Below are 72089 nucleotides of genomic sequence, written 5' to 3'. Positions count from 1 at the left end.
TGATGGGACACTATTCCTCCCACTGACACCAATGATGGGACACTATTCCTCCCACTGACACCAATGATGGGACACTATTCCTCCCACTGACACCAATGATGGGACACTATTCCTCCCACTGACACCAATGATGGGGCACTATTCCTCCCACTGACACCAATGATGGGACACTATTCCTCCCACTGACACCAATGATGGGGCACTATTCCTCCCACTGATACCAATGATGGGACACTATTCCTCCCACTGACACCAATGATGGGACACTGTTCCTCCCACTGATACCAATGATGGGGCACTATTCCTCCCACTGACACCAATGATGGGACACTATTCCTCCCACTGACACCAATGATGGGACACTATTCCTCCCACTGACGCCAATGATGGGACACTATTCCTCCCACTGACACCAATGATGGGACACTATTCCTCCCACTGATACCAATGATGGGACACTATTCCTCCCACTGACACCAATGATGGGACACTATTCCTCCCACTGACACCAATGATAGGACACTATTCCTCCCACTGACACCAATGATGGGGATCTATTCCTCCCACTGACACCAATGATGGGACACTATTCCTCTCACTGACACCAATGATGGGACACTATTCCTCTCACTGATACCAATGATGGGACACTATTCCTCCCACTGATACCAATGATGGGACACTATTCCTCCCACTGATACCAATGATGGGACACTATTACTCCAACTGAAACCAATGATGGGACACTATTCCTCCCACTGACACCAATGATGGGACACTATTCCTCTCACTGACACCAATGATGGGACACTATTCCTCCCACTGACGCCAATGATGGGACACTATTCCTCCCACTGACACCAATGATGGGACACTATTCCTCCCACTGATACCAATGACGGGACACTATTCCTCCCACTGACACCAATGATGGGACACTATTCCTCCCACTGACACCAATGATAGGACACTATTCCTCCCACTGACACCAATGATGGGGATCTATTCCTCCCACTGACACCAATGATGGGACACTATTCCTCTCACTGACACCAATGATGGGACACTATTCCTCTCACTGATACCAATGATGGGACACTATTCCTCCCACTGATACCAATGATGGGACACTATTCCTCCCACTGATACCAATGATGGGACACTATTACTCCAACTGAAACCAATGATGGGACACTATTCCTCCCACTGACACCAATGATGGGACACTATTCCTCTCACTGACACCAATGATGGGACACTATTCCTCTCACTGATACCAATGATGGGACACTATTCCTCCCACTGATACCAATGATGGGACACTATTCCTCCCACTGATACCAATGATGGGACACTATTACTCCAACTGAAACCAATGATGGGACACTATTCCTCTCACTGATACCAATGATGGGACACTATTCCTCCCACTGACACCAATGATGGGACACTATTCCTCCCACTGATACCAATGATGGGACACTATTACTCCAACTGAAACCAATGATGGGACACTATTCCTCCCACTGACACCAATGATGGGACACTACTCCTCCCACTGACACTAAGGCCCCTTTCACACTGAGGCATATTTCAGGCGTTTTAGCGCAAAAAATAGCGCATAAATAGCGCCTGAAATACTCCTGCCCCAGCATTCTCAATGTGAAAGCCCGAGGGCGATGCGCTGGCGCAGAATCTTTGGAGCGGTGAGAGGAGCGGTGTGTATACCCGCCCCCCCCCCTTCACCGCTCCTCCTTCCCATTGAAAACAATGGGACACCGTGGTAATCTCGCCGGCAATGCACCTCTGCAGAGGCGCATTGCCGGCGGTATTAACCTTTTTTCGGCCGCTAGCAGGGGGTTAATACCGCACCGCTAGTGGCCGAATACCGCCGCAATTTCGACGGTATATCGCCGCTAAAAATAGCGGTGCTATACCGCCACCGCGCGTACTGCCCCAGTGTGAAAGGGGCGAAAGTCTGAAGGACACTAGACTGGCCCTTTGCTTAGAAAGTTTGTAGACCCCTGTAGTAGAGGGATCCCACGGATATGGTATATACATAGTTGGTCCAAGCTGCAACAATGTAATTACTTACAAATATCTATACCTGGAATTCTTCATTAATTTATCATTTATTGTATTTAAAATGTATAACGCAAATCACAAAACGAAGATAAAAAGGGCGAGGTAACATGTGCCCTTCCCCCACACCCCTCCCTTCATTGTTTTTATGAAAGACGGTTACAAAGCTGTTGATAACAAGAACACATAAAGCTTTGAAGAACATATTGCATTGTTCTTTGTGGTTTGTGTATTTCCGCACCAGGGCTTGGCGTCTCGCTATGTTCCGTCTTTTTTGACACAGAGGTGCGTCTTCTGATTTATGTTGTAATTCGCAAGCTGTTGTCATAACAGTTACACCCCAACCGACACCTCGGGTGACACTTATGGCAGCCATCTTGGCTGAAAAGGAGGGTTTAGTTCCACTGGCCCGGATTCAGAGAGCAGTTACGCAGCGCAATTGCTTACTTGCGCCGGCGTAACGAATGCTCCTGATTCAGGAACCTCGTTACGCCGACTGCAGCCTAAGATCTGCGCGGCATAAGGCTCTTATGCCCGCATATCTTAGGCTGCATTCTTGCGATGGCCGCTAGGTGGCGTTCCCGTTGTGCTCAGCGTATAGTATGCGAATTGCATACTAACGCCGATTCACAACGTTATGCGAGCCCTGCGTACGCAGTTTACGTTGTTTGCGTACGGCGGTTTTCGCGTAAGGCTGCCCCTGCTATTAGCAGGGGCAGCCAATGTTACGTATACACGTCGTTCCCGCGTCGCGAAATTTGAACTTTACGTAGTTTGCGTAAGTGAATCGTGAATGGCGCTGGACGCCATTCACGTTCACTTTGAAGCAAATGACGTCCTTGCGGCGTCATTTGCCGCAATGCACGTCGGGAAAGTTTCCCGACGGAGCATGCGCTCTACGATCGGAGCGGGAACGCGCCTAATTTAAATGATTCCCGCCCCCTACGGGATCATTTAAATTGCGCGCGCTTACGCCGGGCATTTTGCCGGAGCGCCCACGCAATTTACGGAGCTACTGCTCCATGAATCGCGGGTAGCGCAGAAAATTTGCGGGGGTGCAGGGCAAAAACGTTGCCCTGCGCCTCCGTAAAAAATGCGCAAAAGGTACCTGAATCTACCCCACTGTGATTATAAAGATATATATTTTTTTAAATAAACATGTTATACTTACCTTCCCTTTTAACCGCTTCAATACCTGGCATTTTCACCCACTTCCTGCCCAGACCAATTTTTAGTTTTTAGCGCTGTCGCACTTTGAATGACAATTGCGCGGTCATGCAAAACTGGACCCAAATGAAATCTTTATGTTTTTTTTCCCCCACAAAGCTTTCGTTTGGTGGTATTTGATCATCTCTTCGGTTTTTATTTTTTTTGTGCTATAAACAAAAGAGCGACAAACACAATATTTTTTACTTTTTGATTTAAAAAATATCACAATTTAAAAAAAAAAAATTTCCTCAGTTTAGGGCGATACGTATTCTTCTAAAAAAAATAAATCGCAATAAGCGTTTATTGATTGGTTTGCGCAAACGTTATAACGTCTACAAAATAATGGATAGATTTATGGCATTATTATTTATTTTAATTTTTTTACTAGTAATGTCGGCGATCTGCGATTTTTATTGTGACCGTGACATTGCGGCGGACACATCGGACACTTTTGACACATTTTTGGAACCATTCATATTTATACAGCGATTAGTGCTATAAAACTGCACTGATTACTGTGTAAATGTCACCGGCAGGGAAGGGGTTAACACTAGGTGGCGCTGAAGGGGTTAATATGTTTCCTAAAGAGTAAATCTTACTGTAGGGGGAGGGGACTCACAAGGGGAGGAGACTCATCAGTGTTCCTCTGTTTACACACACAGATCCATGGTCCTGCCGTGATTGCGGGCAATCGCGGGTGCCCGGCGGACATCGTGGCCGCCGGGCACGCGCATCGGGTCCCGAGCAATGTGGCGGGTGCATGTGCGTGCCCCCTAGCCGCCCGGGAAGCCCAGGACGTCATATGACGTCCACCCGAAGGTTGGGAGGGTTCCCGCCGACGTCATTCTACAATGACTTGGTAGGAAAGTGGTTAATGGTTTTGCACAGAGAAGCCTTAATCCTCTTCAGGGGGCCACCACCGCTACTGAACCCCCCCTCCCCCCTTCAACAAGTGCCCAATAGTAAGCCGCTTATAATGGGGGCATTTGTGTGGGCTCGCTCTGGGTGTTCCTTGACACACACAGTGCACAATTGGCCCCGCCCCCTACACCTTCCTCACAGTGATTGACAGCAGCAGGATGGGGAGATCACAAATCGGGAACAGCCTATTTTTAAGAACTCCCCCCATGTGAATTTACCTGTAGGCGTCGGAAACTCACGCAAAATCACACACTCAGCGCAGAAACGGACTGTTCTTCAGCAGCATAATTGTTAATGGCGCCGCCCCACGCATCTGCAACATTATGCAGTTGTGTGCGTTTTTGGAAAAGAGGTAGGGACTGAAATGAACGAGCTGCCCAACATGAAATGCGTGGGGGTAGAAATGCACCCGCGCTCGATCGCACATTTATGGCGTGAACTGAGCCTAATGGAGCTATGACATCGAAAGACTGGTAAGGTGCACTATGTATCATTTTGGTTTAGATACATTTTAGGGCTGCGGAAATTAACAATTAATTCCTTGATTAATCGTTAATTTCTTTGATCGATCAAAATAATTTTGATCGAGTACGAGATCCGCAGATTGAGCTCCGCGGTCTCGCCCATTGGAAAGGCCGCGGCTTCAGCCTAGCTCCGGAGCCGCGGCCATCTTGTTACACCCGGCGGCGACCTATTAGCGGCACGCTGACGTCATCATCTGCTGCCTGTGAGTGTGCTTTTTATTCTGGGAAATGTGGACATTTCTGGGGGAGATGTGGACATTACGGGGGAGATGTGTGGACATTACGGGGGAGATGTGGACATTACTGGGGGAGATGTGTGGACATTACTGGGGGAGATGTGTGGACATTACTGGGGGAGATGTGGACATTACTGGGGGAGATGTGTGGACATTACTGGGGGAGATATGTGGACATTACTGGGGGAGATGTGTGGACATTACGGGGGAGATGTGGACATTACTGGGGGAGATGTGCGGACATTACTGGGGGAGATGTGTGGACATTACTGGGGAAGATGTGTGGACATTACTGGGGGAGATGTGTGGACATTACGGGGGGAGATGTGTGGACATTACTGGGGGAGATGTGTGGACATTACTGGGGGAGATGTGGACATTACTGGGGGAGATGTGGACATTACTGGGGGAGATGTGTGGACATTACGGGGGAGATGTGTGGACATTACGGGGGAGATGTGGACATTACTGGGGGAGATGTGTGGACATTACGGAGGGGAGATGTGTGGACATTACTGGGGGAGATGTGTGGACATTCCTGGGGAGATGTGGACATTACTGGGGGAGATGTGTGGACATTACTGGGGGAGATGTGTGGACATTACTGGGGGAGATGTGTGGACATTACTGGGGGAGATGTGTGGACATTACTGGGGAAGATGTGGACACTACTGGGGGAGATGTGTGGAGATTACGGGGGAGATGCGGACATTACTGGGGGAGATGTGGACATTACTGGGGGAGATGTGTGGACATTACTGGGGGAGATGTGTGGACATTACTGGGGGAGATGTGTGGACATTACTGGGGAAGATGTGTGGACATTACGGGGGAGATGTGGACATTACTGGGGGAGATGTGTGGACATTACTGGGGAAGATGTGTGGACATTACGGGGGAGATGTGTGGACATTACTGGGGGAGATGTGTGGACATTACTGGGGAAGATGTGTGGACATTACGGGGGAGATGTGTGGACATTACTGGGGAAGATGTGTGGACATTACGGGGGAGATGTGGACATTACTGGGGGAGATGTGTGGACATTACTGGGGAAGATGTGTGGACATTACGGGGGAGATGTGGACACTACTGGGGGAGATGTGGACATTACTGGGGGAGATGTGGACATTACTGCGGGAGATGTGGACATTACTGCGGGAGATGTGGACATTACGGGGGAGATGTGTGGACATTACTGGGGGAGATGTGGACATTACTGGGGGAGATGTGGACATTACGGGGGAGATGTGTGGACATTACTGGGGGAGATGTGTGGACATTACTGGGGGAGATGTGTGGACATTACTGGGGAAGATGTGTGGACATTACGGGGGAGATGTGGACATTACTGGGGGAGATGTGTGGACATTACTGGGGAGGATGTGTGGACATTACGGGGGAGATGTGTGGACATTACTGGGGGAGATGTGTGGACATTACTGGGGAAGATGTGTGGACATTACGGGGGAGATGTGTGGACATTACTGGGGAAGATGTGTGGACATTACGGGGGAGATGTGGACATTACTGGGGGAGATGTGTGGACATTACTGGGGAAGATGTGTGGACATTACGGGGGAGATGTGGACACTACTGGGGGAGATGTGGACATTACTGGGGGAGATGTGGACATTACTGCGGGAGATGTGGACATTACTGCGGGAGATGTGGGCATTACTGGGGGAGATGTGGACATTACGGGGGAGATGTGGACATTACTGGGGAGATGTGGACATTACGGGGGAGATGTGTGGACATTACTGGGGGAGATGTGGACATTACTGGGGGAGATGTGGACATTACGGGGGAGATGTGTGGACATTACTGGGGGAGATGTGTGGACATTACTGGGGGAGATGTGTGGACATTACTGGGGAAGATGTGTGGACATTTCGGGGGAGATGTGGACATTACTGGGGGAGATGTGTGGACATTACTGGGGAAGATGTGTGGACATTACGGGGGAGATGTGTGGACATTACTGGGGGAGTTGTGTGGACATTACTGGGGAAGATGTGTGGACATTACGGGGGAGATGTGTGGACATTACTGGGGAAGATGTGTGGACATTACGGGGGAGATGTGGACATTACTGGGGGAGATGTGTGGACATTACTGGGGAAGATGTGTGGACATTACGGGGGAGATGTGGACACTACTGGGGGAGATGTGGACATTACTGGGGGAGATGTGGACATTACTGCGGGAGATGTGGACATTACTGCGGGAGATGTGGGCATTACTGGGGGAGATGTGGACATTACGGGGGAGATGTGGACATTACTGGGGAGATGTGGACATTACTGGGGGAGATGTGGACATTACTGGGGGAGATGTGGACATTACTGCGGGAGATGTGGACATTACTGGGGGAGATGTGTGGACATTACTGGGGAGATGTGGACATTACTGGGGGAGATGTGTGGACATTACTGGGGGAGATGTGCGGACATTACTGGGGGAGATGTGAACATTTCTGGGGGAGATGTGTGGACATTACGGGGGAGATGTGGACATTACTGGGGGAGATGTGTGGACATTACGGGGGAGATGTGGGCATTACTGGGGGAGATGTGGACATTACGGGGGAGATGTGGACATTACTGGGGAGATGTGGACATTACTGGGGGAGATGTGGACATTTCTGGGGGAGATGTGGACATTACTGCGGGAGATGTGGACATTACTGGGGGAGATGTGGACATTACTGGGGGAGATGTGGACATTACTGGGGGAGATGTGGACATTACTGGGGGAGATGTGTGGACATTACTGGGGGAGATGTGTGGACATTACTGGGGGAGATGTGGACATTACTGGGGGAGATGTGGACATTACTGGGGGAGATGTGGACATTTCTGGGGGAGATGTGTGGACATTACTGGGGGAGATGTGTGGACATTACTGGGGGAGATGTGGACATATCTGGGGGAGATGTGGACATTTCTGGGGGAGATGTGGACATTACTGGGGGAGATGTGGACATTACTGGGGGAGATGTGGACATTTCTGGGGGAGATGTGGACATTACTGGGGGAGATGTGGACATTTCTGGGGGAGATGTGGACATTACTGGGGGAGATGTGCGGACATTACTGGGGGAGATGTGGACATTACTGGGGGAGATGTGGACATTTCTGGGGGAGATGTGTGGACATTCCTGGGGAGATGTGGACATTACTGGGGGAGATGTGCGGACATTCCTGGGGGGATGTGGACATTACTGGGGGAGATGTGCGGACATTACTGGGGGAGATGTGGACATTACTGGGGGAGATGTGTGGACATTCTTGGGGAGATGTGTGGACATTACTGGGGGAGATGTGTGGACATTCCTGGGGAGATGTGGACATTACTGGGGGAGATGTGTGGACATTCCTGGGGAGATGTGGACATTACTGGGGGATATGTGTGGACATTCCTGGGGAGATGTGGACATTACTGGGGGAGATGTGCGGACATTACTGGGGGAGATGTGGACATTACTGGGGGAGATGTGTGGACATTCCTGGGGAGATGTGGACATTACTGGGGGAGATGTGGACATTTCTGGGGGAGATGTGTGGACATTCCTGGGGAGATGTGGACATTACTGGGGGAGATGTGGACATTTCTGGGGGAGATGTGTGGACATTCCTGGGGAGATGTGGACATTACTGGGGGAGATGTGGACATTTCTGGGGGAGATGTGTAGACATTACTGGGGGAGATGTGTGGACATTCCTGGGGAGATGTGGACATTACTGGGGGAGATGTGGACATTTCTGGGGGAGATGTGTGGACATTACGGGGGAGATGTGGACATTACTGGGGGAGATGTGTGGACATTACGGGGGAGATGTGTGTACATTACAGGGGAGATGTGTGGACATTACGGGGGAGATGTGTGGACAATACTGGGGGAGATGTGTGGACATTCCTGGGGAGATGTGGACATTACTGGGGGAGATGTGGACATTACTGGGGGAGATGTGTGGACATTACTGGGGGAGATGTGCGGACATTACTGGGGGAGATGTGCGGACATTACTGGGGGAGATGTGTGGACATTACGGGTGTAGATGTGTGGACATTACGGGGGAGATGTGGACATTACTGGGGGAGATGTGTGGACATTACGGGGGAGATGTGTGGACATTACGGGGGAGATGTGGACATTACTGGGGGAGATGTGTGGACATTACGGGGGAGATGTGTGGACATTACGGGGGGAGATGTGTGGACATTACTGGGGGAGATGTGCGGACATTACTGGGGGAAATGTGTGGACATTACGGGGGAGATGTGGACATTACGGGGGAGATGTGGACATTACTGGGGGAGATGTGGACATTACTGGGGGAGATGTGTGGACATTACTGGGGGAGATGTGGACATTACGGGGGAGATGTGGACATTACTGGGAGAGATGTGGACATTACGGGGGGGAGATGTGTGGACATTACTGGGGGAGATGTGTGGACATTCCTGGGGAGATGTGGACATTACTGGGGGAGATGTGTGGACATTACGGGGGAGATGTGTGGACATTACGGGGGAGATGTGGACATTACTGGGGGAGATGTGTGGACATTTCTGGGGGAGATGTGGTCATTTCTGGGGGAGATGTGTGGACATTACTGGGGGAGATGTGGACATTACTGGGGGAGATGTGGACATTACTGGGGGAGATGTGTGGACATTACTGGGGGACATGTGTGGACATTACGGGGGAGATGTGTGGACATTACGGGGGAGATGTGGACATTACTGGGGGAGATGTGGACATTACTGGGGGAGATGTGGACATTACTGGGGGAGATGTGTGGACATTACGGGGGGGAGATGTGTGGACATTACTGGGGGAGATGTGTGGACATTCCTGGGGAGATGTGGACATTACTGGGGGAGATGTGCGGACATTACTGGGGGAGATGTGCGGACATTAAGGTTATTAATCGAAATTAGTCGATTAATCGATAAAAAAAAAAAAAAATTATCGAACACGAAAATTTTAATCACTAACAGCCCTAATACATTTTAAACACTGAAACATAAAACAGACAGAACTGTAATCATTTTAAAGGCAGTTTATTGGTGTACTTTAAAATAATAATTTACCAAAGAATAATAAATAAACAATAATAAATAAAAAAATACAAAGCACAAAAAAGCAAGAAGAGCATTTTTACTAAAAAACTTTGACGAAGTCATTTGCAAAGGGTAACATACAGTGAAACTATGTGTATAAAGGTGTCTGAATGGGTATACGCACCAAGCTGACCAATGAGATTGCACCTAATAGAATAAAATAAGGGGGACAATCCAGGACAGCGCAGATCTGAATGATGACTTCAACCCAAATGCAGACTGATGGTAAAAACTGCCACCATTTGCAACAATTTCCTGTAAATGTTTTGCCGAACCCCCATATTTAGACATTTGGGTCTCATTTTTGCATTTTTATTTATTTTATTGCTTTTGCATGTAAAATTGTAACACCAAAGTAAATACATAACACTGGAAAAAAAACAAACAGAAAAACACACAAATATTTCAACCTTATTGGGTCTCTTCAGTGCAGCGTACCTCACAGGGATAGACCAACTGTGATAAGCGTTGGAGATTTCCCTTCCCTCCTGTGAGCAGCTGCATATATCTGGTGTTCTTGGCTGGTTGACCTTGGTAAATGATCCACATTCACTGGCTTATGATGAATCTACTCCATAAAGTAAAACACCAATAGGTAGATTCACAAAGAGTTAGGCCGGCTTATCAGTAGATAAGCCGACCTAACTCTGAATCTACGCCGGCGTTTGTTTAAGCGTATGCTCAAACAGAGATACGCTTAAACAAAGCTAAGATAGGCCGGCTTGCGCCGTTCTATCTTAGCTTGCAATGTTTCTGCTGGCCGCTAGATGGCGCTTCCATTGCGGCCGACGTAGATTATGTAAATGAGGGGATACGCCAATTCCCGAACGTACGCCAGGCCTACGCCGTCGAATTACACCGTTTCCGTAAGGGATAGGCCGCCTAAAGTTAGAGCTATGCTCTAGTGGCCTAGCCAATGTTAAGTATGGCCGCCGTTCCTGCCGCAAAATTCGAAAAGTTAACGTCGTTTGCGTAAGTCGTCCGCAAATCGGGATTTAGGTCGTTTACGTCCATGTCGAAATCAATAGGCCCGTATGGCGTACTTAGCCGCAATGCGCACTGGGAAATGTAGTCGCCCGGCGCATGCACAGTGTCAAAAAATGTAAAAAAACGTGAGGTCAAGCCTCATTTCCATACAACACGCCCCCCTCCAACCAGTTTGAATTAGGCGCCCTTACACCCGCTCGTTTGAGGCTACGCCGCCGTAAATTAGCAGGTAAGTAGATTGTGAATCACTACTAGCCTAACTAATTTACGGCGGTGTAGCTGCGCCGTCCTAAATTTAATCCCATGTACGTGAATCTACCTACAAGATTTTTATATTTTTTTGTATTTTTTTGTAAATATATATATATATATATATATATATATATATATATATATAATCCCCAGTTACCATCTCCATTCTCTATCAACGTCCCCAACCTCCTCCTCCTTGGTCTTCTTCAGGCAGAATGACACATGTCTTGCCCAGCTTGCCCTATATACTCTCCCCTAGGGGGCGCATCACTGAGAAGGCCACATCTAGTACCCCAGTAGGTAATATTGAGAGTGCCTCTCAGTCCTTTTTTTTCTTTTAGAATCATTATCTTGTATCACGTTTTGTATGTTCACAAAGCGGGATCCTTTGATAGATATTTTTTTACATAAATTTTTTTTTTATAAAAGATTACAAATTTTTTTTTCTACTTTACAGCTTATTTTGTATCTGAACTTTTATTAAATGAAAGTAACAGGTATGACTACTATAGAAAATAAAAATAGTTAAAGTGGAACGCCAGCTTTTATTTGCCTCCCATTCCTCCTCAACCTGCCCCCCCACTCCCCACCTCCCCAGATGTACCTTTTTTCCTGCAGCTCTCTAGCTGGTCTGATGATGTCACCAATACTACTTCTTTCTTAGTATTATTGGTGACATCATCAGACCAGTAGAAGTAGTATTGGTGACATCATCAGACCAGCTAGAGAGCTGCAGGAAAAAAGGTACATCTGGGGAGGTGGGGAGTGGGGGGGCAGGTTGAGGAGGAATGGGAGGCAAATAAAAGCTGGCGTTCCACTTTAACTATTTTTATTTTCTATAGTAGTCATACCTGTTACTTTCATTTAATAAAAGTTCAGATACAAAATAAGCTGTAAAGTAGAAAAAAAAATTTGTAATCTTTTATAAAAAAAAAATTTATGTAAAAAAATATCTATCAAAGGATCCCGCTTTGTGAACATACAAAACGTGATACAAGATAATGATTCTAAAAGAAAAAAATGTAACATTAACAGTCGACCAAATTAAATCTGACCTATCCCAGAATTGGCCGCAGTCGGGCGCACGGTCCGGGTGTTATCTACAATGCATAACGCAAATTCTTTGCAAGAGTTGGAAGACTGTACCATAGTCCGGTACGGTTGTCTCCAATCAAGTAAGAATAGTAGGCAATACCAAAATCGACAAATAGAAATCCTTCAGCCTGCTGACGATCCAAATCTAGTTGGCAATTGAATTGATAAATCGGTCAACACCAGAATTTGTTGTAGTCTTGTCCAGAGGCGGCTCTAGGCTTTGTGAGGCCTTAAGCAAAACTTAGACGCAGGGGCCCCACTCATGCCCATAATGGGTAAAAACAATTCAAGCAAATAAAAATGGCTGCAGAAAGTTGCACGGATCTAGCACACGGTGATTGAGCAGAGGCAAATTAGGCGACCGCAAGGCCGCTATGAGTGCAAGGCCTTAGGCCGCCGCCTAATTTCCCTAATTAAAGAGTCGCCTCTGGTCGTGTCCATTATGAGAGTGGCGCCATTTCAATTTCTTCTAATATTTGCTCAATTGTTGTATGTGTGGTCCTGAAGGAAGTCTTCTCACTTGATGACCAAACATTAGGAAGTCAGTTGCCCGTAAGCCAGTCATTCTCTGAGTCGCACAAAGCCCAATCGTCATCTTTCATTTTGCCGGTCCGGCTTGTTACAAATCCAATAACGATCGGAGTAACAGGCTGCGCTGGAGACCCGCTCCCGATTGAGGAACACGCATGGGGACACCCCATCGATGTGGAACCTGGAGGAGAACCCAGAGAGCTGGTGAGGACAATTCCGTACAACAACTAACATCTCAAATTATTCAAGGGTTTAATTTACTAATACATCAACTTTCAAAAATTTGGCAAAAATGTAAGGGCCAGAGTCTCAGAGGAGATACGACGGCGTATCTCCAGATACGCCGTTGTATCTCTGAGTTGCGCCGTCGTATCTATGCGCCTGATTCTTAGAATCAGTTCCGCATAGATTTGTATTAGATCCGACCGGCGTGAGTCTCTTACGCCATCGGATCGTAACTGCATATTTACACTGGCCGCTAGGGGCGTGTACGCTGATTTACGCGTCAAAATATGTAAAACAGCTAGATACGCAAACTCACGAAAACGCACGCCCGGCCGACGCCGTACAATTACGCCGTTTACGTTAGGCTTTTCCCGGGGGTATAGTTACCCCTGCTATATGGTGGCGTAAGTGCGGCGTACCAATGTTAAGTATGGCCGTCGTTCCCGCGACGAAATTTGGAAATTTTACGTTGTTTGCGTAACTCGTCCGTGAATGGGGCTGGACGTAATTTACGTTCATGTCAAAACCAATACGTCCTTGCGGCGTATTAGGAGCAATGCACACTGGGAGATTTCCACGGATGGCGCATGCGCCGTTCGTGATAAACGTCAATCACGTCGGGTCACAGAACATTTACATAAAACACGCCCCCCTGTTCCAAATTTGAATTAGGCGGGCTTACGCCGGCCGATTTACGCTACGCCGCCGCAACTTACGGAGCAAGTGCTTTGAGAATACAGCACTTGCCCGTCTAAGTTGCGGAGGTGTAACGTAAATCGGATACGTTAAGCCGCCGCAAAGATACGCCGCTGTACGAGAATCTGGCCCTAAGAGTTAAAAAAATATATATATTATGAGTTGAAGAGTATAAATAGCAAACCAAAAAAACATGAAAGAGATGTTAAAGGGGAACTTCACTCTACCCCCACATTAAGAGCCCCAAAGTATGGGAACGTGGTGTCAGGCCTCGTGCACATGACCGTTTTTCCTCGGCAAAATCCATCAAGAAAATTGGTGGCAGAGCTTTTTTGCAGAGGAAAACGGTCGTGTGTGAGGCCCCGTACACACGGCCGAGGAACTCGACGTGCCAAACACATCGAGTTCCTCGGCCAGTTCAGCCCTGAAGCCGCCGAGGACCTCAACGGGCCGAGTTCTCCCATAGAACAATGAGGAAATAGAGAACATGTTCTCTATTTCCTCGCCGAGGTCCTCGTCGGCTTCCTCGGCCGAAAGTGTACACACGGCCGGGTTTCTCGGCAGAATTCAGCCAGAAACTCGGTCGGAAGCTGAATTCTGCCGAGGAAACTGGTCGTGTGTACGGGGCCTATGTTTTTCGTAGAAAAAACTGTTGTGGATCTCGACGAGAAAAGAAGAGAACATGTTCTCTTTTTTCTTGTTGGGAGTCTCAATTTCCTTGCCGGGAGTCTCGTCGGGCTGGTTTTCGACGAGAAACACGTTCGTGTGTATGCTTAGATACGCCAGCGTAACTCGTTTGTGGATCTGGCCCTTAATATTTTTATATCATTTGTTTAAGAATTAAAAAAATATTGAAATAATTTCGATAATTGATCCAACACCAAGGGCCAGATTCACATACAATTGCATTACGCTGCGGCGGCGTAACGTATCCCATTTACGTTACACCGCCGCAAGTTTACAGCGTAAGTGCTTGATTCACAAAGCACTTACCTGTAAACTTGCGGCGGCGTAGCGTAAATCCGCCCGGCGCAAGCCCGCCTAATTCAAATGGGGTGGGGACCATTTAAATTAGGCGCGTTCCCGCGACGAACGTACTGCGCATGCTCCGGTCCTAACATTTCCCGACATGCATTGCGCTAAATGACGTCGCAAGGACGTCATTGGTTTCGACGTTAACGTAAATGGCGTCCAGCGCCATTCACGGACGACTTACGCAAACGACGTGAAATTTAAAAATTTGACGCGGGAACGACGGCCATACTTAACATTGGTTAGACCACCTAGAGGGCATGCTTAGTTTTACACGACGCATCTCTACGGAAACGACGTAAATTTAGATCGACGGGCAAAGCGGACGTTCGTGAATCGGCGTAACTAGTCATTTGCATATTCTACGCCGACCGCAATGGAATCGCCACCTAGCGGCCGGCCTAGAATTGCAGTCTAAGATCCGACGGTGTAACACAGTTACACCTGTCGGATCTTAGGGCTATCTATGCGTAACCTGATTCTATGAATCAGTCGCATAGATACGACAATCGTATCTCAGAGATACGACGGCGTATCAGGAGATACGCCGTCGTATCTCTTTTGTGAATCTGGCCCGAAGTTTCCATTTCATAGAAACCAGACTTACGTGTCATTAAATACGGATCCATTTGTTCACATCCAGAGCCCCCCATTATCTTCTCTCTTCAGACCAATCCAGTGATCTGATGAGCCTTTGAATCGTTGAAGAAACTCCTGGTGGGAAAAAATTGAAGTAAACGTTAGGACTAATAAGCACGAGCTGGCTGGGTGTGATGGGTTTGTGTCCTTTGGCAACCATTGAGGAACAATTTTATTGGATTCTTTACTACGCCCAGTTAAATGCCCAAACTACAAGGTGATTGGCCACAGTCCAGTTTTTCCAAACTGCTCCCAATAACATTTACTGCCCATTTGTCACCAAGCAATGTGGCAACTGGACGTGATCAGTTTGGACCCAGGTGACAACCTTTTTTTCCAGGAATACAAAACCCATTCACATATAATAGAAATCTGTGTGTTGACAAGAGATAATATGGGTGGACTTTGTGGGACTACCATATGTCTTCCAGCTGGGTCATTGAAGGCCTACTAGAAGGTTCTATTCTCAAGAAATTGTTGTTGGTTTCATGTCACCATGTGGTCTTTTGGTGTACACTTCATAAGTTGATATACAGATTTGCAGGATTCCGTAAATATAGTAGTTGAAGCAGGACATATGGAGGAGGAGTAATAGTATTAAGAACATTTATCCAATGTACCTCACGCAGTGTTGCCAACCGTCCGTATTTTTACAGACAGTTCGTAAAAACAGGCACTTTTTTCCCCCCGTTCGTAAATGTCCATGGTTGCGGGAATGTGCCAGTAAAAACTGAGCATGGAGATTGGAGGCAGGGGGTGATGGTGGCTGCGGTGGCCCCGCAGAGGGGTATGGAGGCTTGGGGGCAATGGAGGCAGGGGTAGATTGGAGGCAGGGGGTGTTAGTGGCAGAGGGTGTTAGTGGCACCGCAGAGGGTGGGGGATGGAGACAGGGGTTGTTGGGGGCACCGCAGAGGGGGATGGAGGCAGGGGACGATGGAGGCAGGGGGTGATTGGAGGCAAGGGGCTTGGGGGTGATTGAAGGCAGGGGGGGATTGTGGCACCGCAGAGAGGGGTGAAGGCAGGGGGTGTTGGTGGCAGAGGGGGATGGAGGCAGGGGGTGATGTGACTAAATAATTTGCCCTTATTATATCGAAAATAACAAAAATATGTTTTTTTACCTTAATATCTACCTTAAAGCGGGAGTTCACCCATAAAAAAAATGTTACCCTTAGACTGATGCTCATTTTGTCAAGGGGAATTGGCTAGTTGTTTTAAAATCGAAGCTGTACTTACCGTTTCAGAGAGCGATCTTCTCTGTCGCTTCCGGGTATGGGTCTTCAGGACTGGGCGTTCCTATTTTGATTGACAGTCTTCCGACAGGCTTCCGACGGTCGCATCCATTGCATCACGAGTAGCCGAAAGAAGCCGAACGTCGGTACTGCGGTACTCTATACTGCGCCTGCGCACCGACGTTTGGCTACTTTCGGAAAATCGTGACGCGATGGATGCGAGGAATAGTGTCCCATCATTGGTGTCAGTGGGAGGAATAGTGTCCCATCATTGGTGTCAGTGGGAGGAATAGTGTCCCATCATTGGTGTCAGTGGGAGGAATAGTGTCCCATCATTGGTGTCAGTGGAAGGAATAGTGTCACAAAGGCTAGATAAAAGGCAAGCAAAGGGCCACATCCGGCCCACGGGCCATAGTTTGGAGACCAAAGATTTGTAGACTAGTTTTGGAGGAATAGTGCCCCAGCACAAGCTGGCTGGGTGTGATGGGTTTGTGTCCTTTGACAACCATTGAGGAACAATTTGATTGGATTCTTTACTACACCCAGTTAAATGCCCAAACTATAAGGTGATTGGCACACAGTCCAATTTCTCCAACCTGCTCCCAATAACGTTTACTGCCCACGTGTCACCAAGCAATGTGGCAACTGGACGTATCAGTGGAAGGAATAGTGTCCCATCATTGGTGTCAGTGGGAGGAATAGTGTCCCATCATTGGTCTCAGTGGGAGGAATAGTGTCCCATCATTGGTCTCAGTGGGAGGAATAGTGTCCCAACATTGGTGTCAGTGGGAGGAATAGTGTCTCATCATTGGTGTCAGTGGGAGGAATAGTGTACCATCATTGGTATCAGTGGGAGGAATAGTGTCCCATCATTGGTGTCAGTGGGAGGAATAGTGTCCCATCATTGGTCTCAGTGGGAGGAATAGTGTCCCATCATTGGTATCAGTGGGAGGAATAGTGTCACAAAGGCTGGATAAAAGGCAAGCAAAGGGCCACATCCGGCCCACGGGCCATAGTTTGGAGACCAAAGATTTGTAGACTAGTTTTGGAGGAATAGTGCCCCATCATTGGTGTCAGTGGGAGGAATGGTGACTCATTGTTGATGTCAGGGGGAAGCATAGTGCCCCAAGCGTCAGATAAAAAGCAAGCAAAGTGCCACATCGGCCCCTCGTGTTGCAGTTTGGAGACCACTTCTCATGTAATATATAAGTGATTGAACACTGTATTGGAGGAGGTCAGATCTTCCCCCAAACCCAGGAGAACCCATCATGGTACGAGGTCACTCAAACCTGAATTGTCACACAGACATGAACACCGATCAACTCACCAGCTCTTCCTGGGAATCGATAAGGGCGAGTGATGCATTGTGGGAGACACAGAAGTCCTGGCTGTTTTGCCACTCATTATATTGCTTGGAGAAATAATAACATTTCTTTCTGTACCAGATCCAGTCATCTTCACATGGAGCTTCAAGGAAGACCTCTGGGCAGGCGCCGCACTTCCCTAAAATCGGAAAATACACAAGATTTACATTGGTGTTGGTGGTTCCATCAATGAGCCTCATTTTAGGGGGGCAAATATAAGCTGGGTCCAATTTGTAACTAGCATTGGTAAGGAAAGGGAATATTTTGGCGAGTTGTCTGCAGGAATTAAGGGCCAGATTCACAAAAGGGATACGCAGGCGTATCTGCTGATACGCCGTCGTATCCCTGTTTCTATCTATGCGGCTGATCCATAGAATCAGTTACGCATAGATATCCCTAAGATCCGACAGGTGTAATTGTTTTACACTGTCGGATTTTAGGATGCAGTTCCGCGGCCGCCGCTGGGGGGAGTTTGCGTCGTAAACCAGCGTCGGGTATGCAAATTAGGAGTTGCGGCCGATCCACGATGGTTTTTCGCGTTCGCTACGTCGCCGCTAGTATAGTTTCCCGTCGCTAAGTTACACTTTTTTTTTTGGTGCCTAGAACTTTAGTCATTGCTGTCTAAAGTATGGCCGTCGTTCCCGCGTCGAAATTTAAAAATCAACGCCATTTGCGTAAGCCGTCCGGGAATACGGAAGTACGCTACGCGCGTCGCCGTTCATAAAAATGACGTCACGGCGCGCAAAGCACGGCAGAAGTTCGGAAACGGATCATGCGCAGTAGGTCCGGGGCAGGAGCGCGCCTAATTTAAATGGCACACGCCATTGGCCGCGGGCGTAGGTTTTCATCGCAAGTGCTTGGTGAATCAGGCACTTGCGATGAAAAATTGCGGCGGTGTAACTTATCTAGGATACGTTACGCCGCCGCGATTCTTCGTGAATCTGGCCCTAAATGTTCATATCCTAAGTTTGGAAATACAACTATAATCTGATCGCTTTACAAAAACACTTTTTTTTGTAGTTTCCAAATAAAATATAATTATATATACCGAAAATAAGACCTACCTCGAAAATAAGACCTAGCGTTATTTTCCAATATTAGTAAGGCTGCAATGATGATGAGGGGGCTGCAATAATGGTGAGGGGGGCCGTAACGATGATGAGGGGGGCCGTAACGATGATGAGGGGGGCTGCAATAATGGTGAGGGGGGCTGTAACGTTGATGAGGGGGGCTGCAATAATGGTGAGGGGGGCTGTAACGTTGATGAGGGGGGCTGCAATAATGGTGAGGGGGGCTGTAACGTTGATGAGGGGGGCCGTAACGATGGTGAGGAGGGCTGCAATAATGGTGAGGGGGGCCGTAACGATGATGAGGGGGGCTGCAATAATGGTGAGGGGGGCTGTAACGTTGATGAGGGGGGCCGTAACGATGGTGAGGAGGGCTGCAATAATGGTGAGGGGGGCCGTAACGATGATGAGGGGGGCTGCAATAATGGTGAGGGGGGCCGTAACGATGACGAGGGGGGCTGCAATAATGGTGAGGGGGGCCGTAACGATGATGAGGGGGGCCGTAACGATGGTGAGGGGGGCTGCAATGGGGCCACAGTAAGGCACCAATCATGGTGAGGGAGGCTGAAATGAGGGCACGGTAAGGCTGCAATAATGGGCACGGGTTGGGGGACTTTCAGGTTTTTTTTTTGGAGGGGGGGTCGGCATTGAAGGACCTGGCTTTGGGGCAGCAAAGGGAGTAAATGCGGGCCTGGTCCCAGCATCCCATATCATTGTGTGATGTCCCGTACATAACAGTGTCCTTGACATCTCACCTCTGGCAGAATGAACCGTCCACATCGCAGCAAAAAGTACAATGTTGATCAAAGCAAATGCCAATAATATATAGAAGTTAACCATGGATAGGTTTCTTGGTACCTGCAAAGCAGAAAATAAAAAAACGTCAGATATAATGTACATTATAGTGATAGAACAAGCGATGTGTCATATGTTCTTTCTAAAACATAGGACTTCTCTATCAACTTTTTCACAGCTGTCCTCATTTAGGAGGTTTATACTTGTTTCAGTTTTTCTAGTGTGAATGCGATGGAAATCACCCTACTGTCTGTGTATTCGACGGGTGTCAGAAAGAACAGAAATGAGGGGAAAGCCTCTAAATAAAGGGTCTCAAACTGGTGGCCCTCCAGCTGTTGTGAAACTACAAGTCCCATCATTTTTGGGGGGGGGGGGGGCAAATACACTTAAAAATTCAAAAAAAAAACATCAATTGCAGCCTCACTGTGCCCATCAAATGCCACCAGTGTGCCCATCAAATGGCACCAGTGTGCCCATCAAATGCCGCCACTGTGCCCATCAAATGCTGCCACTGTGCCCATCAAATTCCGCCACTGTGCCCATCAAATGCCGCCACTGTGCAATCAAATGCTGCCAGTGTGCCCATTAAATGCTGCCACTGTGCCATCAAATGCTGCTATTGTGCCCATCAAATGCTGCCAGCGTGCCCATCAAATGCTGTCATTGTGCCCATCACATGCTGCCACTGTACTATCAAATGCTGCCAGTGTGCCCATCAAATGCTGCCACTGTGCCATCAAATTCTGCCAGTGTGCCCATTAAATGCTGCCAGTGTGCCAATCAAATGCTGCCAGTGTGGCCATCAAATGCTGCCACTGTGCCATCAAATGCTGTCATTGTGCCCATCACATGCTGTCATTGTGCCATCAAATGATGTCAGTGTGCCTATTAAATACTACCACTGTGCCATCAAATGCTGCCAGTGTGCCCATCAAATGCTGCCACTGTGACATCCCGCCCGCTCACTATCTGCCTGGCACTTACCCTGTCTCGGTGGGGCAGCAGGTGATGGCGACGAACGGGGTCCTTTATGCGTCTCCTCTCCTCCTGTCCTCTCCTGATACATGTCCAATAGCGGCGCCTGTCAGGTGACAGGTAACAGACCCGAGCACCTGATTGGCGGAGAGGCAGTTCAGTGTTAGGAAAGCGACTATTCATTCACCGTTCTAACACACCTGAGTGAACTGCGAGCTCCAAGTAAACTGACCTGAAACAGCGGCTGCTGTTTCTCCAGTGTGAAAGCCCCGATAGGGACACCGCGGCTATACCGCCAGCATAGCGCCTCTGCAGAGGCATTTTGCGGTGGTTTTTAACCCTTTTTCGGCCGCTAGCGAGGGGTAAAACCGCCACCCTAGCAGACGAATACTGCTGCGAAATTAGCGGTAAAGCGCCGCTAAAAATTGTCACCGCTTTACTGCCACCACCGCTACCGCCCCAGTGTGAAAGGGGCCCAAGTCACAATGACTCCACAAGTATGAAATCATTAAAGAAATTCTATTCTATGTACAAAGATCTGCTAATAGAAAATAAGAACAGGATTGTGACGGTAAACAAACTGAAAAATTCAGAAAAAAAACAAACATCAATTGCAGCCTCACTGTGCCCATCAAACGCAGACACGTGTGAATGTATAATATGAATAGGAATACATAGAAGATCTCGTCTTACCTTCCTCCTCTGCAGTCTCCTCGCTCTGTGATCCTGAGTCATAGTGATCTGCATTATATAGAGAGAGAAGGAATCACTCACGAGTCACACGTGGTGAGGGAGGAGCGGAGCACCGCAGAGTTTGTGTTTGGTTACGGCAACAGCTATAATTTTCCAACAGTAAAGAAAAACCTTATATCGTTACACAGTATCGATATTTGGCATTGATCTATTGTATCTATTGACAACATCACAAATCTCAATGTATTGTCATCTTTTTGTGATTTTTTTAATATGTTTTTGTGTATTTTTTACACACGTACAATTCATTTTGGTCCAAATACAAATTCAGACGGATTTTTGGTTATTTGGAGATTCCCCTTCCCTCCAACCTCTACAATACTCGGGTCCCCAGCCCGTGCCCGAAGCAGCCTCACCTCCATCAGGGCCGGATTAATAAGGGGGCTGATGGAGCTGCAGCTCCAGGCCCCTTTCTCAAGATAGGCCCATTTGCTAAAAAAAAAAAAAAAAAAAAGATCGACTTTGGGGGGTTGTAGCTCGACGACCAGAGGTCACAGAAACCCCACATTTGGGGGTAGGCATGGTCTTTGCACTTTTTATGTTGCACGATTCTGGCTAAAATGAGAATTGCAATTTTTTTGCTTAGAAGATAGATCACGATTCTCTCACGATTCTTGCGGCGTAACATCATCTTTCACATTAAAACAAAAAATCAAACAAAAAAAAATGGGCTAACTTCACTGTTTTGTTTTTATGGTTTTTATTATTCATTGAAGTGGGAAAATGCAGTGTGACATAACATATTGCAGAAATAGCCACTGTATTCCCTAGAGTCTCTGCTAAAATATATATAATGTTTGGCGGTTCCAAGTAATTTTCTAGCAAATAATATTGCTTTTTAATTTAAGAAACACGTGTTGAACTTTAAGTGGTTACATTTAGTTACAATGTTAGTTAGCTACAATGTTTCATTTTGTTTACACACTTCGCAGACTGCCCAGATTTTTTCTTTACACACAGAAGTGTATCCCTTTGATCTAAGAAGGAAGTGTTAGTTACAATGTTTCCTGTTAAAAACTTGGCAGACTGCCCAGATATTTTCTTTTGACAGCTGAAAGTCTCTCCACTTATATGAAAGAATCAACAAACTCTGCATTGAAGATCATCAGGGGGGTTGAATCGAGATCACAATTTTTTTAACGATTAATTGTGCAGCTCTAGCACGGTATTTGCGCAGCAATTCTTCAAAAATGTTTAAAAAAAATAATAATAATTTATTCATTAAAAAAAACACTAGTTAGTTAAGTTAGCACGATTTTTTTTGGTATCCTAAGCGATGCTTTACATTGTTTTAAGGTTACATGTTTAGAGTTACAGAGGAGGTCTAGTACTAGAATTATTGATCTCGCTCTAACGATCGTGGCGTATGTAACCTGTGTGTATCTGGCTCTGATACTACCAGTGCCTACCCAGCCACTGACTAGTATCTCTCCCCAGCCTGTCCCCACACACCCTCTCACCTGCTGACCTGTGGATGGGGGAATCACTCCTGCAGTGTTATTGTGTTCTGCCAGTGCGTACAATGATCAGTGTTGCTAACTATAGCTGGCAGCACTGATTGTTTTGGGAAAAACCTAACAGGCTGGTTGTACTCAAGTCGATTAATAGATTGACTTGTGTAAAACCAGCTAGCCCATACATAGATCGACTATGGCTGGTTTCTGCATATTTGGCGTCATTTCAATCCATGTATGACCCGCTTAACCACTACGCAGTCCCTAAATATCCTTCCACTTCTGTACATAGTGCTCACTGTCATACTCTCCACACTCCTCTCCTGTACATAGTGCCCACTGTCATACTCTCCACACTTCTCTCCTATACATAGTGCCCACTGTCATACCCTACACACTCCTCTCCTGTACATAGTGCCCACTGTCATACCCTCCACACTCCTCTCCTATACATAGCGCCCACTGTCATACCCTCCACACTCCTCTCCTATACAGAGCACCCACTGTCATACCCTTCACACTCCTCTCCTGTACATAGTGCCTTCTGTCATACACTTCTCTCCTGTACATAGTGCCCACTGTCGCACCCTCCACACTCCTCTCCTGTAATTACTGCTCACTGTCATACCCTCCACACTCCTCTCCTATACATAGTGCCCACTGTCATACCCTCCACACTCCTCTCCTATACATATCGCTCACTGTCATACCCTCCACACTCCTCTCCTATACATAGTGCCCACTGTCATACCCTCCACCCTCCTCTCCTATACATAGTGTTCACTGTCATACCCTCCACTCTCCTCTCCTATACATATTGCCCACTATCATACCATCTACATTACTCTCCTGTACATAATGCCCACTGTCATACCCTCCACACTCCTCTCCTGTACATACTGCCCCATCATACCCTCCACACTTCTCTCTGGTACGTACTACCCTCTGTCATACCCCCACACTCTTCCTGTACATACTGCCCATTGTCATACCCTTCACACTCCTCTCCTGTACATAGTGCTTTTTTCCGTACCCTTTGCACTCCTCTCCTGTACATAGTGCCCACTGTTAGACCCTCCACATTCCTCTCCCTCACCTGCACATACTTCCCACTTATATACCGTCCATACTCCTCCCCTATGTCGCTTACCCACAAAAACAGTTCTTTAAAATTATACTGAATATCCTCAATGTTACCGGCTCTAGAATGGACACACTTTTGTTAGTTCAACTAAAGGAAATATCAGTTCTCATATTTGTTCTGCCCCATTATTAGTACTCATTTAATTTTGTGATTACTACTATGATGTATAGAGGAACATCGGGGATCTCAGCTACTCTAAATATAGCACTTATATAAAAAAGTGGCCCTGAAAATATTTTTTAAATGTTGGCAACTGTGCACTTAGGTACTGCCCAAGGGCCACCGTCCACCGGGTCAGTAGGGGCCCCATGAGAGGCTCCTGGGATCCTGTGATAATAAAGCGGTAGTAAACTTTCCTGACATTACTACTTTTTAGAGGCCCTGGGGTAGGTTATGCCACAACGTACAAGTATGCCCAGCATATTAGCACATTAGTGTACACTTCAATTTTCAGACTGAGCCCTCCAGTGCTGCGATGAATCAGGCGGGGCCTGGACACTTCCATCTTCACCCGGTCTTCCTTCTGGGTTCTGTGCCTTTGGTCACTTGCCTTGGCTGGGCTGCGTTCATGTCATTCCCACGCATTTATTTATTATTTATAAAAGGCCCCACCAAAATCCTCAGCACCAGGCCCATGATGTTCTTAATCTGGCCCTGACCGCCATCTACGGTATTCACACTCATTTAACCACTTATGGTAAGGTGACCAGATTTTTAAAATGAAATCTGGGGACATCTTTTTTCTTTACTAGTAATGGCAACAATCAGCGACTCTCTGTCCGCCCGCCTCACAGCCTCTCAAGTCTTACTCTTCGGGCCCCGGCTACTAATGGATGGGGAGCGGAGGAAGATCACTCCGCCAGGGAAGGGAAGGAGATAGGCAGGTGGCTGGCCAGGATTTGAGCCAAGGCAGAAGAACATGCGAGCGAAGCTGAATGGGCATGCGCCCGAAACTGAAGAAATATTCCCTCCGCTCCGACCAGCACATGATCATCAGAAAGGGGCACAGATATAGGAAAAATACAACCCCTCTATGCTAGTAGGCACGGCGGAGCGGGGGGGGGGGTGTAATTCAATTTTTTTTATTTTAATTCTGCACTGACTGTCTTTGAAATTGCCCCTGCCCCCTATTAAATCCAATCTGGGGAAAAAACCAGGGACAGACTTGGTCCGGGGACAGTGTCCTCAATCAGGGGACTGTCCCCTGAAACTGGGGATGTCTGGTCATCCTAACTTATGGACCGCAGGGCTGTCTTAATGTGAGGGCACACCTGGGCACTGCGAGGGGGGGGGGGGGGGGTAGCTGACACAGAGGAGGGAGGGTGACACAGAGGAAGGGGGGGGGTGACACAGAGGACGGGGGGTGACACAGAGGAAGGGGGGGTGACACAGAGGAGGGAGGGTGACACAGAGGAAGGGGGGGTGACACAGAGGAAGGGGGGTAAGCTGACACAGAGCAGGGGGGTAGGGTGACACAGAGGAAGAGGGGGGGTGACACAGAGGAGGAGGGGGTAAGCTGACACAGAGGAGGGGAAAAAAAAGGTGAGAGACTCGTCTCCCTCGTGAGTTTTTGCTGCTGGCCCGGGGGAGTAGGTATTGGTCTGGGAAGAGGGAGGGAGCAGCCAGAAAGTCAGTGTGTAATGTGCTATGCCTCCTATAGTAAAATGCTGGGCCTTGTAGTCCACCAATGCCTCCTATAGTAAAATGCTGGGCCTTGTAGTCCACCAATGCCTCCTATAGTAAAATGCTGGGCCTTTTAGTCCCACCAATGCCTCCTATAGTAAAATGCTATGGCTTTTACTATAGGAGGCATTGGTGGACTACAAGGCCCATAATTTTACTATAGGGGCATTGGTGGACTACAAGTCCCAGCATTTTACTATAGGAGGCATTGGTGGGACTAAAATGCTGGGCATTGTAGTTCACCAATGCCTCCTATAGTAAAATGCACCAATGCTGTAGTGTCAGTGTGTATTGTGTAGTGATCTGTGTGTGGTGGCCAGTATGTATTGTGTAGTGGTCTGTGTGTAGCGGTCTGGGGGGAGGGGCGCCACAGGGTTAGCTCGCACAGGGCGCCTGAACACCTAAGGCCGGCCCTGTGTCTGTTTACCTGCACTGTCATCATTGTATGGGCCCCAGAGCATTACCTTGCCCAGGGGCCCATGATGCTATTAAGACGGCCCTGATGGACCGCCCACCAATGCTGTATCCTGGCCTAGGCCAACAAGGCCCAGGCCTAGGGCAGCACTGTTCAGGGGGGCAGCACGGAAAGAGTCCCCGCCGGCTTGTGCTACACTGTTAGTGTAACGCAAGCAGTTTCTAATTTTGACTGTTCTATCAGCCTGGACCACAAACCTTCCTCACTGTGCTATATGTTTTCTGCTGCACCATTGGCATGGTTATATCTTCTTAGTCCTCTCCATAAAATTATCAGAAATGTGTGCTTAAAATAGAACTATAGAGAACACTTTTTTTCATTTTTCATTTTGGATAAGGTAAGGGAGGGTAAGAGCCCCTGTCAGTTTATTTTTTTACCATCCCTGTCCCATTGCAGAGATTTCCCTTCACTTCCTGCCCCATAGCCAAACAGGAAGTGAGAGGAAATCTATGCAAATTAATGGAATCCAATGCCCCCCCAGGCCCTCAGAACTAGTGTCCCCACCCGAAAATTAAACAGAAATGGGTGTGGCCTTGACAGGAAGGGGTGGTTCATATTAGGGGGTGCGCGAGTTTAGTCAGGCCTAGGGCAGCACAAAACCTAAATACACTACTGCCGCCCGCTGTCATTGTGTGTCCGTACAGTAAAACCTTGGTTTGAGAGTAACTTGGTTTGAGAGCGTCTTGCAAGACAAGCAAAATGTTTTAATAAATTTTGCCTTGATATACAAGCGATGTCTTGATATAAGAGTAGCAACATGTCACACCTGAGTATAAAAAAGAAGAGAGGAGCCTCTAAGTGTAGCAATATGGTTACATTTAACCACTTCAGCCCCGGGACCATTTGGGTGGTCAAAGACCAGGCCACTTTTTGCGATTCGGCACTGCGTCGCTTTAACTGACAATTGCGCGTTCGTGAGACGTGGCTCCCAAACAAAATCGGCGTCCTTTTTTCCCCACAAATAGAGCTTTCTTTTGGTGGTATTTGATCACCTCTGCGTTTTTTATTTTTTGCGCTATAAACAAAAATAGAGCGACAATTTTGAAAAAAAATTCAATATTTTTTGCTTTTTTCTATAATAAATATCCCCCAAAAATCTATAAAAAAAACGTTTTTTTTCCCTCAGTTTAGGCCGATACGTATTCTTCTACCTATTTTTGGTAAAAAAAAATCGCAATAAGCGTTTATTGATTGGTTTGCGCAAAAGTTATAGCGTCTACAAAATAGGGGATAGTTTTATTGCATTTTTATTAATTATTTTAATTTTTTACTAGTAATGGCGGCGATCAGCGATTTTTTTTCGTGACTGTGACATTCTGGTGGACACATCGGACACATTTTTGGGACCATTGTCATTTTCACAGCGATCAGTGCTATAAAAATGCACTGTTCGCTGTGAAAATGACAATGGCAGTGAAGGGGTTAACCAGTAGGTGGCGCTGTAGTGGTTAAGTGTTCCCTGCCTTGTGTTTCTAACTGTAGGGGGGGATGGGCTCTATGTCACATGACACTGATCTCGGCTCCGAGTACACGGAGCGGAGATCAGTGTCATTTTCACTAGGCAGAGCAAGGAGATGCATCTCGCCGCTCTATACCTCCGTGAGACGATCGCAGGAAACCCCACGGCCATCGAGTCCATGGGACCCGCGGTCCGACAAACAGGGAAGGCTGCAGGGTCGCGAGCGCACCACACGGCAGGTATTTAACCACTTGCTTACTGGGCACATAAACCCCCTTTGTGCCAAGGGGAAATTTCAGCTTCCGGCACTGCGTCACTTTAACTGACATTTGCGCGGTCGTGCGACGTGGCTTCCAAACAAAATTGACGTCTTTTTTTCCCCACAAATAGAGCTTTATTTTAGTGGTATTTGATCACCTCTGCGGTTTTTATTTTTTGCACTATAAACAAAAAAAGAGCGACAATTAAAAAAATATATATATAATATAATTAGTGTTGCTCACGAATATTCGCATTGCGAATATTCGACTCGAATATAGCATATTCGAGAAATCGCGCTATATTTCGAATTTCGCGGTGAATATTCGCAATTCCGAATATTCGCATTTTTTCAATTTGATTTTTAAAACAGATCACATCCTATCGACGTCTAAAAGCATTGCTGGTATGATTAGAGACCCTGGGCCGAGTAGCTAAGCTGAGGCGATCCTTTTATGTTGCCAAATTGAAAAAAAAAAAAAATGCGATTTTTCGCTATTGCGAATGCGAAAATGATTGCGAATTTTCGATAACTGTGGTAGGAGAACTCTGATTGTCTCTGATGCAAAAGGGGGGGGCTTTGTGTATGTTTCTGTTATGAATATTTGTATGTTTGATATTATTTTTTTTTGTAAGAAGGAAAAAATTGCGCATACCTTAAAAAAAGGGGAGAATACAGCAGCAACTCAAAAATGTTATACAACATAATTTAATACAAGACAGAAAATGGAGTCGCTCTACAAGAATAAAAAATATGTCTAGTGACAAGACATGTGGGCAAATTATAAAATAAGCAAGCGCAAATAACTTGTGAAATACACAGTGAAACAAATATATAAAGAAATATAGTCCCAATAATAGAAAAATAATCTTTCATAAAAATGTCTTTGATATGTGAAGTGAAAAAAAGTCCAAAGCATGCTGCATGAACGTGTTCAATCTTTAAGGTGTTTGATTGACAAACGGCTGTGACAGATGGATAGAGTAAAGAATCACCACCAATGCAAAACACTTTTTATTTTCTATTGTAAAATATCACGAATATTCTGAGCCAATCAGAGTGCTCCTTCCGCATTTGCCGAATATTCGCAATTATTTTGTATTGTAAAATATCAAGAATATTCTGAGCCAATCAGAGTGCTCCTTCCGCATTTGCCGAATATTCGCAATTATTTTGTATTGTAAAATATCACGAATATTCTGAGCCAATCAGAGTGCTCCTACAGCATTTCTCGAAATTGCGCAATAAATATCGCATTCGCATGTTGCGATATTTCGATAAAATATCACGAATATTCTGAGCCAATCAGAGTGCTCCTACCGCAGTTATCAAAAAATCGCAATTATTTTCGCATTCGCAATAGCGAAAAATCGCAATCATTTAATTTCGATAAAATATCACGAATATTCGAATTTAGCGAATATATCTCGAATATTCGAATATATATTCGAGATATATCGCGAAATCGAATATGGCATATTCTGCTCAACACTAAATATAATATATAATAAATATCCCAATTTTTTTTTTAAAAAAACTATTTTTTTTCTCAGTTAAGGCCGATACGTATTTTTCGACGTATTTTTGTAAAAAAAAAAAAAAAAAATCGCAATAGGCGACTGGTTTGCGCAAAAGTTATAGCGCCTACAAAATAGGGGACAGAATTATGATTTTTTTTTATTATTTTTTTTTTTTACTAGTAATGGCGGCGATCTGCGATTTTTATTGGGACTGCGATATTGCGGCGGACGTATCGGACACTTTTGACACAAATTTGGCGCCATTCACATTTATACAGCGATCAGTGCTATAAAAATGCACTAATTACTGTATAAATGTGACTGTCAGGGAAGGGGTTAACACTAGGGGGTGAGGAAGGGGGTAAATGTGTATCCTGGGTGTGTTCTAACTGTGTGGGGGGAGGGGGGTGACTGGGGGAGGTGACCGATGCTGTGTCTCTATGTACAAGAGACACAGATCGGTCTCCTCTCCTCTGACAGCACGTGGAGCTCTGTGTTTACACACACAGATCCACGTCCCTGCTGTGTTCCCGACGATCGCGTGTACCCGGCGGACATCGTGGCCGCCAGGTACACGCATCGGCTCTTGAGCGATGCGCCGGGACAGTGTTTACCCGCTGCGCGCCCCCCAGAGGCGCACGCGGGTAATGCACTTTAAATGACGTCCAAAGAGGTCCAGTTGGCACCTGAGAGCCGCGCTGTTGAAGTCTTTTGTCAATAGCGCGGGTCTCAAGTGGTTAAAGGTACGTGATGATGCCTGTCTGTGCCATTCTGCCGACGTATATATTGCGTGGGCGGTCGGGGGGAGTTTGCGTCGTAAACCAGCGTCGGGTATGCAAATTAGAAGTTACGGCGATTCCCGACGGATTTTCGCGTTCGATATGTCGCCGCTAGTCTAGTTTCCCGTCGCAAAGTTAGTCGTTATTTAACCTGCCTTAACTTTACATAGCAATCATATTGCTGTATAAAGTATGGCCGTCGTTTCCGCGTCGAAATTTTAAAATGAACGTCGTTTGCGTAAGCCGTCCGGGAATACGGAATTACGCTACGCGCATAGCTGTTCGAAAAAACGACGTCACTGCGCGCAAAGCACGACGGGAATTGCAAAACGGAGCATGCGCAGTAGGTCCGGCGCGGGAGCGCGCCTAATTTAAATGGCACACGCCCATTTAAATTACGCGGGCTTACGCCGGAGGCTGCCAGCGTAGTTTTCATCGCAAGTGCTTTGTGAATCAGGCACTTGCGATGAAAACTTGCGGCGGTGTAACGTATCTACGATACGTTACGCCGCCGCAATTCTACCTGAATCTGGCCCAATATATACAGTAAAACCTTGGTTTGAGAGTAACTTGGTTTGAGAGCGTTTTGCAAGACAAGCAAAATGTTTTAATACATTTTGCCTTGATATACAAGCGATGTCTTGATATAAGAGTAGCATCATGTCACATCTGAGTATAAAAGATAAGAGAGGCGCCTCTAAGTGTAGCAATATGGTTACATTTAATGAAGGTACATTTAGCAACTTATATTATGTTATGTTTATCATAATATGAGGTGATCCACAGTATAAAAAGTGAGAAATCCACCCCTCCCCCACATAACACCTCCTGGTAATATACACAATGAACTGTGGATCACCTCATATTATGATAAACATAACATAACATATGATAAACATGTCCAAGCTAGATATGTAAATAACCTGTCACTCAAAGCAAGGAGAGAGGAAAGGACTTTTTATTTAGACAGGTTTTTATCTGGAAGTCTGTTAATTTTCACCGAACAATAAAAGAGGATTGCTCAGAGCTGGATTAACTCTGTGTGGCAAGACTGGGCACAGATGATAGGAAATCTTATACTCTACAATGTGACATAAAAAAAAAAAGGGTTTACATCCACTTTAAGGGTGTGAGCATACTTTAAACCATTAACCCTTCACTAATATGGAAGGTTATGGAAAAAATGTGAAGATGGTGAAAAATTTGAAAATAATGTGAAAAAAAAAAACAGGAAAAAATCCTTGTGTAATAAATATATAGAATAAATTATCCGTGTAAGTGTTATAATGACAATTTGGATCTAAATATGCAAAACTGTATATTAGTGTGGAATGAAATCTGTATATAAACTAGGCGTGTAACCCACTTAACAGTTAGCATATGAGTGTCAAAAGTGATACCTATAAAGAAATAATCATCAACTATAAAAGCATAAATGTGTATCCATTGTAAAACATGACCGTGAATAACGATACAACTGTAATCTTATATATGTGAAGATGTGAATACATAAGAATGCAAAATACAGAAAAATGTGCGAATCTATATAATAAGGAAGAAATAAACCTAAATATGTAGAAATTTAAATGAAATGAAATAAATCTAAATAAATTTAAATAGATCGATTGGTGATGTGTTATTGGTTAAATGGCCATAGTCTCACTTTAAAACGTTTTTTACTAAATATAATGTATATCCTGACTATAGTGTCAGCATGATGTAAATAGTGGTGTCTCTAGACTAGAGTATACTCACTTTTAAGCCTTAGGGCCCTTTCACACGTATGGACCGTATGTCCGCATTTTCATCCGTCCGTTTGCGGATGAAAACGGGACATACATGGGTCCCTATGTGATTACGGGTGTCAGCGGATGACCATCCACTGACACCCGTAATTTGTCCGCCTCCGCAAAGATCCGCATTTGCGGACGGAAGAAAATCCTATTTTTCTTCCGTCTGCCGGATCGGATCGGATGAACACGGACATACGGTCCGTGTTCGTCCGATCCCCCCATAGGGGAGAGTGGAGGAAACACAGGGCGGTCCCTGCACAGTGTGCGGGGACAGCCCAGTCAGCTGCCAGCTCAGCATTGATTTTACGGAGGATCCCCGCTGAGCAAAGCGGACACCGTGTGAAAGGGCCCTTATATTAACACATATAGCTGGATTCACGTAGACCTGCCTAACGTTAGGCAGGCGTAGCGTATGGCATATACGCTATGCCGCCGTTAGGCTGCATTCACACCTAATCGTGCCGTTTTGTCCCGCGAATTGCGGTAACAAATTGCGGCGTTTTGTACCGCGATTTGAGGAGACAAAACACCGCGATTTTAACCCCCATTAACCCCCAGGTCCACATCTCCTATGCCGAACGCCGAAGCCACCTGAAAAAAAGGGTCCGGGACTTGTTTTGAGCTTCAGGCGTTCGGCGTTTCGGCGTTCGGCGTGGAGATGTGAACCATCTCCATAGAGGGCAATGGTATTTCTCCCCTCCAGCGTATCGAGCGTCGGGCGTAAATACGCCTAGGTGTGAATGGAGCCTAAGTTAGAGAGGCAAGTGCTGTATTCACAAAGCACTTGCGTCCTAAGTTACGGCGGCGTAACATAAATGTGCCGGCCTAAGCGTGCCTAATTCAAATTGTGAAGAGGTGGGCGTGTTTTATGCTAATGAATCGTGACCCGACGTGATTGACGTTTTGAACGAACGGCGCATGCGCCGTCCGTGGACGTATCCCAGTGCGCATGCTGCAAATTACGCCGCAAAGACTTATTGGTTTCTACGTGAACGACTTACGCAAACGACGTAAAAATGTATAAATTCAACGCGGTTCCGACGTCCATACTTAACATTGGCTGCGCCCGCTTTTTGGTGAAAACGCCTTACGTAAACGGCGTATCTTTACTGCGACGGGCAAGCGTACGTTCGTGAATAGGCGTATCTCGCTGATTTTTACGCATTCTAGGCGAAAATCAGCGTACACGCCCCTAGCGGCCGGCCTAAATAGACAGCTAAGATACGACGGCGCCTGCCGTCGTATCTTAGCTAGATTTAAGTGCATCTCAATTTGAGAATACACTTAAATTTACGACGGCGCAGACTCAGAGTTACGACGGCGTATCTACTGATACGCCGGCGTAACTCTCTCTGAATCTGGCTAATAGTTTGTATATAATAATTTAAAGGCAATGAAATATCGCTGATAAACCAATCTCCATGTAAATAAGCAGATATATAAAGGTAGATGGAATATATATATATATATATATATATATATATATATATATATATATATATATATATATATCTCTGCTTATATATGAAAAACCTCGAGATTGTCGGTGTCGGTGTACATATCATAAAATCGTTAAAGTCATGGAAAACCTCCACCGGCGGCCAGGATTCGGATCGCATGTGGAGGTTCTACCAAATCACTAGAACAGATCTAAACCTATCCAATCGTGTACAATGCCCGACAAAATAAAATAAATAAGATAAATACTGATTTCTACTATACATAAAACATAACACATGACTCTGCACAGATGGTTGGAAGTGCAAGAAAACAACATCTTGTGTTTCATATTGAAGCCTCGTGATCGTGTAGTCAGGGTCATGCATCACTTCAATCCCTGACTACACAATCACGAGGCTTCAAAAAAGTGACAATTTTGAAAAAAAAAGCAATATTTTTAACTATTTGCTATAATAAATATCCCCCAAAAATATATAAAAAATGAGGCTGACAAGTGGGGGCAATAAAAAATATATACCGTATTTATCGGCGTATACCGCGCACTTTTTTGCCCTGAAAATCAGGGCAAAATCGTGGGTGCGCGATATACGCTGATACCCGCTTTTCCGCGCCGAGTTTGAATACTGCGCCGGCATATACCGAGCGCAGTACACTCGTGTATCTTCGGGCAGTCTCGGCGCCTCTCGCGCTGACGTCCTGAGCGTACAGGACGTCAGCGCGAGAGTTGCCAAGCCTGCCCGACGATACACGAGTGTATTGCACTCGGTATATGTCGGCGCAGTATTCAAACTCGGCGCGGGAAACGAGCGGGGAGGACGCGAGGACGCCGCAGAAGGACGTCGGACCCGACGAAGAGGACGCCCGAAGCCACAGACGGACGCCGGACCCGACGAAGAGGACACCCGAAGCCGCAGAAGGACGCCGGACCCGACGAAGAGGACACCCGAAGCCACAGACGGACGCCGGACCCGACGAGGCCGCCGATGGACGCCGCGCAAGACACCAAAACTGTAAGTACAAAAAAAACTTTTTTTCCACAGGATTCGGGGCAACTTTAGGGGTGCGCGGTATACGCGGGAGCGCGTTATACCGCGATAAATACGGTATGTAAAAAATGTATATCACCTGTCTAAACTGGTGACCACCCTTTTCTGACCTCCTGAACCTGGCGGTATTTTTGCCAACATGGATCAGGACAAACTGTGTGTATCACCCGGGGGACTTGGGCCCATTTAGGCCTGTGTACTTTGAGGACAATTACAGTGGGCTAGATTCAGGTACAATTGCGCTTTTTTTTTACAGAGGCACAGGGCAACGTTTTTGCCCTGCGCCACCGCAAATTTACTGCACTGCCCTTGATTCACGGAGCAGTAGCTCCGTAAATTGCGTGGGCGCGCCGGCAAAATGCCCGGCGTTAGCGCGCGCAATTGAAATGATCCCGTAGGGGGCGGGAATCATTTAAATTAGGCGAGTTCCCGCGCCGATCGTAGAGCGCATGCTCCGTCGGGAAACTTTCCCGACGTGCATTGCGGCAAATGACGTCGCAAGGACGTAATTTGCTTCAAAGTGAGCGTGAAGAGCCTTATGCCACGCATATCTTAGGGCTCTTTCACACGTCAGTTCAGTTTTTTAGATCAGTTTTTTTTTCATCAGTTGATCCGTTTTTCCATCAGTTTTTCGTCCGTTTTTTGACAGTTTTTCATCAGTTTTTCCATCAGTTTTTCCATCCGTTTTTTCATCCGTTTTTTTATTTTTTTGGGGGGGCTTTTTACATACAGTGCCTGCCGCCGAGAATGTGTTTTTAGCACGACGGCATCGCGCTGATTCTCGGCGACAGGGTGCCGACATCTCGCACTCGCTGGAATAGTAAAAGCACATTCCAGCAAGCACGTCATAGAAGCGACGGGAGATCCGACTTGGATTCCCGCCAATTCTACACGTGTGCGGCGTTTGGTATGAATCCTGAGGGGAAAGTCCCCGCCGGATTTTAAATAAAAATCCGGCATGGGTTCCCCCCTCAGGAGCATACCGGGCCCTTAGGTCTGGTATGGGTTGTAAGGAGACCCCCCCTACGCCTAAAAAACGGCGTAGGGGTCCCCCTACAATCCATACCAGACCCGTATCCAAAGCACGCTACCCGGCCGGCCAGGAAAGGAGTGGGGACGAGCGAGCGGCCCCCCTCCTGAGCCGTACCGGGCTGCATGCCCTCAACATGGGGGGGTTGGGTGCTCTGGGGCAGGGGGGCGCACTGCGCCCCCCCCCCCCACAGCACCCTGTCCCCATGTTGATGAGGACAGGGCCCCTTCCCGACAACCCTGGCCGTTGGTTGTCGGGGTATGCGGGCGGGAGGCTTATCGAAATCTGGGAGCCCCCTTTAATAAGGGGGCCCCCAGATACCGGCCCCCCACCCTAAGTGAATGGATATGGGGTACATCGTACCCCTACCCATTCACCTGGAGGCAAAAAGTTAAAGTTAATAAACACGACACAAGGGTTTTTAAAATAATTTATTAGTCTGCTCCGGAGGCCCCCCTGTCTTCTTTATTAGCTCTTTCACCAGGGGGGGGCTTCTTCTTTGACGTCTTCGGGTGGGGGCCGCTCTTCTTCGCCGCCGTCTGGTTCCCTTCCACCGCCGGGGGGGTCGCTTTTATAAAAGCGCCCCCCCGGCGGGTTTCCTCCGACGTCTTCGGCGGGGGGTGGTGTGCTTCTTCTTCCGCTATCCGGGGGTCTTCTCCGCTCTCCGGGGGTCTTCTTCTATGTTTGCCGCTCTCCGATGTTGACTCGGCGCACCCCGGTTCTTCCTCCCGCTGTCCGGTGCCTTCTCCTTCAGCGCTGAACGTCTTCTTCTTCTTCCGTGCTGTGACGTCGTCTTCTTCTTCTCTTCTCCCGATGTTGACACGTCGCCTCTTCTCGCTGCAATGACGGGTGCGCGGCTTGCATCTGACTTATATAGGCCTCACAGTCCCATCATGCTCCGGTACCTACCCACGTGGGTAGGTATCACATGGGTAGGTACGGAGCATGATGGGACTGTGAGGCCTATATAAGTAAGACGACGTCACAGCACGGAAGAAGAAGAAGAAGACGTTCAGCGCTGAAGGAGAAGGCACCGGACAGCGGGAGGAATAAAAGCGACCCCCCCCGGCGGTGGAAGAGAACCAGACGGCGGCGAAGAAGAGCGGCCCCCCACCCGAAGACGTCAAAGAAGAAGCCCCCCCACTGGCGAAAGAGCTAATAAAGAAGACAGGGGGGGCCTCCGGAGCAGACTAATAAATTATTTTAAAAACCCTTGTGTCGTGTTTATTAACTTTAACTTTTTGCCTCCAGGTGAATGGGTAGGGGTACGATGTACCCCATATCCATTCACTTAGGGTGGGGGGCTGGTATCTGGGGGCCCCCTTATTAAAGGGGGCTCCCAGATTCCGATAAGCCTCCCGCCCGCAGACCCCGACAACCAACGGCCAGGGTTGTCGGGAAGGGGCCCTGTCCTCATCAACATGGGGACAGGGTGCTCTGGGGTGGGGGGGCCGCAGTGCGCCCCCCCTGCCCCAGAGCACCCAACCCCCCCCATGTTGAGGGCATGCAGCCCGGTACGGCTCAGGAGGGGGGGGGGTGCGCTCGCTCGTCCCCACTCCTTTCCTGGCCGGCCAGGTAGCGTGCTTTGGATACGGGTCTGGTATGGATTGTAGGGGGACCCCCTATGCCGTTTTTTCGGCGTAGGGGGGGGGTCTCCTTACAACCCATACCAGACCTAAGGGCCCGGTATGCTCCCGAGGGGGGGAACCCATGCCGGATTTTTATTTAAAATCCGGCGGGGACTTCCCCCTCAGGATTCATACCAAACGCCGCACACGGCGTTAGCGGATCGGATGGTAAACGGATCATCCGTTTTTCGTCCGTTCCGTTTTTTTGACGGAAGAAAAATAGGGTTTTCTTCCGTCCAAAAAAACGGAACTTAACGCAGACGGATGCTAACGGACGTTAGCGGATGCTCATCCGCTAACGGACGTTAACCCATAGGGAAGCATTGCGGTCCGTTAACGGACGTCCAAAAAACGGACGGACGGAACGGACGTGTGAAAGAGCCCTTAGGCTGCAGTCGGCGTAACGAGGTTAACGAGGCCTAACGAGGTTCCTGAATCAGGAGGAGCATTCGTTACGCCGGGGCAAGTAAGCAATTGCGCTGTGTAACTAGGGTTACACAGGCGCAATTGCTTCTGGAATCCGGGCCAGTATGAATAAGTCAAAATTGCCCATGACACACACTGTTTCTCATAACACTATGTACAAGTTACACCACATGTAGAATTCCAGTTCACGTAACAGTAAGAAAAGAGCCCGGTGTGACACACTCTTGGAATCCTGAATGGTAATGATTCAGAAATTGTCAGATTCCTGTGGATCATTGGGTAATATCTTTTCCTCGGGACGCAGTCTGTCACACCAAGATATTTAGCAACGTATTTTGTTTTTATTACGTAAAGGAAATTTTTAAGTTATGTTTATATAATTGTATTCTATTTTGCATGTATTGCACACTGTCCTTACTGCAGAGGCGTTGCTAGGCGGGTGCAGGGGGTGCGGTCCGCACCCGGGTGACACCCGCTAGAGGGGTGACACCATCCCGACTCTCCCCAGGATTTTTTTTTTTTTTTTGCAGTTGACCCCCGCTGAAATAACACCTCCGTGCCTGGCGTGTGTCCTTTTTTTTTTTTTGTTTGCGCTATAAACAAAAATAGAGTGACAATTTTGAAAAAAAATCAATATTTTTAACTATTTGCTATAATAAAAATCCCCCAAAAATATTTAAAAAAACAAATTTCTTTCTCAGCTTAGGCCGATACGTATTCTTCTACATATTTTTGGCATATATTGATTGGTTTGCGCAAAAGTTATAGCGTCTTCAAAATAGGGGATAGTTTTATGGCATTTTTTTTTAATTATTATTAGTAATTAGTTATTTTATCGCAAATGCAACATTATGGAGGACACATCGGCCACTTTTGACACTATTTTGGTACCATTGTCATTTATACAGCGATCAGTGCTATAAAAAAGCACTGATTACTGTGAAAATGACAATGGCATTGAAGGGGTTAACCACTGGGGGGCGCTAAGGGGTTAAGTTTGCCGCAGAAGAGCTGAAGGAGCCTGGAGGAGGAACCCATCAAAAGAAAACCTCACAAAGTACAAAACCCTCACCAAAAATTACCACAAAGCGATCTTTAAAGCCAAAAAAGACCATTTCGCAAACACCATCTCCAAAGCCATAAACCATCCACGGGAACTTTTTAAAATAGTCTCTAAGGCTATGAACCCCTCCTGTTTGGAGCCCCCAGCAAGTGAGACACAAGAATTCTGCAACGAACTATCTGACTTTTTTATCGACAAAATTGAAAAGATTCGGGCAACAGTTCAACAGAAAAAAAACACAAACCCCACTCAGATACAGCAAGAAGAAGAAATCAACAAAACTTCGATGAATTTCGAGCTGATCCCAATTACCATCGACACCACAAAAAACATCATCGGAAGCCTCCGAGACAACACATCCCCAAACGACATCATCCCGACAAAACTCTTGAAAGAATGCACGGACATCTTGGCACCCACCATAACGCACATCATAAACCAATCATTCAGGGAAGGGATGGTTCCGAACAACCTCAAACAAGGCATAATAAAACCTCTCTTAAAGAAGCCCAACCTCGATCCAAAAGACCCAAACCAGCGCAGACCGGTAACAAGCCTGAACACGATCTCCAAGATCATGGAGAAAGCAGTAGTGCAACAGCTCCAGCCCCACTTGGACGACCACAAACTCCTAGATCCTCTACAATCAGGTTTTCGCCCAGGCCACGGCACAGAAACGGCTCTTCTCAAGATATGGAATGACGCCCTTGAAGCAGCAGATGACGGAGAATCCTGTCTCCTAGTGCTGCGCGACTCAAAGAAGTAGCAGGAGTCTCTGACGCAGCCCTACCGGGGTTCGCATCTTTCCTGGAAAATCGCACTCAGACCGTGAAACTTGGAGATTTCACATCAGAAACACGGACCATCACATGCAGAGTCCCGCAAGGATCACCCCTCTCACCTGTACTCTTTAACATCTACATCCGCCCGCTCCTCAAAATCATCAGCAAACAGGACCTGCGCTACCACTCCTATGCGGACGACACGCAGCTTTACCTTCGAATCACCAACAAAAAAGACCAATTTCATGAACTTGGAAAGTGCCTCACACTGATCGACAATTGGATGACCCGAAAGCTCCCTCAAACTTAACGGATCGAAAACAGAACTACTCATCCTTCATGCAAATAAGAAATCCATTTCTAGGACCACATGGACACCACCCACCATCCTCGGACAAACCATCGCACCAAGCAAAAAAATCAAAAGTCTCGGAGTCATCTTCGACTCAGACATGACGATGGATGCACAAATAGGAGCAGTCGTCAGCAGCTCTTTATCCCGGAAGAGGACACGGCAGTAGTGGTTGGAACAATCATCAACTCACGACTCGACTACGCAAACTCCCTCTACTTAGGACTACCAAAATACCAGATTTCACGTCTACAAGTCGTCCAGAACACGGCAGCCAGACTGGTAACAGGTAAAAAGCCGTGGGAATCAGTCTCCCCGGTCTTGAGGTCCCTCCACTGGCTGTCCGTACAGGATCAGGTGACATTCAAGACGCTCTGCCTCACCCACAAATGTACACAGGGAAAAGCTCCTCAATACTTAAGCGAGAAAATAAAACCCTACGTCACCAAGCGCAAGCTCCGGTCAACCAACCAAAACCTTCTCCAAATTCCTAAATTCCGCTACAAATCGAAAGGAGAACGAAGATTCTCGGTCCAAGGACCACGGCTCTGGAATGCTCTACCCACGACCATCCGCTTGGAAGAAAACCATCGGGCATTTAGAAAAAAGCTAAAGACCCACCTCTTCTGAAAGACCTGTACAACTCTGGATGCCAAGCGCCTTGAGGCGATTAAGTTCGCATTTGCTGCGCTATACAAGTTACTCACTCACTCACTCTAAGTGAGTGATTCTTACTGTAGGGGGGCGTGGCTGTAGGTGTGACATCACTGATCGTCGGTCCCTATAACAGGGAACAGACGATCAGTGACACTGCCACAGAGAAGAACGGGGAAGGTGTGTTTGCACTCGCCTCTCCCCGTTCTCCAGCTCCTGTGACCCGATCGCGGGTCACCGGTGGCGATCGGGTCCCGCTGGGCGCGGTCACAGAGCTTCAAACCGTTTTTTTAAGAGGATGTATGTATACGTCTATGTGCCCAGCTTTGCCATTCTGCCGACGTATATCGGCGTTAGGTGGTTCTTAAGTGGTTAAACTACGTAGAGGGTTCTTTACTGTAAGAGCGGCAAGGATGTGGAATTCCCTTCCACAGGCGGTGGTCTCAGCGGGGAGCATCGATAGTTTCAAGAAACTATTAAATAATCACCTGAACGACCACAACATACAGCGATATATTGAATGTAATACTGACATATAATCACACACATAGGTTGTGTCTTGAGTCTTTTTTCAACCTCACCTACTATGGGCCAGATTCACGTAGGTGAGCGGCGGCGTAACGTATCATAGATACGTTACACCGCCGCAAGTTTTCATCGCAAGTGACTGATTCACAGAGCACTTGCGATGAAAACTACGCCGGCGGCCTCCAGCGCAAGGCGGGCCAATTCAAATGGGCGTGTGCCATTTAAATTAGGCGCGCTCCCGCGCCGGACCTACTGCGCATGCTCAGTTGCGCAATTCCCGTCGTGCTTTGCGCGCCGTGACGTCATTTTTTCGAACGGCGACGCGCGTATCGTAATTCCGTATTCCCGGACGGCTTACGCAAACGACGTTCATTTTTAAATTTCGACGCGGGAACGACGGCCATACTTTAGACAGCACATACGTTTGCTGACTAAAGTTAGGGCACCCAAAACGACGACTAACTTTGCGACGGGAAACTAGATTAGTGGCGACGTAGCGAACGTGAAAATCCGTCGTAGATCGCCGTAACTCCTAATTTGCATACCCGACGCTGGTTTACGACGCAAACTCCCCCCAGCGGCGGCCGCGGTACTGCATCCTAAGATCCGACAGTGTAAAACAATTACACCTGTCGGATCTTATGGATATCTATGCGTAACTGGTTCTATGAATCAGTCGCATAGATAGAAACAGAGATACGACGGAGTATCAGGAGATACGCCGTTGTATCTCTTTTGTGAATCTGGCCCTATATTTGTAACTATGTAACATTGTAACTATAAAATCCTTGCAATATCTTAAGACATAAAATTTGACAGTACACCGGGCAATCGTAAAAACTACCATCATGAGAGGTAAACTTGAAGCAGCCACTACTCAGTTGTCACAGGACGCCCATCACTCGAGGTACAATGCGTTTACAGGGTGGTTACCGACAGGAGGTGAGGTGGTCAAAAAAACTTTCTTCCACCCACTCGCCATCTGTGTCATTATTTTCGTTATGCTCGGGTGTCAATCTGTGTTTCCGAGATCTCGCGTGGGAATTATACAGCTGTTCGGCAGGAGTCCCCTTAGGGGAAGTTCGCCATTCTGTCAGTAGGGAAGATAGTGATCCTGTGTTTCTGCTAAGCAGGAACACGATTCTCTGCCTTCCCACAGTAAAATCATACCCCCCCCCCCCCCCCACACACACACACACACATATAGCTAGATTCACATAGAGTTAGGCCGGCGTATCAGTAGATAAGCCGACCTAACTCAGAATTTACGTCGACTTATGTTTAAGTGTATGCTCAAACAGAGATACGCTTAAACATATCTAAGATACGACGGCTTGCGCCGTCCTATCTTAGATTGCAATATTGAGGCTGGCCGCTGGGTGGCGCTTCCATTGCGGTCGGCGTAGAATATGTAAATTAGTAGATACGCCGATTCACGAACGTACACCCGGCCGCCGAAGTACAGATACGCCGTTTCCGTAACGCTTTATCAGGCCTAAAGTTATTCCATCAAATAGATGGAATAGTAATGTTAAAGTATGGCCGCCGTTCCCGCTTCGAAATTTTTACGTCGTTTGCGTAAGTCGTCCGTGAATAGGGATTTACGTCGTTTACGTCCACGTCGAAATCAATAGGCCCGTGCGGCGTACGTTGCCGCAATGCACACTGGGAAATGTAGGCGGACGGCGCGTGCGCCGTTCCAAAAAAACGTCAATCACGTCAGGTCAAACGAAATTATCATAAAACACGCCCCCTCAGCCTATTATGAATCAGGCGCGCTTGCGCCCGCCGCATTTACGCTACGCCGCCGTAAGTTAGGAGGCAAGTACTTTGAGAATACAGTACTTGCCTCTCTGACTTAAGGCGGCGTAGTGTAAATACAATACGCTACGCCGCCTTAAAGTTGCGCGGGGCTAAATGAATCTAGCTACTAGTTATCAAGGAACACATTTAACCCTTTGATCGCCCCTGATGTTAACCCCTTCCCTGCCAGTGTCATTAGTAGAGTGACAGTGCATATTTTTTGGCACTGATCACTGTATTAGTGTCACTAGTCCCCAAAAAAAGTGTCAGTTAGTGTCCAATTTTCTCCCGCAACGTCACAGTCCTGCTACACTGTAAGTCACTGATCGCCACCATTACTAGTAAAAAATAAAATAAAAAATTCCATAAAAACATCCCGTAGTTTGTTGGACGCACTCGCTAGTGCGCAAAACCAACCAACATACGCTAAATGGGATTGTTTTAATTCAAAATATGTAGCAGAATACATTTTTGGCCTAAACTAATGAAAAAAAATATTTGTCGGTTAAAATAACGCAGTGCCGTTTGGCAAAAAATGGCCTGGTCATGAGGGGGGTAAAACTTCAGGAGGTCAAGTGGTTAAAATACATTTCGGCTGAGTCACTGCTGGCAGGGGGCGCTAGCATGGCAGCTGAACTGCTTAGTCACTACTTGGAGGGGGGAGCTAAAAAGCTTAGTCACTGCTGGGAGGGGGGAGCATGAGTTGCTGAAAAAGTTGAGTGACTGCTGGGAATAGAGAGCTGGGAGCTGAGTGGACGAATCACTACTAGAAGGAGGCTAAATTGCTGATTCACTGCTTGAAGGAGGGAGTCGGGGCTAAACTTGAGTTACTGCTGAGAATAGGGGGCCTGAGATTAGTCACTGCTCGAGGACGAAGCAAGGAATGTTGAGTTACTGCAGGAGGGGGAAGCAGGAAGTGCCAAGTTACTGCAGGAGGGGGAAGCAGGAAGTGCCAAGTTACTGCAGGAGGGGGAAGCAGGAAGTGCCGAGTTACTGCAGGAGGGGGAAGCAGGAAGTGCCGAGTTACTGCAGGAGGGGGAAGCAGGAAGTGCCGAGTTACTGCAGGAGGGGGAAGCAGGAAGTGCCGAGTTACTGCAGGAGGGGGAAGTAGGAAGTGCCGAGTTACTGCAGAAGGGGGAAACAGGAAGTGCCGAGTTACTGCAGAAGGGGGAAACAGGAAGTGCCGAGTTACTGCAGGAGGGAGAAACAGGGAGAGCTGTATATTCCTATAATACGAAGCGCCCTCTAGTTCCCAAATGCAGAACTTTCCATTTTAAATCAATGAAATATATTTGCCCATCATAGTAAATAGCCTAAAAAAAATGTTTTACTCCATTTGCACACTACAAATGTACACGCACATTCATTAGGCAGTTTGCAATGCAATTTGTTTTATATATACATGCACTAAAAGCATTTTTTTATAAGTTACCTTTTTTGATAAGTGCAAAAAATATATACCTGTCGATCCTGCCTAGAAACCATGTGAGCTGATAACTTCCTGTACTCTTTCTGTGCTGACTGTTATCAGTTACATTGTTCATAGTTAACTACAAAATGCCCCCCCCCCCCCCTCATGGTATGGATATAAGAAAATGAGGGGGGTGTTGTATATTTTTGTTCTAGGGTGACTGACAATGCTGCTCCTCCATAGATACAGTATAGGGGGTGAGAATGTCACCCTGATGGGCACTGACAGGTGGCATTAATGGGCACCGATGAGGCGCCACTGGTGAGCACTGATAGGCACTGATAGGCGGCACTGAATGGTACTGATGGGCACTGACATAGGTATGCACAGCCTATTGCATTAGGGTGTGCACCCCAAAGCTCCAACACATACTGTATGCATTTGACATATTTACCGGCCTCTTCCCCACTCTCCATCCTAAAAACAATGAGGGAAAGGGGGAGCAAGGGAGCACATGGGGGACCCGGGCAACAGAAGGAAGAGTAACAGGGAAAGGAGGGGTGGCATATATTAGTACCAATCCGCTATATTTTCCTCCTGTGGCAGCTGAATGTTGACAAAAGGGAGAGGAGGAGAAGCCTACATTTAGCTGCTGCAGAAGGAAAATACAGATCGGTTCCACTAAATTCCACCCCCCGCCACCTCTCCTGTCCAGGTTCCGAGGACCGACAAGGAAATATTGCAATTTACCTGTCACCTGTCCACCGTTGACTGCTTGCCAACCCCAGGATTAGGGTGTGCCCAGGCACACCTGGCACACCCCTTGCGCCCGCCTATGGGCACTGATAGGTGGCACTAATGGGCGCAGATGAGATGCCACTGGTGGGCACTGATAGGTGGCATTGATGGGCACTGATAGGCGACACTGAAGGGCACTGGTAGGTGGCACTGGTGGGCACTGATTAGCAGCACTGGTGGGCAGTGGTAGGCCGCACTGGTAGGTGACATTGATGATGAGGCATTGATAGGTAGCACTGGTGGGCACTGATTAGCAGCACTGGTGGGCAGTGGTAGGTGATATTGATGATGACGATGTCCCTTTAACAGAAGCCGGATGTCGGTTTTCTTGTTTTATCCTCATGCTGTCAGCGTGAGGGGAAAAAAGCAGATGACCGGCCTCTGTTTACAACCTGTGATCAGCTGTCATTGGCGTGTTAAAGGGCCACTGTGATTGGCCCTTTACCCCAATCTGTGGTCAGCCAACTCCTGGCATGCCCTCCTGGCATTGTAAGTCGGCGCTGTAGCCTTCTTTTGGCTAGAGCGTGGGCGGGAAGGGGTTAATTGTTAATGGGGCCCCACACATCTGCTGGAGCACCATGCGGATTTGTACAGGGATCTTAGAAAAGAGTCAGGGACTTATTTTCTGTTGTTTCCCGGGAGAAGGGAAATGAAACGAACGGACTGTCCTACATGAGACGCACAGGGACATGCCCACACTTGGTCACATCTGTATGGTGTGACCTGAACCTAATGGAGCCAAAACATCTAAGGACCGGTAAGCTGCGCTAATGTATCATTTTGGTTTAGACACACTTCAAATATTCAAACACTGAAACAATACTCAGACAGCTCAAATAGTTGTAAAAAAGATTTTATCAGCGTACTTTAAATAAATAATAAATGAATACATAATTGCCAAAAAGCAACAGGATTTCCCGAGCAATCTTTTGCAGGAAGTCATTTGGAAAGGAGAACATACATTACACCTATGTGTATATGGGTGGCTGGATGAGCGTTCGCACCAAGCTGACCAATGAGATTTCACCCACTGGATGTCTATAGAAGACGGTGAGGGGGGACAATCCAGGACCCCGCGGATGTGAATGACAACTCTAACCTGAGTGCAGACCGATGACACAATCTGCCGCCATTTTCATAATTTTCGTGTAAATGTTTTGGTGAACCCCTATACCTCTAAGGACATTTGGGTCCTTTTAATTTTTTATTGCATATAAAATTGTAACTTCAAAGCAAATACGGTAATACCTCGGATTGCGAGTAACGCAGTTAACGAGCGTTTCGCAATACGAGCTATTACATAAAAAAGATCCTGACTTGGTTTGCGAGTGTTGTCTCCCAAAACGGGCGGGATTCAAGCCTTTGTGGTGTGCAGTACCACATTTGGCCAGAGGTTCGGGAGGGGGCCAGTGACACTCTGAGCCATTTGTAGCCATTTGGATGCACTCGGAAACTCGGAAACACTCAGGGCCAGATTCACAAATGAGATACAACGGCATTTCTCCTGATACGCCGTCGTATCTCTGTTTCTATCTATGCGACTGATTCATAGAATCAGTTACGCATAGTTTGCCCTAAGATCCGACAGGTGTAATTGAATTACACTGTCGGATCTTAGGATGCAGTACCTCGGCCGCCGCTGGGGGGAGTTTGCGTCGTAAACCAGCGTCGGGTATGCAAATTAGTACTTACGGCGATCCACAACGGTTTTTCGCGTTCGTTACGTCGCTGTTAGTCTAGTTTCCCGTCGCAAAGTTAGTCGGCGTTTTAGCTGTCCTAACTTTACACAGCCCATGTTAAAGTATGGCCGTCGTTCCCGCGTCGAATTTAAAAAAAAAATTTCTTGCGTAAGACGTCCGGGAATACGAAAGTACGCTACGCACGTCACCGTTCCAAAAAATGACGTCACTTTGCGCAAAGCACGGCGGGAAATTCAAAAGTGAGCATGCGCAGTAGGTCCGGCGCGGGAGCGCGCCTAATTTAAATGGCACACGCCCCTTTGAATTACACGGGCTTACGCCGGAGGCCGCCGGCGTAGGTTTTAATTGCAAGTGCTTTGTGAATCAGGCACTTGCGATAAAACTTGCGGCGGTGTAACGTATCTACGATACGTTACGCCGTCGCACTTTTACGTAAATCTGGCCCTGAGTTCCCAAACCTTTGAGGGTTTGAGTACATCCGAGCGGCTAGAGGAGGATTGCCACTCTAAAGTCCCAGTCCTCTAAAGCACACGCCCTTTTAGGAACTTACAGGTGCTGGCTCTGCACCGAACTAGGAAGAAAGAAAAAATCCTGGACGGTCGCACACCGTTGCAGGCATGTTTATTGATATCTTATGTAGAAGATAAAATACAGTCACTTCATATTACAGAAAACGGTAAAAGCTGCTGACGCGTTTCGCACCGTATGAAGGTGCTTAATCATAGCGGCTCTGAGCGGTCTCCGAGTATTTCCACCCCCCACCTCTGACCTAATGCGGTACTGCATACAATACAATTCAATGTGGAACGAATTATCTTCATTTCCATTGACTTCTATGGGGAAATTTGCTTTGAAATGCGAGTGCTTTGGATTACAAGCATTCTCCTGGAACGGATTATGCTTGTAATCCAAGGTTCCACTGTACATAATACTGAAAAAAAAATTAAAACACACAAATATTTCAACCTTATTGGGTCTCTTCAGTGCAGCGTAGCTCACAGGGATAGACCAACTGTGATAAGCGTTGGGGATTTCCATCCTGTGAGCAGCTGCATATATCTGGTGTTCTTGGCTGGTTGACTTTGCTAAAGGATCCACATTACCTTGCTTATGAGATCTACTCCATGTTTTTTAAAAGTAGAATATATTTTTTTGTGAGAGACAGTGCTAAACGAATATACATATATACATTCATTAACAGCGCTAGTGGAATGTGGATTTTAACATATATAAACATAATTAAATACAAATTACAATTGTGGTAAATAAAGTGCAATGAGAGGAAATAAAGCGCAAGGTGCTTCCAACGGCAATTCAAACTTCCAGGTTGAAAGGAATTTTTAGAGAACACACTCCCCTCTTGTTACCCCCACTTACCAGAGTTAATGGACTCTCATCTTTTATAAGAGAGAATATTAAATATGAAAAGAGAGAATAAAGTACATAGTGAAGCACTGCCGGTGATCTGCCGATATGGTTCCGGCTAACGAGAAAGTTCCTTTAAGGACTGCGCAGGCGCAAACTTGCCAACGGAAATCTCCAAACCTCGGCCGGCATCCAGGGCGATGTGGATTTTGAGGAAAGTGGCCAGTCGGGGATGTTAAAGAATGAGCCTGGATGCCGGGCGAGGTTCGGAGATTTCCATCGGCAAGTTTGCGCCTGCGCAGTCCTTGAAGGATCTTTCACGTTAGGGGAACTTTAAGGACAAGTCACCGGCACTGGACAACTGTGCACTAACAAAACGCCACTCACGAGGCGACTTGAAAAGACAGGTATCAGTGTGTTCCGGCTTCGCAGCTGCGGCATGCGTTCCACGGAAAACTGGAAGTTGCGTCACTGGTACCCCTCCCACCAGCACACATCCTCCACCCCCCCCCCCCGCCTCACACACATATAAAAAAAAAAATCAATGGTAATAAATATTTATCAAAGGATCCAGCTTTGGAAGTATAAAAAAATATATATATACAAAATAAAGAGAACTTATAAAGCAAAAGTAGAAGTTGACCAAATAAAAGTTGATCTTCACAGAGTTGGCTGAGCAGTCCAGGTGTGATCGGCACTGGGCAACACAAGAAAAGGCGTTGCAAAAGGTAGAAAGTTCCAACTTGTACAATAATCCAGTATGGATGTGATTGGTCAAGTAAGAATAGTAGGCAATACAAAAATCATTAAATAAAAATTCTCCAGCCTGCTGAAGATCCAAATCTTGTTGGCAGTTGAATAGATCATCGGTGAAAACCAGAATCTGTAATTGTGTCCATCATTATGAGAGTTGGCCATTCCAATTTATTTTAATGATCAAGAAGGTTCTCAATGCGTGTGGTCCTGAAAGAAGTCTTCATACTCGATCACCAGATATGTTCCCGAAGGAAGTCTTCATACTGGACCACCTGATATGTTCCTGAAAGAAGTCTTCATACTCGATCACCAGATATGTTCCTGAAAGAAGTCTTCATACTCGATCACCAGATATGTTCCCGAAAGAAGTCTTCATACTCGATCACCAGATATGTTCCCGAAATAAGTCTTCATACTCGATCACCAGATATGTTCCTGAAAGAAGTCTTCATACTGGACCACCAAATATGTTCCCGAAAGAAGACTTCATACTCGATCACCAGCTATGTTCCTGAATGAAGTCTTCTTACTGGACCACCAGATATGTTCCTGAAAGAAGTCTTCAAACACGATCATCAGATATATTCCTGAAAGAAGTCTTCATAGCCGATCACCAGATATCCAGAAGCTCGAGAAGAAGGTTGCCCCTTTAGCCAGTTGTTCTTTGAGTTGCGCCAAGCCTCCAGCCAATCGTCATCTTTCATTTTTCCGGTCTGGCTTGTTACAAATCCAGTATCGATCGGAGTAACAGGCGGCACTGGAGACCCGCTCCCGATTGAGGAACACGCATGGGGACACCCCATCGATGTGGAACCTGGAGGAGATCCAAGACAGCTGGTGAGAACTTTGCCATACGAATGTTTACTGAATAGCTCAATTATTTAACTTTTTAAAGGATTTAATTCATAAATACAGTGGAACCTCGGATTACGAGCATAATCCATTCCAGGAGTATTGAAATAATTTTAAATAATATTGACCCAACACCAATAAAGTTTCCTTTTCATAGAAGCCAGACTTACGTTTCATTAAATACTGATCCATTTGTCCACATCCAGAGCCCCCCATTATCTTCTCTCTTCAGACCAATCCAGTGATCTGATGAGCCTTTGAATCGTTGAAGAAACTCCTGGTGGGGAAAAATGTAAGTAAATATTAGGACTAATAAGCACAAGCTGGCTGGGTGTGATGCAATCAATGAGGACCAATTTGATTGGATTCGCAACTACACCCAATTAAATGCCTAAACTACAGGGTGATTGGCCACAGTCAGGGCTGGTGCAAGGGTTTTTTAAAACCCTAGACGAGACTTAATTTTGCCGCCCCCTGGCTCCACCCCTGACTCCACCTCCTTTGCCCTGCCATGTATACCCCACCTTTTTCATGAAGCGCCCCCTAAAATGCAGCCCATCAGCGCCCATCAATGCAGCCTCACCAGCGCCCATTAATGTTGCCTCAACAGCAATGCTGCAACTGGACATGATTACAGCTGATTGTATATATAATTATTATGGCAGAAGTCCATTGATAGGAAGCAGGTTGAAGCGTTTTATCCTTGCAATCCAAAAATTGTGGTCCCTGTGCTTTACACATGTACTAATGATAAAGATGGCCAACCAATTTATTTCAACAACAGGGACCTGGAGGCCTTTTGAAAGAAGAACTATATTATGCTAAAAAACAAAACGCATTAATTTGTTTATGCCTCATGTAATACTGTAAATAAGGGACTGAACACCACATCATCGGAGGAGGAGGCCAAATCCTCCCCCATATCCAGAGAAAACCCATCATGGAAAGAAGTCACATCTTTCCCCATACCTTTTAGAACCCATAATGAGAGGAGGTTGCATTTTCCCCCATATCCAGCAGAACTCATAATGGGAAGAGGTTACATTCTCCCCCATACTCAGAAGAACCCATTATGGGAAGAAGCCACATCCTCCCCCAGAACCAGAATAGCCTATCATGGGAAGAAGCCACTTTGGCCCCATAACCAGAAGAACCCATCACGGGAAGAGGTCACATTCTCCCCCAATACTCAGAAGAACCCTTCATGGGAAGAGGTTACATTCTCCCCCAATAATCAGAAGAACCCATCATGGGAAGAGGTCACATTCTCCCACAATACTCAGAAGAACCCTTCATGGGAAGAGGTCACATTCTCCCACAATACTCAGAAGAACCCTTCATGGGAAGAGGTCACATTCTCCCCCAATACTCAGAAGAACCCTTCATGGGAAGAGGTTACATTCTCCCCCAATAATCAGAAGAACCCTTCATGGGAAGAGGTTACATTCTCCCCCAATAATCAGAATAACCCTTCATGGGAAGAGGTTACATTCTCCCCCAATAATCAGAATAACCCTTCATGGGAAGAGGTTACATTCTCCCCCAATACTCAGAAGAACCCATTATGGGAAGAAGCCACATCCTCCCCCATAACCAGAATAACCTATCATGGGAAGAAGCTACATCGGCCCCATAACCAGAAGAACCCATCACTGGAAGAGGTCACATTCTCCCCCAATACTCAGAAGAACCCTTCATGGGAAGAGGATACATTCTCCCCCATACTCAGAAGAACCCATTATGGGAAGAAGCCACATCCTCCCCCATAACAAGAATAACCTATCATGGGAAGAGGCTACATCGGCCCCATAACCAGAAGAACCCATCACGGGAAGAGGTCACATTCTCCCCCAATACTCAGAAGAACCCTTCACGGGAAGAGGTTACATTATCTCTCATACCCAGCAAGGGAGGAGGTCACAACCTCCCCCATACCCAGAAGAACTTATCATGGGAGGAGGTCACGTATTCTCCTATACCCAGAGTAACCCATCATGGGGGGAGGTCACATTTTCTCCCCCCAGAAGAACTATTTGCAGTGGGGGCCAAGAAGGAAGGAACAGCAAAAAGCGCTGGAAAGGTGGAATTCAGCTACATTTTCACACAGACTTGAACACCAATCAACTCACCAGCTCTTCCTGGGAATCGATAAGGGCGAGTGATGCATTGTGGGAGACACAGAAGTCCTGGCTCTTTTGCCACTCATTATATTGCTTGGAGAAATAATAACATTTCTTTCTGTACCAGATCCAGTCATCTTCACACGGAGCTTCAAGGAAGACCTCTGGGCAGGCGCCGCACTTCCCTAAAATCGGAAAATACACAATATTTACATTGGTGTTGGTGGTTCCATCAATGAGCCGCGTCTTAGGGGGCAAACATAAGCTTAGTTCAATTTACAGCTAGCAGTAGTGGGGTAAACAGATGAAGGGGGAATGTTTTGCGGTGTTGTCTGTAGAAATTGAATTTTCTTTTCAAATCCCAATTTTGGAAAGACAACTATAATCTGATTGGCGCACAAAAACCCTTTTTGCTTTCTGGTTTCCAAATAAATCATCAAAAAAAAAATATATATATATATACACACACACAGTATATATATCATACATACACACCAAATTGTCAAAAGTATTGAGACACTTGCCTTTACACACGCATGGACTTTAATGGCATCCCAGTCTTATGCCCCGTACACGCGATCGGAAATTCCGACAAGAAAAGTCCGATGTGAACTTTTGGTCGGAAATTCCGACCGTGTGTAGGCTCCATCGAGCTTTTGCTGTCGGAATTTCTGCCAACAAAAGATTGAGAGCTGGTTCTCAAATTTTCCGCCGGAAAAAAATTCTATCGGAAATTCCGTTCGTCTGTAGCAATTCCGACTAGCAAAACTCAGACGCATGCTCAGAAACAATTCGACGCATTCTCGGAAGCATTTGACTTAATTTTCTCGGCTCGTCGCAGTGTTGTATGTCACCACGCTCTTGACGGTCAAAAGTTCAGAGAACTTTTGTGTGACCGTGTGTATGCAAGCCAAGCTTGAGCGGAATTCTGTCGGAAAAACCATCCAAGGTTTTTCTGACGGAATATCCGATCATGTGTACGCGGCATTAGTCTGTAGGGTTCAATATTGAGTTGGCCCCGCCCTTTGCAGCTATAACAGCTTCAACTCTTCTGGGAAGGCCGTCCACAAGGTTTAGGAGGGTGTCTATGGGAATGTTTGACCATTCTTCCAGGAGTGCATTTGGTTGAGGTCAGAACTCTGTGCAGGCCAGTCAAGTTCGTCCACCCCAGACTCGCTAATCTATGTCTTTATGGACCTTGCTTTGTGCACTGCTCCAAATAATTTGGTGGAGGAGGGGTTATGGTGTGGGGTTGCTTTTCAGGGGTTGGGCTTGGCCCCTTAGTTCCAATGAAAGAAACTCTTAAGGTGTCAGTATACCAAGACATTTTGGACAATTTCATGCCCCCAACTTTATGGGAACAGTTTGGGGACGGCCCCTTCCTGTTCCAAAATGACTGCGCACCAGTGCACAAAGCAAGGTCCATAAAGACATGGATGAGCGAGTTTGGGGTGGAGGAACTACGGGCCTGACCTCAACCCCGTAGAACACCTTTGGAATGAATTATAGCAAAGACTGTGAGCCAGGCCGTCTCGTCCAACAGTACCTGACCTCACAAATGCTCTTCTGGAAGAATGGTCAAACATTCCCATAGACACCCTCCTAAACCTTGTGGACGGCCTTCCCAGAAGAGTTGAAGCTGTTATGTTATGTAATGTTTTCACACATTATTCCCAGCATCCCATGTCATTGTGTGATGTCCCATATATAAGTGTCCTTCACATGGACTCACCTCTGGCAGAATAAACCGTCCACATCGCAGCAATAATTACAATGTTGATCAAAGCAAATGCCAATATTATATATAGGAGACTCTCGCTGATGTGTTTCTTGGTACCTGCAAAGCAGAACATAAACTTCAGATATACATTATAGTGATACAACAAGACACACATGGAGGGATCTGTCAGAAAGAATGGACTTGTAGAGCGCCTGCCATCTTTTTCACAGCTGTCCTCATTATGGAGGTTTATACTCGCTTCCCGTGGCGGGATGTTTTTTGGAAGCACCTGATTAGAGCCGTAGACTCTAATAGGCGCCCCAAAAATTTGAACAGCGGGCGCCATGCTGGGTGTTAGCAAAGCGAAGGAATTCGCTTTGCCAACACTAAATCTGCCTCTCAGCCAATCAGGTTGCCCGGGTCTGTTACCGGTCACCTGATTGGCCGAAACGTCAGGCGCTGTGATTGGACGCCTGAGAGAGGACAGAAGAAGACATGAAGGACGTTCAGGAGACTGCCGCTGACCCGCTCTAAAACAGGTAAATGCAGGCAGCATCTGATGGGGCACATTAGCGGCGATTGATGGGGCACACTGGCAGCAATTGATGGGGCACACTGGCACATTTGATGGGGCACACTGGCACATTTGATGGGGCACACTGGCACATTTGATGGGGCACACTGGCACTATTTGATGGGGCACACTGGCACTATTTGATGGGGCACATTTGATGGGGCACACTGGCACATTTGATGGGGCACACTGGCACATTTGATGGGGCACACTGGCACTATTTGATGGGGCACACTGGCACTATTTGATGGGGCACACTGGCAGCAATTGATGGGGCACAGTGTCAGAAATTGACGGGCACAGTGGCTGCGTTTGATGGCACAGTGGTGGCAATTTATGGGTACAGTGGCTGCGTTTGATGGGCACAGTGGCAGCAATTTATGTTTTTTTTTGTTTTTTTTTTCAGTTTGTTTGCCCCCCCAAAAATTTTGAGCACCAGCCGCCACTGACTACAACTCAGCTTTACATTTCCCCAAGCAACAATTCCCGGTTCTTACCATATCTTGATAAATCCTGCAGAATTTCTGGTTTGGGTTTGGCCGTTTCCCGAGTAATGACAAATCTGAGATGTTCTTCTTCCATCGTAATTTCTCTCATTGTACAGATGAAAATGTCTTTTATTTCTCTGTTGGGTTTTCTATGTTCTGTAAAGAGACAAACACATAGGAATGAATGGGATTTCTCCATGAAAATGCATGTTGTGTTCACAGTAGGAATGTGGACATCAGTGAACGGACAACAGGGCTGTCTTAATAAGAGGGCACACCTGGGTACTGCCCAGGGGCCCCGGTTGCATGGGGGGCCCCTGCAGTTTCTCCAAAGCAGGGTGTAGAGGGGTCTGAGTTCTAGGGGGAAATCTGGGGTGTAGAGGGGTCAGAGTGATGGGGGGATATCTGGGGTGTAGAGGGGTCAGAGTGATGGGGGGATATCTGGGGTGTAGAGGGGTCAGAGTGCAGGGGGGATATCTGGGATGTAGAGGGGTCTGAGTTCTAGGGGGAAATCTGGGGTGTAGAGGGGTCAGAGTGCTGGGGGGATATCTGGGGTGTAGAGGGGTCAGAGTGCAGGGGGGATATCTGGGATGTAGAGGGGTCAGAGTGCTGGGAGGATATCTGGTCTGTTTACCTTTGCTGTCTCAATTTTAGGGCCCCCAGAGCATTACTTTGCCCAGGGGCCCATGATGATATTAAGACGGCCATGACGGACAATTGTGAGTAAAGCACATATCTCCAACCATAAAAATAAACGTCGCTCTCCCATTCATCACGTAGTCCAGTGCCCTGAGCAAAGGCGCGGGGGGGGGGATGGGAGAAAGCACCAAGGGTAGTGGGTAAGTGGGGGTCTACACTGCATTGAGGTCTGTTTTGGGGTATGATAGGTGAGATGACCTACACAGGATCTTTAGTATAATAGTACAGGTTTACTTTAAAATAAACCCCCTCACTTCAGCAATTAATGCATTCCAACTGACCCACGGATCCTGACCTCTCCAGTGATCTCTCACCAAGCCCTCCTCCATCATTGCCAACCCAACATACTCAGTGCTTGGGCATATGAAGGAGTATGTGTCTATTACAGCCTAGCAGCCAATCACAGGGCCTGAACACTGTCCTACACCATATTGTCAAAAGTATTGGGACACCTGCCTTTACATGCACATGAGCTGTAATGGCATCCCAGTCTTAGTCTGTAGGGTTAAATATTGAGTTGACCCCACCCTTTGCTGCTATAAAAGTGTTAACTCTTCTGGGAAGGCCGTCCAGATGGTTTAGGAGTGTGTCTATAGGAAGGTTTGACCATTCTTCCAGAAGCGCAGTCTTCGCTCCAATTCATCCCAAAGGTGTACTATTGGGTTGAGTTCAGGACTCTGTGCAGGCCAGTCGAGTTCCTCTACCCAAAACTCGCTCATCCAGACCTGGATCTGATTTACTAAAGGAGTAGCGCATGCTCACTTTCAAAGTAAATTTTCATGTAATTTTCTGAGTGAATGAGGTGAAACAATCTATGCAAATGTAGCGCCCTGCTACTTTCATAGCTGGCGCGGCTTTAAATTTAGAGGGTGGTCAGAGATTTTATTACCTCTGACTGTATTGTTTTACCAAATTTGGGCCTCTGTTCCAGCCGTGGCTGTACTGTGAGTGACCACTATTGTTGTCTGGGGTGTTGGTACCACCCCAGGCCAAGGGTGGCAGCAGTCGGGTGTTCTTTTCCCGGCAGCCAATCAGTGGGGGTTGATCGCCTCGCTGTGCATGCTGGGGGAGAGTACTTAAAGCGGAGGTTCACCCTAAAAACATGTGTATAACATTACATTCTGCATACTTCCAACATTTACAGTATGCTGTTTGTTTTTTGCTGTACATATTGTATTATTGCTATTTTCCACCCGGCCTCTGGGTGCTCACTCCCGCGGGAGTAGGCGTTCCTATGCAGAGGCGCAGTGTCATGTGGGACTTCACCCAGATTATTGACGTCTTGAGAAAAACTTCCCCTCGGCGGATAAGGCGCGCTACGAGTTTCCGAAAGTAATCGAACTGAGAGTCGGCTCTATACGGCACCTGCACAGTCAGCTCTACACGGCTCCTAGTCGGTGCGCAGGCGCCGTATAGAGCCGACTCGCAGTTCGGCTACTTTCGGAAACTCGTGACGCGCCTTATCCGCCGAGGGGAAGTTTTTCTCAAGACGTCAATCATCTGGGCGAAGTCCTACATGACACTGCGCCTCTGCATAGGAACACCTACTCCCGCGGGAGTGAGCACCCGGAAGCCGGGTGGAAAATAGCAATAATACGGTATGTACAGCAAAAAAAACAAAAAAAAAACAGCATACTGTAAATGTTGGAAGTATGCAGAATGTAATGTTATATACATGTTTTTAGAGTGAACCTCTGCTTTAAGGGACAGACATCATTAGTTTGCGGTCGTCAATCGCTGGTCTGACGTCCCACCACCCCCCATGTGTGGCCCTCCTGGCCGGGGGTGCGTGTTCAAGTGTTCCTAGCTCCGGAACCACGTTGGTCCGGGGTTGTGATCTACTAAGTAGGCCCGCTAGTCAGACTGGGTCTACAGGTGCAGAGTGGTCCTGTGCTGTCCGTCCTGAGGGAGGAAGCCACTCGATGAAGAACCTATCTTGGAGAGCACCGAGCACGAGGCTGGTATCTCAGGAGAGGCCTTGAACTTCATCGAAGGACGCACCATTACTGAGAGGCTGAATGATGGTCGCCTGTCAGTTCTGAGTTCACAAGTTTATTCAAGAGAGAGATCCGGGTGCTTAATCCTGTATTGAGAAGGATTCTGGACCGAATACATCTCTGTGGCAGAGACTTTGCTAAAGTTTCCGTGTGACACCCTGGCTGCTAGGCTGGTGAGAGAGGCCTATACGGGTGCACAATACCCGCTCTGGCTAGAGTGGCGACAAAAGTTACATTGCTGGAAGCAGGAGTGTTTCCGATCAAAGTTTTACACCTGAACCTACCACCTATTACCAGGGGTCAAGTCCTGGAGAAAAAAGTGTGGGAACTCCCACCCAAGATCCACTATCCCAAAAAAAAAAAAAAATGATACGCTCATATGCATAATTACTAAACCGCATGTTTAAAGCAAGTTCTTTCTAAATCCCGTGATAACTCGCGGCAGACCTCCGCAAAGTCTCCTGGGAACAATGACAAAAGTTCCCAGGAGACATTGCGGCATTGAGGAAGTGACAGAATACCCGCACACTACCCGATGAATCCATATACAGGAAGCGGCCAGTAACATAAAGGATTACTAAGGTTCGCCTGCCCCTGACAGTGACTCGAGCTGGGCATCGCCGCTTAGTGAAGGATTGGCTCGGGCGGCTCGGCTGCTCTAGTCCTGCAAAGGGAACTGAGTTCCTGCTGTGAAAAAAGTGCAGGAACTCCGTTCCCACGCGTTCCCGCAGGACTTGAGCCCTGCCTATTACCCTTCTACCTCATCAACTACTACTTTTATTCTTCTACCACGTTGAGTAATAAAGCAAAAAAAAAAAGACACCTAAAGTGTGGACATTGCAATTCTTCTCAACTCTCAGGCCTCGTACACACGACCGAGTTTCTCGGCAAAAACCAGCAAGAAATTTGCTGGGAGATATTTTTTTGCTGAGGAAACCGGTCGTGTGTACATTTTCGTTGAGGAAACTGTCGAGAAACTCGACGAGCCAAAAAGAGAGCAAGTTCTCTATTTCCTCGACAGGAATGGAGAAAATTGGCTTGTCGAGATCCTCGACAGCCTAACAAGGAACTCAGCGAGGAAAACGATGTGTTTCGCCCGTCGAGTTCCTCGGTCGTGTGTACGAGGCTTCATCGTATACCCTGGACGGCGGAGGAATAGAGGTAACATGCCACCCAAAACAAACCAGCAGCTCCTTCGGGGGTAGTGCTACAGAAACAAAACCTAATTGCGTACAAACATTTAAAAACAAATTGGCTTTTTTTCTTACAGATGATTGGATGATAGAACTCGGCACAACTTCACCTTGTTTAGTAAGCAAAGCAAAAATGACCTTTTCAAAGAGAAAAGTGACTCAGCTGAATGAATGAATGAGGTCCAGTTGTGTTCAATTCTCCAATCACGTGCAGGAAAAAATCTATTTTATGTTCGAAGCTCCTTGCACGTGACTCTGTAATTCTTTGGAAACAAATTTTTACTTTGCTTCACCCCGTTCTCAAAGATAAATGAAGATTCACATCAAGTGAATATGTTCTACTCCTTTAGTAAGTTAATCTTGAACATGGGTCTTCCAAACTACGGCCCTCCAGTTGTTCAGGAACTACAATTCCCATCATGCCTAGTCATGTCTGTGAATGTCAGCATGTTACAATGCCTCATGGGATGCGTAGTTCTACAACAGCTGGAGGGCCGTAGTTTTAGGATCCCTGGTCTTGAAGGAAACATTTCATCCCGTGCCCCCCCCCGAATGTGTGGCACCCGGGGCGGACCGCCCCCCCCCCCCCCACCCCCTAGTTAGTACGCCACTGATCCTGTCCAGTGTCACTATACACTGACCGACAGCTAAACATTACACGCTTTCTAAGTCACAATGACTCCGTCTCCACAAGTATGAAATCATTAAAGAAATTCTATTCTATTCTGCTCTATGTACAAAGATCTGCTAATAGAAAATAAGAACAGGATTGTGAAGACAATCTAAGTTAGTAGTACATAGACACGTGTGAATGTATAATATGGATAGGAATACATAGAAGATCTCGTCTTACCTTCCTCCTCTGCAGTCTCCTCGCTCTGTGATCCTGAGTCATAGTGATCCGCCCTACATATAGAGAGAGAAGGAATGACGCACGAGTCACATGGGGTGTGGGAGAAGCTGCAGAAGTTATTTTGACTACGAAAACATCAACAACCGATAGTAAAAAAGCTATAGAAAGCATTACGTCAATACATCGTATCGATACTTTGTATTCATATATTGCATACATTGCCAACATCACAAATCTCAATTGTATTGAATATCACATAATTACATAACTGTTTTATGATTAAAAGGTTTTGTGTGTTTTTTAACCACTTAAGCCCCGGACCATATTGCTGGTCAAAGACCAGAGCACTTTTTGCGATTCGGCACTGTGTCGCTTTAACTGACAATTGCGCGGTCGTGCGACATGGCTCCCAAACAAAATTGGCGTCCTTTTTTCCCCACAAATAGAGCTTTCTTTTGGTGGTATTTGATTACCTCTGCGGTTTTTAGTTTTTGCGCTATAAACAAAAATAGAGCGACAATTTTGAAAAAAATTAATATTTTTTTACTTTTTGCTATAATAAATATCCCCCAAAAATATATAAAAAAAGAAAATTCCTCAGTTTAGGCCGATACGTATTCTTCTACATATTTCTCGTAAAAAAAAAATTGCAATAAGCGTTTATTGATTGGTTTGCGCAAAAGTTATAGCGTTTACAAAATAGGGGGTATTTTTATGGCATTTTTATTAATATATTTTTTTTACTAGTAATGGCGGCGATCAGCGTTTCTTTTTTCGGTACTGCGACATTATGGCGGACACATCAGACACTTTTGACACATTTTTGGGACCATTGGCATTTTTATAGCGATCAGTGCTATAAAAATGCATTGATTACTATAAAGTTGCCAATGGCAAGGAAGGGGTTAACACTAGGGGGTGAGGAAGGGGTTAATTATGTTCCCAGGGTGTGTTCTAACTGTAGGGGGGGGGGTGGACTCACTAGGGGAAATTACTGATCGCTGTTCATACATTATATGAACAGACAGTCAGGCATTTCTCCCCTGACAGGACCGGGAGCTGTGTGTTTACACACACAGCTCCCAGTCCTCGCTCTGTAACGAGCAATCGCGGGTGCCTGGCGGCGATTGCGCGCGGTAAGTTGTGGCAGCGTAGCGTAAATCGGCCGGCGTAAGCCTGCCTAATTTAAATGTGGGACAGGGGGGCGTGTTTTATGTTAATCTTCTGTGACCCGACGTGATTGACGTTTTTCACGAATGGCGTGTGCGCCGTCCGTGGAAATCTCCCAGTGTGCATTGCTCTTAATACGCCGCAAGGATGTATTGGTTTTGACGTGGACGTAAATTACGTCCAGCCCCATTCACGGACGAGTTACGCAAACGACGCAAAAATTTAAAATTTAGTCGCGGGAACGACGGCCATACTTAACATTGGTACGCCGCACTTACGCCACCATATAGCAGGGGCAACTATACGCCGGGAAAAGCCTAACGTAAACGGCGTAAATTTACTGCGTAGGCCGCGCGTACGTTCGGGAATTCGCGTATCTTGCTGATTTACATATTTTGCCGCGTAAATCAGCATACACGCCCCTAGTGGTCAGCTTAAAAATGCAGTTACGATCCGACGGCGTAAAAGACTTACACCTGTCGGATCTAACAGATATCTATGCGTAGCTGATTCTAAGAATCAGGCGAATAGATACGACCTCATATCCTTTCTCTTTAAACCATTTGCCAATCAATTCAGCCTGTACGTTAAAATCTTCTTCTTTCGCGCAGTTCCTGTTTATTCGTATAAATTGGCCTTTTGGTATGTTGTATAGCCACGGTTTGAAGTGACATCTTTCTAATGACAGATAGCTGTTAGTATCTACTGTTTTGAAGAAGGTTTTGGTGATGATGTTGTCCTTCTCTATAGTGATACTTAGGTCCAGAAAATCAAATTTTTTTTCATCAATTTTCCATACTGAACTTATATTACGGTCGTTATTGTTTAACTGTTGTAAGAAATCCTCCAATTTGTCTCGACTTCCAGTCCATACAATAATCAAGTCATCGATGTACCTCTTGTACAACGTTAGCTCCTTGGGGGTGTTGGTATAAATAGCCTGTTCCTCCCACTGTGCCATGAATGCGTTAGCTACACTTGAGGCAAATTTTGCTCCCATAGCTATCCCGGTTGTTTGCTTATAGTAGGTTTGGTCATGCCAGAAATAATTAAATTTCAGGCAGAAATCCAAACATTTAATCTCAACCTCTGTTGGCATATCAGATTACTAAATTTCCTTAATAAACATTTGGTGGCGTGGCACGCATCATGATGTTGTACAATGGTGTATAACAGGGATATGCAATTAGCGGACCTCCAGCTGTTGCAGAACTACAAGTCCCATGAGGCATAGCAAGACTGACAGCCACAAGCATGACACCCAGAGACAGAGGCATGATGGAACTTGTAGTTTTGCAACAGCTGGAGGTCCGCTAATTGCATATCCCTGGTGTATAATGATGTGACATCAACGGTGGCTAGTAATGATTGCCCTTCTGTCACTGATATTGTTTTGAGTAATTGGAGCCCATGTTTCGTATACTTAAGGTACGCTGGTGTATTTTGGACCGCTGGCTGTATAAAATGGTCGATGTATTGGCCCATTCTGGATGTTAAGGATTCTATTCCGTTGACTATGGGCCTTTTCCGGGTGGATTTTCTCTACATTTGTGTATTTTAGGGACCGTGTATATTACCGGGATCCTACACGTCTCGGGTATGAGGTATCTTGAATTCTTTTTGTTAAGAATTTCTTTTTTGAATACCAGATTGACTAATAGTACATTTCTTTTTAGTATTTACTGGTGGGGTTACCCAATAATTTAGTGTAAGTATTATCTTCCTGTAGTTGTCTTCCTATCTCCTATCTCTTTTAGGTACTGATCTTTTGACTGTATCACTACTGCACCCCCTTTCTTTCTGTGAGTTGTCTTAACCCTTTCTTTATGTGTATAGGGTCATTCTTCTTTAGCTCTAGCGATTCTAGATCTTGTAGAACTAATTTTTTGAAGACGTCTATGTATTGATTGTCCGATACTTGTGGATTGTATACAGAGTTGTTACGTAAATTTCTATGTACAGGCATACCCCACCTTTAAGTACACAATGGGACCAGAGCATGTATGTAAAACGAAAATGTACTTAAAGCGGTCCTCCACCCTAAAGTGGAGTCCCGCTGATCGGAACCCTCCCCCCCTCCGGTGTCACATTTGACACCTTTCAGGGGGGAGGGGGGTGCAGACACCTGTCTAAAGACAGGTATTTGCACCCACTTCCGGCCACACGCTACGGGCGAAAGACGGGCATTCCGTCACATCCCGTCTGTCGCCCGTTGTGTGCTGGGAACACTCGGCTCCCAGCACACAGCGTGTGAGCCAATCGGCGGGCGCAGCGCGACTCGCGCATGCGCCGTAGGGAACCGGGCAGTGAAGCCGCAGCGCTTCACTTCCTGGTTCCCTCACCGTGGATGGAGGGGGGAGCAGCAGGGTGACGAGCGATCGGCTCATCCTCTGCTGCGATCACCGCTGGACTCCAGGACAGGTAAGTGTCCTTATATTAAAAGTCAGCAGCTGCAGTATTTGTAGCTGCTAGCTTTTAATATATTGTTTTAGTGGCACATCCGCTTTAAAGTGAAACAATACATTTTTTTCACGTCTAGGGTGTAGTGGGGGGGTCAGGGGCTGTAGTGGGGGTGTCAAAAGCTGTAGTTGAGGTCTCAGGGGCTGTAGTGGGGGTGTCAGGGGCACACTGGAACAGGGCGGGCTATGGTCTCGGAGCTTCAGCTCCTACTGCGGCTGCAAAATGTCTGTACAGTACTTGTAAGGCACTTTACATACACTTGCGGGTATGTCCTTACTCGCGAGTGTATGTAAAGTGAGTGTACTTAAAGCGGGGTATGCCTGTACTGGTCTGTCCAATGCAGGTATATCTATACTCTGTTAAATGGATTGTTCAACATGTATTTATTTTAGATTAATTTCTCTAACATACTTTCGTATGCCGATGTAAGTTTCAAATTTATTCAAATTCTTAATCAATGCGTGCTTCAAGCCTTTATCAAGCACCGATAATTCCTCTGTGGTCAATGTTAACCCACTCAGATTTACAACGTTCTCTCCTACCATTCTCGTTTTCTTTTTAAGTCTCTTTCCTGCTCTGTTTCCCCTTCTCGATTTGGACTTGTTCTTGGTCTGTCTTCTTGAGGGTGTCTTCTGGGAGAGTGGTGGGGATCCTGTGTGTGACTCCGGGGAGAGAGATCCCTCCTCTCCCTGTCTGCAAAAGGGCGTTGTGTGTCAACCTGGTATTGGTTATAATAATTCCGTTGGTCATTATTATATTGATCATAGTGATACCTAATGGGGTCAAATCTGTTATATACGGATATTGGGGATCTATTAGGTCCATAATAATATTGTAGGGGTGGTGGTCCTCTATTATTACCTTGGTTTCTGTCATTTTGGTGCCAATTGTTATGTGGTTTCTTGAATGGTTTTTTTCCATTGTTTCTTCGGTGTTTCTGTTCTTTCATTTCCATTAGTACGTGAATCGTATGGGAGTCTTCCCATATCTTTGTAGGTTTCCCGTTCTTCCCATCTCAGGATGCTTTGAGTATGCATCAAAGTGGGATCGCTAGAGCTAAAAAAAGAAGAATGACCCTATACACATAAAGAAAGGGATAAGACAACTCACAGGAAAGAAAGGATATCGTAATCCGCCCAGCGGATAAGGGGGGTGCAGTAGTGATACAGTCAAAAGATCAGTACCTAAAAGAGATAGGAAGACAACTACAGGAAGATAATACTTACACTAAATTATTGGGTAACCCCACCAGTAAATACTAAAAAAGAATTTGTACTATTAGTCAATCTGGGAATCAAAAAATAAATTCTTAACAAAAAGGAGTCCAGATACCTCATACCCGAGACGTGTAGGATACCGGTAGTATACACGGTCCCTAAAATACACAAATGTAGAGAAAATCCACCCGGAAGGCGGAATAGAATCCTTAACATCCAGAATGGGCCAATACATCGACCATTTTATACAGCCAGCGGTCCAAAATACACCAGCGTACCTTAAGTATACGAAACATGTGCTCCAATTACTCAAAACAATATCAGTGACAGAAGGCCAAACATTACTAGCCACCGCTGATGTCACATCATTATACACCATTGTACAACATCATGATGCGTGCCACGCCACCAAATGGTTATTAACCGCTTGCCGACCAGCCGCCGCAGTTTTACGGCGGCAGGTCGGCTCGGCTGCGTGAGTTCACATAATATTACGTCATCTCGCGAATCAGCCAATAGGGGCACGCGCCCCCCTGCTCGCCCCCCGGTCCCGACGCGTGCGCCCGGCGGGCGCGATCACCGCCGGGCACCCGCGATCGCTCGTTACAGAGCGAGAACCGGGAGCTGTGTGTGTAAACACACAGCTCCCGGTCCTGTCAGGGGGAGAAATGCCTGACAGTCTGTTCATACAATGTATGAACAGCGATCTGTCATTTCCCCAAGTCAGTCCTACCCCCCCCTTCAGTTAGAACACACCCAGGGAACATACTTAACCCCTTCCTCGCCCCCTAGTGTTAACCCCCTTCCCTGCCAGTGGCATTTTAATAGTAATCAATGCATTTTTATAGCACTGATCACTATAAAAATGCCAATGGTCCCAAAAATGTGTCAAAAGTGTCCGAAGTGTCCGCCATAAGGTCGCAGTACCGATAAAAATCGCTGATCGCCACCATTACTAGTAAAAATAAATATTAATAAAAATGCCATAAAACTGTGCCCAATTTTGTAGACGCTATAACTTTTGCGCAAACCAATCAATAAACGCTTATTGCAATTTTTTTTACGAAAAATATGTAGAAGAATACGTATCGGCCTAAACTGAGGTTAAGGAAATTTAGTAATCTGATATGCCAACAGAGGAAATACTTGATTAAATGTTTGGATTTCTGCCTGAAATGTAATTATTTCTGGCATGACCAAACCTACTATAACTAGGGGTGCAACGGATCGTCACCGATCCGTGATCCGAACGGGTCACCCCGCTCGGATCGGCACACCACGCAATCCGCGGAGCGCTCCGGGGCCTCGGCCGTAGGAAAGTCCCCGGCTTAGGCCTAGCTCCGGAGCGGCGGCCATCTTGCTCCACCTCCGTGTGCTTGTCAGAGCACAGCGTGACACGCCTCCCCGCCTCAGCGCGCTCACTACAGACCCGGAACTGCCTGCAGACATGTGGAGACAGCGTGGGTGAGCTCTGCACCTGCAGGTAGGAGCTACACCTTCACCTGGGGAGCATGTCTGTACACCAGGGTGGAGGGGGGGTGACACCAGGGTGGAGGGGGGTGGATAGTGATTAGGTGGGTGTAACAAGATTTTTTTTTTTTTTTTTTTTGCTGATCCGAGGATCGATCCGATTCGTGATTTTTTTGATCCATTGCACCCCTAACTATAACCAAATAACCGGGATAGCTATGGGAGCAAATTTTGCCCCAAGTGTAGATAACGCATTCATGGCACAGTGGGAGGAACAGGTTATTTATACCAACACCCCCAAGGAGCTAACGTTGTACAAGAGGTACATCGATGACTTGATTATTGTATGGACTGGAAGTCGAGACAAATTGGAGGATTTCTTACAACAGTTAAACAATAACGACCGTAATATTAGTTTAGTATGGAAAAATTTATGAAAAAACTGTTGATTTTCTGGACCTAAGTATCACTATAGAGAAGGACTATATTATCACCAAAATATCTGTCATTAGAAAGCTGTCACTTTAAACCGTGGCTATATAACAGGGGTCAAGTCCTGGGGAAAAAAGTGTGGGAACTCCCACCCAAGATCCACTCCCCCACCAAAAAAAATTGATACGCTCATATGCATAATTACTAAACCGCATGTTCTTTCTAAATCCCGTGATAACTCGCGGCAGACCTCTGCAATGTCTCCTGGGAACAATGACAAAAGCTCCCAGGAGACATTGCGGCATCGAGGAAGTGACAGAATACCCGCACACTACCCGATAAATCCATATACAGGAAGCGGCCAGTAACAAAGGATTACTAAGGTTCGCCTGCCCCTGACAGTGACTCGAGCTGGGCATCGCCGATTAGTGAAGGATTGGCTCGGGCGGCTCGGGCGGCTTCGGCTGCTCTAGTCCTGCAAAGGGAACTGAGTTCCTGCTCTGAAAAAAGTGCAGGAACTCCGTTTCCACGCGTTCCCGCAGGACTTGAGCCCTGCTATATAACATTCCAAAAGGCCAATTTATACGAATAAACAGGAACTGCACGAAAGAAGACGAATTGATTGGCAAAAGGTTTAAAGAGAAAGGATATGAGGAATCATGGATCAATAGAGTAGTAGCATTTTGAAGGCGTGTTACCATCTGGAGGAGGCGAGAGTTCTGGGAGACCAGTGGGAGGAATTTTTCTATTCTGATATGCATCGTGTATAGCACCCACCTTTTTTTTATTACAGTATATGGACCTACTCCAAGGCTGCCATTAGTCAACAGTGTACCTCTGCGATAGATATCCATGTATTATTTCACACAGTAAGGACTACACGTGCACCTTTAGTTGATTCTATTGCACACTTATGTTGATGGACTGTGGCTATTATATTTATTTACATTATCTATTTTTATGTTCATTGATTTATTTATTTATATAATATCTCGAGTCACCATATTATATCACGTTTTGTTCACGCTAGAAACACTTTTGAGTGTTGATTGATACTAGCTTCCATTTGTTCCACATTTAGTACCTGTTATTTTATGACAATATTTTGTATGTAACTAATTTCATTTGTCTTGAGCGCGATATCACTATACCTATTAATATAAGCTTATTGCAATTAATTTTTACCAATGGCCGGAGTAGTTAAGGACAAGGAGGCAGAATAAGCCACCCTGTCAGCTGCAGTGGACTGCGCACCAGTCTCTGCTTGGGTGACGGAGAATGAGGAGGATGAGGATTGCTTAGTAAGCCAGTCCACTACTTCCTCTGCATGCTGTGGCTGGATAGCATAGGCAACATCACTACAGAGAAAACAGAGAAAATTATGCCCTGCCTGAAGACTGACCACGTCCACCATTGCCCCTGTGGACATATACCCTGCTGGCCCCCTCACAGTATACTGGGAGCTCCACTTCTTGTTGGCCTCCCAAAGATGATGGGGGGGGGGCGCTTATTAATAAAATGCAATGGATGCCTTTTAATCAATGGCAAGGGGTGTTCGGTGCACTTTAGCTTGTGTACTCACTACACAGACACTCCACTGACACACTACAATATACTGCGTTAAACGTGCACCTATGCATTGAAATGTACTGCATTAAACGTGCAGTAACGCACTGAAATATACTGCAAGAAACCTGCCCTGACGAAATAAACTGACACTACTAAATAGTGTATAAGTGAACGGTCACACTACACTCGTGCTTCACTATCACTAGATTTACACTAAACTGATATTCTACACTGGCCCAGATTCAGGTATTTTTGCGCGATATTTGCGGGGGAGCAGGGCAAAATTTTGCCCTGCGCCCCGCAAATATTTTGCGCTGCCCTCGATTCACGGAGCAGTAGCTCCGTAAATTGCGAGGGCGCGCCGGCAAAATTGCCCGGCGTAAGCGCGCGCAATGTAAATGATCCCGCCGGGGGCGGGAATCATTTAAATTAGGCGCGCTCCCGCGCCGAGCGTACAGCGTACAGCGCATGCTCCGTCGGGAAACTTTCCCGACGTGCATTGCGGCAAATGACGTCGCAAGGACGTAATTTGCTTCAAAGTGAACGTGAATGGCGTCCAGCGCCATTCACGAATCACTTACGCAAACGACGTGAAATTCAAATTTCACGTCGCGGGAGCGGCGGCTATACTTTAGCACAAGGCTGCCCCTACTATTAGAAGGGGCAGCCTTGTGCTAAAGTTGCCGTACGGAAACTCCGTACCTGGCTTGCGCGGGGCCCGCGCAAGTTTGTGAATCAGTGGGTAGTATGCAATTTGCATACTACACGCTGATCACAATGGGAGCGCCCCCTAGCGGCACACGCAAGAATGCAGCCTAAAATCTGCGAGGCATAAGAGCCTTATGCCGCGCAGATTTTAGGCTGCAGTCGGTGTAACGAGGTTCCTGAATCAGGAGCACTTGTTACACCGGAGCAAGTAAGCAATTGCGCCGTGTAACTTATGGTTACACGGGCGCAATTGCTTCTTGAATCTGGGCCACTGACAATAGAATCAGAATAGCACACTAAAGCCCTGTACACACGATCGGATATCTGATGGATTTTTTCGTCGGATATCCGATGAAGCTGACTTTCATCAGTCTTGCCTACACACCATCAGTCAAAAATCCGACCGTGCCAAAACGCAGGTGACGTAAAACACAACGACGAGCCGAAAAAAAAAAGTTCAATGCTTCCGAGCATGCGTCGACTTGATTCTGAGCATGCGTGGATTTTTATCCAATGGAGTTCCACACAGACGATCGTTTTTTTTTTTTTCTATCGTTTTTTTATCCATAGGAAAAATTTAAAACATGTTCTATATTTTTACACCGATGGAAAAAAGATAGATGGGGCCCACCCACGATCGGTTTGTCCGATGAAAACAGTCCATCGGTCTGTTTTCAAACCGATCGTGTGTACAGGGCTCAACTCTCTAGTAGCACTGGACAGAACCCTGTTCTATCTCTCTCCACACCGCTATCACACTACAGCAGGGGTCAAGTCCTGGGGAAAAAAGTGTGGGAACTCCCACCCAAGATCCACTCCCCCACCAAAAAAAAAAATGATACGCTCATATGCATAATTACTAAACCGCATGTTTTTTTTTTTTTTCGATCCACTGTACCTTAGTAATCCTTTATGTTACTGGCCACAAGCAAGTTCTTTCTAAATCACATGATAACTCGCGGCAGACCTCCGCAATGTCTCCTGGGAATAATGACAAAAGCTCTCAGGAGACATTGCGGCATCGAGGAAGTGACGGAATACCCGCATACTACCCGATGAATCCATATACAGGAAGCGGCCAGTAACATAAAGGATTACTAAGGTTCCCCTGCCCCTGACAGTGACTCGAGCTGGGCATCGCCGCTTAGTGAACAATTGGCTCGGGCGGCTCGGCTGCTCCAGTCCTGCAAAGGGAACTGCGTTCCTGCTGTGAAAAAAGTGCAGGAACTCCGTTCCCACACGTTCCCGCAGGACTTGAGCCCTGCACTACAGATGTGTGGGGCGGGACAAAGAGCAATAAGCAATGATTGGATAGAGTCATCATTACTTTCTCCAATCATGGCTCTGACTGTGCTCTGTGCCCTGATTGGGCAAAGCTTTCATTGCTTTAGCCAATCAGGGCTTCAAATACATTGTGCGGCAGCCCAGTGCATTGTGTTTGACTAGGCGGGCCGATCAAATAGTCAAACGCCCCCATAATTTGGGTGTTCATCGAAAAGGCGAACAGCCAATGGGCCACTATGGGGAGAATATTTTTATAGTGTGGGGCGGGACCAAGAGTAATGAGCAATGATTGGATAGAGTCATCATTACTTTCATCAATCATGGCTCTGACTGTGCTCTATGCCCTGATTGGGCAAGGCCTCCAATACATTGTGCGGCGGCCCAGTGCATTGTGGTCGATTAGGCGGGCCGAACAAATAGTGGAACGCCCCGATAATTCGGGTGTTCATCGAACGGGTGAACAGCCAATGTTCGGGCCGAATCGTTCCCCCAACTATACTCCTAATTCTAACCCCTAATCCTAACCCTAATTCCCTACCCTAAAAAATAAATAAATGATAATAAGTAAATAAATAATAATAAAATAAATAAATAAATAGGTTAACCCCTAACCCTTAAAGGGGTTGCAAAGGTTTGTGTTTTTTTCACCTTAATGCATCCTATACATTAAAGGGGATGTGCCACTAAAAAAAAAAAATATTAAAAGCCAGCAGCTACAAATACTGCAGCTGCTGACTTTTAATATTAGGACACTTACCTGTCCTGGAGTCCAGCGCCGTCCGCAGCAGAGGACGAGCGATCTCTCGTCACTCTGCTGCTACCCCCGCCATCCTCAGTGAGGGAACCAGGAAGTGAAGCGCTCCGGCTTCACTACCCGGTTCCCTACGGCGCATGTGCGAGTTGTGCTGCGCCGCTGATTGGCTGCCGCTGTGCTCTGGGAGCCAAGTGTTCCTAGAGCACAACAGGGGGAGGACGGGAGGTGACGTTCTGCCCGCAGAAAACCCGAATCTGTGTGGCCGGAAGTGGGTGCAAATACCTGTCTTTAGACAGGTATCTGCACCCCCCTCCCCCTGAAAGGTGTCAAATGTGACACCGGAGGGGGGGAGGGTTCCGATCAGCGTGAGTTTCACTTTAGGGTGGAGCTTCGCTTTAAGGTGAAAAAACACCTGGCAATGACGGGCCCCCAGCCCCCCTGTTTACTTACCTGAACCCGTTCACCTGCTGTGCGTGTCCCCGGCATCCTCTTCTCCACGGAGTCTCGGCGTTGATTGGATAGATTGATAGCAGTGCGGCCCGCTGCTGTCAATCAAATCCAATGACATGGCCGCCAGGGGGCGGGGCCAAATCATACACTCGGCAGCTATGGACGCCAAGTGTATGACAAGGGAGCGCGCCCGCAAGGTAACCCCCTCGGGAGAGAGCTTCCCAGACAGGGTTAGCTATTGCGGGGAGGAGCCGCAGCGGGACCCCATAAAAGGAGGATCGGGGCCACTCTGTGTAAAACAAACTGCACCGTGGAGGTAAGTATGACATGTTTGTTATTCAAGAAAAAAATGAACCTTTACAACCACTTTTAGGGCCAGATTCACAAAAGAGATACAACGGCAAATCTCCTGATACGCCGTCGTATCTCTGTGTTAGGGCCGTCCTAACTATGCGACTGATTCATAGAATCAGTTACGCATAGCTAGCCCTAAGATCCGACAGGTGTAAGTGAATTACACTGTCGGATCTTAAGGATGCAATTCTAGGCCGGCCGCTAGGTGGCGAGGCCATTGCGGTCGACGTAGAATATGCAAATGACTAGTTACGGCGATTCCCGAACGTCCGCGCTGCCCGTCGATCTAACTTTACGTCGTTTCCGTCGAGTTACGCCGCGTAAGATTAGGGCTGAGCCCTAGTTGTTCTAAGCCATGTTAAGTATGGCCGTCGTTCCCGCGTCGAAATTTAAAAAACCACGTCGTTTGCGTAAGTCGTCCGTGAATGGCGCTGGACGCCATTTGCATTAACGTCTAAACAAATGACGTCCGTGCGACGTCATTTAGCGCAATGCACGTCGGGTAATTTACCCGTCGGAGCATGTGCAGTACGTTCGGCGCGGGAACGCGCCTAATTTAAATGGTGCCCGCCCCATTTGAATTGGGCGGGCTTGCGCCGAGCGCGTTTACG

The 72089-nt window shown here is 46.8% G+C and overlaps 2 protein-coding genes across 3 annotated transcripts; both read right to left on the bottom strand.

Moving 5' to 3' along the window:
• Positions 1–12732: 12732 nt before the first annotated feature.
• On the bottom strand, positions 12733–20088 carry LOC120910327 (C-type lectin domain family 2 member D-like). The gene is made up of 4 exons (XM_040322101.1): positions 19978–20088; positions 18119–18294; positions 15531–15637; positions 12733–13151 (listed from the first exon to the last, which is right to left on the bottom strand). The coding sequence occupies exons 1-3, from the start codon at positions 20060–20062 to the stop codon at positions 15557–15559; spliced, it is 342 nt and encodes a 113-aa protein (XP_040178035.1). The 5' UTR covers positions 20063–20088; the 3' UTR covers positions 12733–13151; positions 15531–15556.
• A 29309-nt stretch (positions 20089–49397) lies between these two features.
• LOC120946682 (C-type lectin domain family 2 member B-like) lies at positions 49398–59763 on the bottom strand. Of its 2 annotated transcripts, XM_040361308.1 has the most exons (6): positions 59611–59763; positions 54878–55024; positions 53819–53923; positions 52096–52271; positions 50137–50243; positions 49398–49928 (listed from the first exon to the last, which is right to left on the bottom strand). In XM_040361308.1, the coding sequence occupies exons 2-6, from the start codon at positions 54975–54977 to the stop codon at positions 49808–49810; spliced, it is 609 nt and encodes a 202-aa protein (XP_040217242.1). In that variant the 5' UTR covers positions 54978–55024; positions 59611–59763; the 3' UTR covers positions 49398–49807. The 2 variants fall into 2 exon arrangements, with proteins under 2 accessions (XP_040217242.1, XP_040217241.1); XM_040361307.1 differs by lacking the exon at positions 59611–59763 and having other exon boundaries at positions 54878–55165.
• Between the last annotated feature and the right edge of the window lie 12326 nt (positions 59764–72089).

The sequence above is a fragment of the Rana temporaria genome, chromosome 8, assembly GCF_905171775.1.
Source record: "Rana temporaria chromosome 8, aRanTem1.1, whole genome shotgun sequence".
NCBI classification, from domain to species: Eukaryota; Metazoa; Chordata; class Amphibia; order Anura; family Ranidae; genus Rana; species Rana temporaria.
This window is presented reverse-complemented; position numbering and strand designations above follow the sequence as displayed.

Excerpts from the sequence above, each read along its gene's own strand:
- LOC120910327 (XM_040322101.1), bottom strand. The coding sequence starts at position 20,062 with ATGGTTAACTTCTATATATTATTGGCATTTGCTTTGATCAACATTGTA. Across the intron at positions 18,295-19,977 it reads GACGGTTCATTCTGCCAGAG|GGAAGTGCGGCGCCTGCCCA; the intron begins GTGAGATGTCAA and ends TTCCGATTTTAG. Across the intron at positions 15,638-18,118 it reads TCGATTCCCAGGAAGAGCTG|GAGTTTCTTCAACGATTCAA; the intron begins GTGAGTTGATCG and ends TTTTCCCACCAG.
- LOC120946682 (XM_040361307.1), bottom strand. The coding sequence starts at position 55,067 with ATGGAGAAATCCCATTCATTCCTATGTGTTTGTCTCTTTACAGAACAT. Across the intron at positions 53,924-54,877 it reads GCAGGATTTATCAAGATATG|GTACCAAGAAACACATCAGC; the intron begins GTAAGAACCGGG and ends TCTGCTTTGCAG. Across the intron at positions 49,929-50,136 it reads GGATCAGTATTTAATGAAAC|GTTCCACATCGATGGGGTGT; the intron begins GTAAGTCTGGCT and ends GATCTCCTCCAG.